Source organism: Pipra filicauda, unplaced genomic scaffold (genome assembly GCF_003945595.2).
Source record: "Pipra filicauda isolate LSUMZ 115617 unplaced genomic scaffold, ASM394559v2 scaffold744_size113956_pilon, whole genome shotgun sequence".
Classification (NCBI taxonomy): domain Eukaryota; kingdom Metazoa; phylum Chordata; class Aves; order Passeriformes; family Pipridae; genus Pipra; species Pipra filicauda.
In genome coordinates this window covers 1-51,474 of record NW_024104914.1, presented here as the reverse complement: position 1 = coordinate 51,474, position 51,474 = coordinate 1, and the positions used below count along the sequence as shown (strand labels likewise).

The 51,474-nt window shown below is 44.8% G+C and overlaps 1 long non-coding RNA gene across 1 annotated transcript; it reads left to right on the top strand.

Moving 5' to 3' along the window:
• The first annotated feature begins 7,638 nt into the window (after positions 1–7,638).
• LOC120324883 lies at positions 7,639–31,476 on the top strand. The gene is made up of 4 exons (XR_005566558.1): positions 7,639–7,939; positions 9,710–9,865; positions 29,660–29,752; positions 31,125–31,476. It is a non-coding gene; the product is annotated as an uncharacterized LOC120324883 (long non-coding RNA).
• Positions 31,477–51,474: the final 19,998 nt, after the last annotated feature.

Here is a 51,474-nt window from a genome sequence, read left to right as displayed (position 1 = left end):
TCAGCCATGAAACGTTTCTCTAAATTGCAGAAAAACTGTGTTACAGATGCAGAATCTCTCTACTGTTTGTAAACAGTCTAGCCTGGGTCCAGAATAGCCACACGCACTGAGCACAGCCAATGAGCTCCACTGGACCCTGTCACAGGCACAGCAGCTGGAGCATAGCATTGTATTAAGAAAGCAAAATCACTTCAGCAGCAGATTGTCCCTGTATGTTTGCACAGAGCTGTGCCCTGCTAAATGGGATCCCCTCCATACACGTGTACTTGAGAGGGCAGTGCAGCAATGCTGGAGCAGCACAGTGAAAGTCAGCTCATATCCAGAAGCGATGGTATTATTTAGGAATTTCAAATGTCTGGAGCATTCCAGCCCTCTCTAGCTCCTGATGAGGGAGACATGATAACATATATGTAGAGTGTGAGCCCTGAGCCCAACCAGGATGTTCAGGAAACATCAAAGTAAAGGTAACAATGACTACAGAGAAACTCCCACACGCAGGGTTAACCCCGGTCTGACCCGAATATTCTGTTCTCACCCCCTTTCTGTCTCCAAGAGACTCCTCCAGTTCCCTCCCCTCTGATAGGAAGACGTTACAGAGCTCAAGTAGGATGTATTTGTTAAAGACCACATAGAACCAAGGAGCCACATCTGCACAGTGAATTCAAGATCAGGCCCGTCCCACAGATGGGCTGCACGAAGAGAAAATAAACAAAGGCTGAAACACATCCTGTGTGTGAACATAGGGCTGATCATGAACATCATGTCATTTCTATTCCTCTACACAGGAGATGCAAGAACAAAGAAATGGCTCCTGTGTGTGGGTTTAATTTTTTAACAAGTTACTATGTGGCTCTTGTTTCAAATTTTGGGTGTTTATCTTTGCGATGTCTGTTGCAAACACTGTAATTTTCCAGCAGCCAGGTACATTGAAGACAAAAGTACTAATAATGTGACATCATTATTTTTGTTCCATAGCAACATTCCCCCCCCGCCCCTTACACAACAGGTTATAAGTCTGTAAAACTCTGCATTTTACAGCACTATAAAACTCCTCCAGCTGTTATAAATATATCGTTTTAAACACTTGCATTTAAAAAAACGAAACAGAAAAACACCACTGAAAAGTTCAATGCTTTTTCTTCTCTGCATTCAATTGTATTAACTTTTTCCCTGCTGGTCTCCCAGACCCACTGCTGGGCTGGCAGATTTCCACGGAAACCAGGGGAACGCTAAAGACGCACAGAGGCTGTTTGTTGGTGCAAAACAACTCTTTTGCCATGAGAGATGTCCAGTGGGGGTAGAACCTTTACCAAAAAGGATGCATCTAGCTTGTTTGCCAACATGACAGGTACATGTTATCTCATTTGATCCGTTGGCAGTGGATTTGTAGAGATGGAATCCACCATGGTGCTTTAAGATGGGACAATAGAGTCCCTCGTAGAGCTGCTTCCTAATTGCAGGAAAAGGGACCTGTGGCTGTCCCAATAGTGCTGTGACTATTGGCTGTACCTACACTCTATGCCCCAATAAAGTTGTCAGTAAAGCACTTGATCCCACCAGAAATCTTTAATTCAGTCAATTGTTAGGTGGGACAAGTCTTCACTGAAGCAGGGGGAGAGGCAGAGGCTGTACAGTGGCACAGCTCCAGGTCTTCTCTAAGGAGTGCACAGGCACTACAAGGGCAGGGACTGGGGACAGCAGCATCCCTTGGCAATCCCCCTGTTTTCAGTGATGTTTGTGTTAAAGCACCTCATTCATTTCTGGTTTGGGTGTGTTAGTTCAAGCAGTGTCTACAAATGATGAATGAAATATGTGCTGTTTGAAACCAACAGAAGTGTTGCCACCAATTTGAATTTGGGAAAGACACTTTAGGTCCAACAGACATCCACGGAGTCTCTGTCAGGAATCCAAGGAGAGGCAAACCTCAGCCTGAGCTTGTCCATTCAGTGGAATCAGAAACCACTGTAGTCCTGAAGCATCAGTGCCTCCCATAGTGAAGAGAACACAGTTCCTGGACAAATATTGGCTGCTGCTGCTTCTGCTTTAGTTGAAACACTCCAGAGCAGGGACTGGCTCTCACTCCGGACAGTGATGAGTGTTCTCAGAGCCCTGATCTCTGCTAAAAATGGAAAGCTGTTGCTAGAACACAAGTAAAGCCAGCATTAACTACTTGCAGGTGATTCCTACCTCAGACATGCTCTAAGATGGAAGCCTCGTTTTTCTGGGCTGTGTATTTGACCATCACCAATGAGGCTTCTGATTTTTAGCTTTTCATGCATGTTACTACTATTTATATTTTCCCTGCCAGTGCTTGAAGCCATCATGACAGTGTATTGGGTAATGACAGGGTAATTGTTGGTTTTATTGATCACGATAAACCGTTCTGCATCTCTACATGATTTATAGCATTTAAAATACTCTCTCCTGTCCTCTCCATTCCCCTGCCATTGGGGCAGCTAAGTAGATCAAAAGCCCACTGGCTATGAGCAATCCAATTAACAATGACAAAAGAAAGAAAAAACTTTGGAAATTAATGAGTCCTTACACTATTTCTTTGATGGTTCCCTACTGATCCTTTCATGTCACAGAGAAAGTAAAAAATGTGAAGCAGTTAGGATTGTGAAGAAATTAAAAGTGCAAGGAATAGTGAGGAAGAGGAAGGGAGGAAGGAATGCTGCTAATGGGCTCTTTCAGTCAAGTTCAGACTTTGCCACCAAGCTGTTGTGCTCACAGACCAGGATGCTGCTGTTACATCGCTGGGTCAGGACTACAGGCAGCTGCAGTTTGCTGGTGCCCAGCCCACAGCCCAACAGCAGTGGGCAATGTCCTCCAGTAGATTCATCAGGGCAGCTGATGGAGGTGCAGCTCATCATCTCAGCAGCCTGCTGTGGCACTGCCACCACGGCCCATGACAGCCCACGGCTGTGGTTTGATCCAGCCCTTCATTTTCTGCCAGATGCACTGAGATATTTTTATTTGTGCATGAAGCACAAATACATATCTCAGATGCTTCAGTACCCAATGGGCACTTACTCAGCCACCAAATAACCTTTCCAACTTCCTACTTACACAGCTTCACCCCACTCTTCCAGAAAAAGCATCAGGCACCATTATAAAGACAGTACAGTATTGATACCAAGAATTTCCATGCATTTATACCTGAAATTACAGCAATTTTCTCTGTAGAACCAGGGTTTTCAGCTGCAAGATGTAAGTAGATGTCAGCATGTCATAAGCACCCTGCTATTCACACACTGCTAAACAGTATGAGGTGTCCCAGCAGATCAGAAGGGGATCACAGTAGAGAACAGGTATATAATCATTGGAAGAGGTGGTGCTTGCCTGACTTCTACTTGGAAATACCTGAAGAGACAGGAATTGGCTCATTTACATCCTTGAAAAGTTACAAAAGTGTTCTGGGGCTGTTGAGGAAACCACTAGGAAATGAAGAGGGAGCTGGAAGAGGTCCCTTAATCTTTATCTGTGAGTTTACAAGGAGACACTCACTGGAATTTTTATCTGTTCTTTCAGCAAATCGGTCAGGAGAGAACAGAGGAGGGGAAGGCAGGTAAGTTGCCCCTTGGCCATCTTTACAGGTTACTGAGCCACTGGATAGAAATCCAATAATGCAAAAAGTAGGGCAGGGGAGAACTCCTTGGAAGAGCCCTTTCCCCACTGATGTTGCAATGTGAATGATGAAGCTGGGGCACTCCTGAGCTTGTTCCTCTCTGCAGGTATGACTACAGTGCAATCAGGATTGCAGCATATACTGGCATCCTTCAGCTAGTTCAAATTTAGACAGCTCACATAGCAAAAGCAATGCAGACAGAAGCACAGTGTGGCTTTATCCTGTGCAACACTTTATTTATTGAAGAGAGGAGCCCCTGTGAAAAGCCTGCACTGTGCCCCCATTTTAACTTCCATATGGTTGAAGATGGCTTGGTCACACCTAGACACCACTGTCAAAGGGCAGGGAAAAGATCCTGGATGGAGCCTATGTATTCAAAGTATACACTGAAATTATAAAAATAAAAGCTTATCATCGTGCTCATTTGGCCTTCCAGGATGGGTTCTCATGGCCTGCCAATATAAAGACACTGGCTTGTTTTGAGCACAGCTCCTGGCTCCCAGTCACCCTCATATTCAGGATGGACTCCTCCTCACAGGGGTTTACCTGACAGTTTTCAGGGAAACCTTTATTCCCCTCTAGTACACATGATCAAGTTCAGTTCTGATTTTCCATGTTCCTTTACATTCAAAATCAACTTTTCTCTTCTTCAGCATTTACTTTTTCTGCCACAAGACACAGGCATGACACAATCAAGAAATCCAAACTGCGAGTGCCCGACAGAAGATTTTCTCAGAAATACAGGACTATTTTATAGCAATCAATAAAGCACTAGAGTAAACCCCTGCCTGCAGTGGAAATTCCCCCAGCTAAAATTGAGCTTACCATCAGCTAAGATGCCATCACTGGAGGACATAAAAGTATACATCAGAGAAGAAAGTATTCTCTTTTCACTGCACCAATTGCTTCAGTCTTTGGTTGCCTTTGAAAACTCCAATCTGCTAAATATTCCCTGTCCACTGTCTGTTTCCCTCTCCTTGTCCAGGAAGAGAAAGGACAACAAATGTTTCTGAAATACTACAGAACAGACATATCTGCAAAATCTGCCTGTTGAGTACATGTAACACTTCCCAGCAAAGTCAGCTGGTGCCATCAAATGGGAAGAAGCTTTGGAGGGAAGGGTCCCAAGCACAGAAGACTCCTCCAGTTCATTCTGCTGGGCTATTTGGAACCATACCAGAGTCGTAAGGAAGTCTCCAGAAACAAATCACGAACCAAACGCTGTTGGTTCGATCTCAGTGGAAGGGAAATTTCAGTCCCTTGAATGGTTTCATAATGCATCAGGGCACATCAGAAACGAAGGAAACAGTCTGGCAGAATTGCATTAATTTTCATGAACCCAGCAGCCCTGGAAAATCATGAAAACTGCAACATAATGAAAGCCTGGAAGGGAAAAACCTGCCCTCTTCTTCACTGCTGGAGAATCTGAATGCGGATTCCATCAAAGGAGAGAGTCTGAGAAACCACAGCAGGAATAAAAATTAACCCTTTGGCTCACGGGACTGCAGGGTTGGGGAGTCACCATTCTCCCAGTTACTAGTCTGCCAAAAGAGATAAACTCCTGTATGAGGGCTGGCCATCTCTATGCAATTAGACCTTAGCACTCTGCATGACACAATGAACTGCTGCCAGCAGGAATTAAGGAAGACATTTTCTTCTGTCTTCACAGTATTTATCTTCTGCCCTTGTTTCTCAGGGTCTGTCTCACTGATTTTAGTAGAAATAGGATGCATGTATTAGATTGATAATGTCCTAGATGGATGAATAATGCTCCCAACAAAACAAACAGACAAAAATACAGTTTCTTGCTCTTATGTGAACTGACAAAAAATCAACCTCACATGCAAAATCCTGCCAGACTGTGTAAATGGGCTTATCCTTTCAGATATTCCCATCTCCTGTATTTTGCTCAGAAGTTTCACCTCTGAACATAAAAAGCAGGAATTGTCTACCTCTTACTATTATTATTATTATTGTTACTGAGCAGAAGAATAACTTAATTCTGAAAACTATCTTGATATATCCTCGTTATATATTAACTACTTCATGCCTACCTTGTGTTACTGCATTGTAATGAAGTGACACCCTGGAATATAAGCACAGGGGGCACAAAGGTACCTTGGTTTCATTCCTGCCTTTGCTGGTTGTGAAGCAGACAGCAATTAGCTAACAGCAGTTGCTCTTCCAGGAGCTTTGCTGACATCATCTCCAATGCCAGGGAACAAACAAAGCTCTTTTTGCAGGATAAAAAGCACAACATGCATTGAGGTTGTTGTTGTTAAACAAAAATAACCAAGCTAATTTCAGCTCCATTTAAAAGCATGGGAAATAATCATTGCTCAGTGAATGGGAAAAGGAAAAAATCAGTACAGAGAGAAATCATTTGCAGGGTCGTGAGAGACTTCTACAAGACATGAGTAGTGAAACTATTTTTATTCTTACTCAACAGTGCCATTTAAATATCAACCGCTCCCTAGTACAAGGGTTTGGGAATCTCTCCATTTAAGAATTTCTATATATGTATATTTTTTCTCACCTTCATATCTCATCTAATAAACATTTACAGTTAAATAAAATCATCATTTATAAAGCCTTGTTTGACCAAGTGACTTATTCTCCTCAGTTAATTTAGCCCCACTGAGAATGGCAGACCATCACCACACTAGGGGCTGTACATTCAGAGAGGAAGAGATGTTGCTGATTTAACTGGCAGAGTAAAAATTTTGCAGATGTGCAAGTGAGGCACAGATAAATTAACAGACTTGCTCCAGTTTGTCCAGAGTGCCAATCAGGGAGAAGGGAATGAGGCCACAGTCACTGAGCCACTGTCCAATGCCTTAACCACAAAACCATTGTTTTTAAAAGACTTTGATCTTAATCACACTGGAACAAGCCCAGAACTACTTTACCGTCTCAGTTCAGCATCCCTAGAGATACCATAGTAACCCTAAAGATCATTTTGCTCAGAACATTCAGCATCCTGCTGACCACAGCCTACCTCATTCATTTTCCTCCTGGTCATGACATTTCCCATCTGCCGGCCTCCAGAACAGCTTTCTCAGGAGCAGAGTGCTGGGATTTCTCAGTGCCCCTGCATTTCAAACAGCAACACTGCTCACAAGCAGGTACTCGCCCTGAGCTCCAGGTGCACGACCGGGCCTCTCTGGGCCTCTCTGGACCTCCCACCTGCACCACAAAGCAAGAGTTAGACCCAAACCCTCCAGCAGTACAGAACAGAGCGTGGCTTTGGCCACCGGAGCTACAGGAACACCCTCAGACAGGGCAGGGGGCACAGAGCGACTGAGTTGTCTACAGGGAACCTCAGCAGACACTGCGGTGTGATCACTGCCCCGTTTCCAAGGCAGGAGCAGCTGCCCCTCAGGAGAGGCGGGCTGGGCTCTGTTCTTCCCTCAGGCAGACTCCTACTCCTCCCCTTTCAAAGGCCCTGACCCGACACTTGCCAGCCAGGGCTCTACTCCTTCTCCACACACCGAACCCACCTGAGGATACGGGGCTGCTCTCCAAAGCCCACCCCTGGCAGTGCTCGCTGCACTTCCAAAGCCCACCCCTGGCAGTGCTCGCTGCACTTCCAAAGCCCACCCCTGGCAGTGCTCGCTGCACTTCCAAAGCCCACCCCTGGCTGTGCTCCCTACCCTTCCAAAGCCCATCCCTGACCTTCCCTGACCCTTCTTCCTCCCAGCACTGCCACAAAACTCGGACGAGCCCGACCAGCTCCCCTTCTGTCACCCCAGGTACCTCCGCAGCCTCCATTTTCTCTTCAGGTGGTTCCTGGGCAGCTGCTCTTCACAGGACGGAGACCTGCTCACCTCAGAACTCCTGCTCCGAGAAACTACCGCACCTGCAGCCTCAGGGCTCTCCCGTTTCCAGGGCTTTTCCCTCATGGCTTCGGGACTGAGATGCTTTTAGGGGGCCGTTCACCTCAGGGCTCTGTTCCCCTCACGGTGCTGAGACTTTCTCGCCGTCTCTGAGGGGGCTGCTCCCCTCACAGTGCCGAGACCCTCTCCCGCTCTCTGAGGGGCCGCTCCCCTCACGGTGCTGAGGCTTTCTCGCCGTCTCTGAGGGGGCTGCTCCCCTCACGGTGCTGCTCTCCCCCACTCCAAGGGCCATTATTCCCTCATGGCAGGCTGCCGGCGAGGGAAAAGCAGCCCTGGGGAGAGATGAGGTGTTCGGCCTGAGCAGGGAATGCATAGGGAAAATGACCAAGAGTTTGTGTAATCTGATGCAAATTGATGCATATTTATGCAAATGTGTGTTCAGTAGATTCTACTGATGCTCCGTTTTCAAATATTGGTAGGTATGTGGTAATACCTATAACACACACTTAAAACTCCCCTGCAAGCCTCAGTGACCCTGTTGGTGTTTTACTGCACACCAACACGGACAAGGCGCTTTTACCTAAGTTTGAAAAGTACCTGCAACTGTTTTTAAGGCTTTAATGGGGATGTTGGGGGTATTTGATCAAGTGTTCTGGCTAAATTCCAGTGAGTATAATTATATCCCGTCTACCTACTCGAGCTCTCCCACCTGGTAAAATGTTTTTCTGTTTTCTTCTGGTGTGAGTTGTTAAATATCTACTATTACCCCAGACACTAATATATGGGTTAGCTATTCCCCATGTCAGGAATGTGCCAGTACTCCCAGCCAGAGCTGGGAATGTTTCAGGGAGCCTGTGTTTCCCATCTCTGTGACTTAAAGGGAAGTGGAAGGGTCAATTAGATGCTGGCAATTTTAATTCTGGTGATGAGCATTCTCCAGCTTCAGCCTTGCCTTGTCAAGTTGCCCAAAGTCTTTTTTAATTTGCAGGAGAGTTTATGTTGTAAGCCTACAAATGTTGGTGAAATTGATTTGTAGCTCAATATATATATAATAACACCTGCATATATGAATGTATGGAAAGTGACTCTGTAACCAGATAATCAATGGATGTTGTTAAGTTCCTGAATTAAGGTTGAGACAGAATTAAAGTGGTAAGGAAAAGCTCTGAAATGATTGTTGTGCTAAATATATGCCTTGAAACACGCAGTGGAATTGATTCAAGTATCCCTTCAGAGCTGGGATGGATAGGTACTGATATTCAGAAAGTATCAGGAGGTGGATGTGGCAGAGAACCACAAAAGTCCTGACCAGCTGTTGTTGAAGGTGGCATCAGCAGAGCACAGCCACTTGTAAACTGAAGAGAACCTCTGTGTTGTCTCATCAACTGAAGTTTGAATAAATTGTAAACAATATTGAGTTGAGGGATTTGATTCAGAGTTTCAGAGCAAATATTAAATAGCCTAGAATGTGGAGTGTGTGCCACATTTTATATTCATAAGAGTGTTTTTCTATGTGCATTAATTTAGTCATATAATGAGTGACTAAAATCTTCCTTTTCCCCAAAAGCACTTTTAAAAATTGCTCCTAAATTTCCAGATATTCCTATGTGCTCTCTAAAAGGAAATAAAAATGCAATTAGAGGGAATGCTAATTTCCTCAGGACTAGAACACACAGGAGGATGGATCACAGCTCTGTATCTGCTCCCAGTCTGTTCGGTGGGTCTGGGCAAATCAGTTCTCCATGCTTGTTTTCCTTTTCGTAAAATAGAGATAATGTCTCTAACCTTTTGTAAGGCATTTTAAGACTTAATGGTGAAAAGTGTTGTAGAACTGTTAGATACTATTAAGGGTGTTGAGAATTTTCATTTAGAATTAAAAGAGATAAGCATTTAGACATTAGAAATTAGGGCTGTACTGATAGCTTCAAATCCTGTGTCAAGCACTGTTTTCTTTTTCAGAATGGCTTTCATAGTAAACCATTCTGATGGTGTGTCTGCAATGTGTGAATTGCAGTTATGTTTTCCAAGAAAAAACAGTAAATTAGTCTTTGTTTCTGTGAGTTTCTTTGCTGCTTTCAGGAGATCCACTTTGGGTTATTTTCCTTGGGGAACAATTTAAATTACTTTTTTTGTTCATTATAGATTTCATCTGCATCTTTTCATTATATAAGACATTCTTCTAATTCAGAGATTTTTGCAATCAGCAACTTATTTAGTATTTTTTAAAATCACTTTTTTTTTCCAGCTTTTGAACTCTTATACCCTGAAAACATGTTTAAAGGACCCAGAATCCACCTTTTCCATCTGATCAGTTCTCTCCTGTGTAATGGCAATACAGAAACCCAGAGATCAGCATGGATTACCACAGGTGAAAGAGGGCTAATTTTCCTGCCTTCACTAGGTAAGTGGAAATTTCTGATTAGACCTACAGTACTTTCTTGGCAACTGAGTCAGGATTTGATGTAAGTTATTTAATGAATAGTCATAGGTATTGACTCTTCTCACAGTTTTCACACAGAACTGCAGAATCATGTAGGTTAGAAAAGACCTTTGAGATCATCGAGTCCAACCTTTGACTGATCGTTACCTTGTCAACTAAACCAGAGCACTGAGTGCCACGTCCATTGTTTCTTGACTCCACCATCTCCCAGGGCAGCCCATTCCAATGCAAGAGAACCCTTTCAGTAATGAAATTCTTCCTGATGTCCAACCTGAACCTCCCCTGGCGCAGCTTGAGGCCATTTCCTCTCCTGCTGTCACTTGCTACTTGGGAGAAGAGCCCGACCCCCACTTGGCTACAACCTCCTTTCAGGCAGTAGTTTTAGAGAGTGAGAAGGTCCCTCCCGAGCCTCCTTTTCTCCAGGCTGAGCTCCCCCAGCTCCCTCAGCTACTCCTCACAGGACCTGCTCTCCACACCCTTCCCCAGCTCCATTCCCTTCTCTGAACTTGCTCCAGCCCCTCAGTGTGTTTCTTGCAGTGAGGGGTCCAAAACTGAACCCAGGATTTGAGCCTCTCCAGTGCCAAGCAAAGAGGGACAATCACTTCCCTGGTCCTGCTGGCCACACTATTTCTGATACACTTCAGGATGTCATTGGCCTTCTTGCCCACCTGGGCACACACCAGCTCATATTTAGCTGTTGACTAGCACCCCCAACTCCTTTTCCGCTGGGCTGCTTTCCAGCCACTCTGCCCCCAGCCTGTAGCACCACAAGGAGTTGTTGTTACCAAAGTGCATTTTATTATGTCTGGAAATATTTAATGTTTTTCTTAAAGTGTTATAATCTGGAGTCATTTGAACCTCAGCTTTTATGTTTTAAGAGGGTGTATTTCTAAACTTGATGATAGCAAAACGAGAAACTTGCAGACGTGTTCAGCATGTGCTATTAGACCCTGGAAGTCAGAAAGGGCTATAAAGAAGCTGTGGTAGATTTTACAACAAATGGAGTTGGTCTCCTGGAATAGAAAAGTAAATTCATTATTGGTGCTGAGCAGTGTAGTTGTCTTCTCTGCCTTTGTGCTGAGAAGTCAGCAGGAACTGCAGCATTCCCTGGCATCCTCTTGGGTGCTGTGGCCTCCTCAGACTCCTGCCCAGGGATTCTCACTCGAAGGCTGACAGGCAACTTGAATGCTGCTAAGATAATTTTGCTGTTTCTTCACTGGAATAATTTTCACAGTGACAAAAATACTCTTGCAAAAGTCACATTCTTTTCTGAGATTTGTCTTGGATTACTGCAATGATATGCAACATATTAAAAGGATTTGCCTTGTATTGTGATTGGCCTCCATCCTGGCCAACACAGCAGGATTTGAGCTTGGTTCTCTGGAATTAACAACTGTGAGCTGCTCTTGTGTGAGCTTCAGGCTCTAGCAAGCCCATATTCTCTGTGGCAGGGCACAGAGGGATTTTATAGCAATTGCTCACCCCTAGGTTACTCCGTCACACTTTGTTTCCTCCTTTCCCCTCAGGTTTGCTCCTTACATATTCCCAAGTATTTACTCATGGAACAGTGTTGCCCTGGGGTGTCATCTGTGACATTTGGGTTTGCTGGAATAGGGGAATGGTTCATTTCATAGGTTTGTCCTTTCAAGAGCTTAGGAATGTACCTGACATGAGTCTGTCAATCAGTAGAAGAGAACACCACTGCCATGGTGATGCTCTGTGGGATTGCACTTGGAGAACCTCTGTGACTCCAGTTCCTTGGCCCGTTCTGTTACATTACCTTGTGCAAATCACTGCATCTCCATCTCTAGCCTAACGCACCAGAACATTTGGCATGGGCCCCAAAGAAAAGCAATCATCTCCATAAATCTTTTGGTCTGCCTGCTTTCTGAAGGCATATCCCTCGTGGGGTAGAATTAGGAAGTGATTATCATGCCCACATAAATCCACTGGCCTTGGCTCTGCATCCAGCTCACATCCAAAGTCCATTTTTGGGGGCACAGCTTCATGGTATACGGGGGGGGGATGCTCTGTGCACTTTTCAGCTGCAGTAAGCACATGCTGAATTCTCTGGGTCATATTCTTCCTTGTCCTAGTACAGCTTGCTCTGTAATCTCCCAGCCTCGTTTTGTCTGTTTGTAAAATCCATTGTGTCCCTACTCTGCTGTGGAATGCACTGGATAGACCTAGATAGAGAGGCTAGTAATGATCTCTATTTTACTCACCTCCAGGGGCCTGGGAGAGTTAATGTCTGCACAGTGCCTTAGCAAGTGTAAAAGTGCTTAGCTTCATTATATATTGATTTATGTGCAAGAAAACTAAACGAATAATAAAACATGCAACGTACTTAAAATGGACTGTAGGCAGAGGGAGGATCTTAAATCTAACCCTAAAATGTGGTACAAGTCATGTGAATGAATAGAGTTAGGTGGGCTTCCCACCAAATACAGCACAAATGGGAAAAGGCCCTATATTTGGAAATAGCACAGGGCCCAGAGGGGACTTTGTCTAGATGAGAATTCCCGTGTGGCGACAGAGACACGAATTAAATTAGAACGTATATGAGAGCTCTGGGCCAGATTCATCTCCTCACTGCAGCAAAGTAAACCAGAGGAACACCAGCAAATCACTGATGGAGTGCGAGCGAGAGGAGGATCAGTCCACAGGTAATAAGGGCAGCATCAGTGCCTGCCTAGGGTTTCATCCTGTGCTTTGTCCTAATTATGAGCAGTTTAATGGCATGCTAAAATACAAAACAGATTTATGAGCCATTGCCATCTCCCTCTGCATTGTTATACAGCTGACTCAACAGTACTCTTACTCCTTGGCTAGAAGGTCAACTCAGGTTTTACTAAGCTAGGGCTTGGGCTTGGACTCAGAGACATTGCTGCCTTACTGAACGCTGCTGCTAGGATAAATGCTAAACTGAAGTTCCATCTGCTCTCCCCATGTCCTGTCCAGATAGATATTTAAGATCCCACAGCACACCTTGGATAGAGGATAACTTCATATATCTAGCCAGTATTCTTCCTTCATTACAAAAGACTCAGACCAGCTTGTATTTCAAGTCAGCAGAATTACTTCTATTTTTTCTTGCGAAAGCATTATCTTTCCAGACTGGAAATACTGAATCTGAAATGGGAAAGGAGTAATGTGTAAAATGAAAGAGGCAATGTTGATCATTGAAGAAAATAAGGACAAAACAAAATTATGAGATTACTGTGGGCTATTGCTTGAAGTATTTTCACTGAGTGCAGTGTACCTATAACACTGCACTGCCTTCTGGGGACAGAAAATGAAATTATGCAAAAAGCAGATGATAAACCACAAGATTTCCTGGATTCTCTTCTGAGTGTTGCCCCTAATAGACTGTAGGTAAATTCTTTTTTCATGACCTATAGATAGCAATAGTAGTAATTTCCTGTTTTTCAGCCTGGCTGTGAAACTTGACCCACCACTGTTAACAAAACATTTTGACATTCTCCTGGAAAGAGGGATGGGCTCAGCTTCACTCTGAGTTGCTGATTGCCATGAAGTAGAAGGATGTCTCAAGAGACAGATCAGATGATACTTCTCTTGTTTCTTATATATTTCCTCACCCCCACCCAAAGTAAGTTGTTCTCTTGTAGATCTTTAATTCTATGCTTGGCAAAAATCACAATCACTTTCTAGTGAAACCTTTTTGTTCAGCTTTCTTCATCAACATGTGCAGCTTTTTCCTCAGTAGGCACTTGTCTTTTAGAGGAATGCTGCAGATTTGCTTTGCTCTCTGTTTTCATTGCAGCAGCTTTTTTCAGAGCAAAATTCTCACTCGCCTTAAGCAGGAATCTTCTGGAAGAGTTAAGTCAAGACTAGCAGTAACCCATCTGAGAGGAGCTTGCTCATGCTCCTCCAAGAACAGAGACCATGCCACTGCTGACTGCATTAGCACTGTGTACCTTGGGGCTTGGATCAGGAAATTTGTTAGTGAACTTCTGAGCCTCCACCAGAGAAGGAGCTGGTTGGATAGGTTTGACAGAATAACTTCTGCCCTTATATTATCCATACATTGTCACAGAGAAACTTCACAGTGATGACAGCAAAACCACTTGGTGATAAGATTTTCTCAGTTCTTCTGCACTGCTGGGATACAGGTATGAAATCAGCAGGCAGGTAGAGGGTAAAAGAGCCTCTTTTACAGAATCACAGAATCAACTAGGTTGGAACAGACCTCTGAGATCATGGAGCCTTACCTCTGTCTTTTCATGGAACATCAGATGTGCACCATAGTGTTTGATACCCCCAACAGACTTACATCCACATCTATCCCATTTTTCATTTGGGCTCAAGGCTAACTCACAATATGATTATTTTAGGGGCAATGTGGGAAAGGCAGATGTGGGCATGATATCCACAGCCCTCTGGATCCAGTGCCTGAAATCTCACGTGTCTGCCGGCCCTTGATCTGGCTGATAGACTGTAGCAACACTGCTCCTCTTGGCATCAGCAGCTCCTGCTCATTGCCAAAGCCTGAGTTCTGTAAACAGATCTCATCCTGGCATATGTTATATTGCCATACAGGCAACACTGTTCTAACTGATTAATAACAAGCAGCTTGATAGGATTTGGGGAGGCACTGGAGTAATTAGTAAGATAAGGCCAGGTTTCTTTGTGCTGCACTTTCACGGATGACAAAAGCTTTCCCCCTGAAGAGTTTCACTGATAAATCTGTATATAACAATAATAATAATAATAACAACAATAATAATAATAGCTTTTTTCTAAAATGCAAGTTAAATATTCCTTTAGGGAATAAAAGGAAAAGAATAGTTCAAGCCCTGGTACTGATGAGAGGCCAGAAGAATGGAAGAGGAAAGGAAGCTCCTTTCCACCTGCTTCTCCTTCCCTGCTGACAGCAAGGTTTGGGATTTCATCTCTAAACAGCCAGCATGGTTCATCTTGGCAGGGCTGGCCTTTGAGTGCTTGAAGCCTGGGATGTCTGTGCATCACAGGGCACAGCGTGCTGATTTCCCCTGGCAAGACAGTGAGGTGGGTTGGTGTTTAAAATTGGGCCCTTCTCTGGGAATCAACAGCACACAGACTGTATGGGGCAAGTTTCAGCTTCCACATAGCTGGCTGTTTAGCTGCTTGTGGCAGTGGGATCATAAATACTGAATATTTCTTATTCATCTTCTCAGCAAGCATAGTTTCTGTTAGCTGCAGTGGGAAATTAGGAGTGTGGGTTTGACTCATACAGAATAAGTGACCAGGTATCAAAACTAAAATTAAAAAAAAAAAAAGAAGAGTAAAAGGCTACAAATGTTGCTAAAGTGACAAGTGTTCATTTACTAAAAATACCTTTTAATTTTGCTGGAACTTTTAAAATAATCTAATTTATGTGGAACATTCCTCACTAATTGAAGCTGTCTCTTTTTTTATTAAATAGAAAGGTTACAAAAAAGTATATTGACGTTTTGAGAGTGATTCTTCTCAGGAGCACATTGACTGTTATGAATAGGATTTCACATGATGCAAGCCCCTAAATGCCAACAGTGATATGAGGAAACCTGCAGATTCTTGTAATTGTAAATGCAATAGGCAAGGCTTTGGGCTATTGCATCCCCTTTCTGGAGATCATTGTTATAAAGCTCAAAGTGTTGTTTAGCCCTTGGTGTTCTCATTTATTTCCACAGCTTTTTCTGAAAGCACAAGTTTGAAAAATGGAAGTCTTTCAAGAATAATCACTCTCTAAACACTTAATGCTGCTGTGACAGCACTGTCTATCACTCAAGATTTAACTTTGGAAATCCACATAACATAGAGGAAAAAAAACCTTTTCCAATTAGCTGAGACTGGAGGCAGATTAGTTCTCGACTGCAGCATTGAGAGATGCTGGGGTGTATATTAATGGACCACAGGAGCTGATTTCTGACCATAATTCTGACTGCATTGGGTGGTGCATAAAATGGAAACAGCAGCTCTCCTGCTGAGAGGTGCAGGACCAGCTAGTTAATGTGAGCTACCCTTGGGTGTATCTCGTAGGCCTCAGTGATCTACAAACCTGTCAAGTGCAAAATATATCATCCTCACTCTTTTATATGGATGGGGAGGTTGAGGTGTGGAAAGGTTAATAGATTGCCCAAGGTCACGCTGTTCTTTTGGCAGGCCTCACAATAGCACCCATGCCTCTGTCTCTAGTTTTATGGACATGTGCACGTGTTCAGGTCTCAGCCAAAAAGTCTGTTGAACAAACTTTTCCCCTTTTTTCAATCTTTGGGACCTGATTGACACACGCCTTCGTGATCACTGGTGTTGCAAAATTAACAGTCTTTAGAACCTTTTGTAATGTACTTGTCTTTATTAGAGCAAAGAGATGGTTTTCCCCAGTCAGCACGATTTGGATGTTTAGATCCACGGTGTAGCAAGGCTTGTAGCAGTTCTTGCATCAAGAGTTTAATGTCGCTTTGTTCAGATCTGTAGCACAGACTTCTATCACTTGAGCTAACAGGGTGCATTGTTATACTGCTACATGTCATGTGATGCTGACATTAAAGGCTGCAGAATAAAGCAATAACCAGATGCACACTGTCAGGGAATTTCCTGGCTGGCAATAGATGATGCAGGAGGGATGGGTTTGGTTTCAGGTCTGTGCTGTAGTTCCCTTGCTCTTGGCCAGTTGTCTCTCGAGCTCTCACTCTCCCCCAGCTTTTCTATTGATCTCTTTTTTCACTCTGTCCATCAACAAGCAAAGTTCCATCAGTTCCAACTCACTCTTCTAAGTTTCCATCTCCTTTTCTTTTAGTTTATAGTCACCCTGTGCTTTCTTTCCATCAGAGCCTTTTTTTGATCCTAAAACCTCATCTTCTGCCACCTACTTGGCCCATAACCTGACTTCCCTCTGCACTCCCATCAAGTCCTGGGATCCTTCCATTCTCTCTGTGCCTTTTTAGCTCTCCACTCTAACTCTTCATAGATAAGTCCCTCCTATTACCCTACTATATTTTGTCCTGAAAATGGCAAAGTTTTCATTCACAGTGTCATATGTGGGAGAAAGCTGAGCAACCACAATGGTGGGCATTGCTGCTGGTAGTGCATATTTATATTTCATTTAGGCACAAAAATATTCTTTCAGAAGAATGAGATCTAAAGATTACAGGACATTAAATAACTGAAAAACTTAATCTGATGATAAGGAAATAGAAGATGGATTGAATAAGAGGCAAATGCTGTAGGGGAAAAAACAAACAAAGGCAATAAACAAACCACAGCATGATGCAGGCAGATTGAATGCCACCCTTGTGCAGTCCTATCCAAACCCTTCAAAGAATCATATCCTGGCTCCCTTCCTATGGAACAGACAGATATTACTTGGTTTCTTCCAGATCATGCTTCTAATTGCTCTGTGACTGCTGTTCTGAGATTTTGGAGGGTTATATTCTACGTCAGTATTTTGTGGTCAAGGGACATAAAGAACGAGATGGGGTCTGACCAAAGCACCAAGTTCTGGGAACTCTCTTATTCTAACTCAGCCCTGAAACAGAATCTTGTTGTATCCTGGACTAATGACCCAGAGTCAATGTCTTCAGCTTCTTCAGGGTTCTGAGGCAGAGAGAGCTGATCAAACTGCTGCAGAGGGGTGTTGCACCAGGACTCATCCGTGTTAAGTGGGATGACACTACAGCTTTGGCTTCTCCTGCTGATTTTGATAGGAAGGGTAGTTAGTTATATTTTGCACCTCTGCTTGCTTCCAAGAAGCTATTGCACTGCTGAGCAAAGATGAGCCTGCAGTCACTGTACCTACTGTGTTGCTTTTTTTAGGAGTACTACATTAGAGCCTTGGTGACCAGAGAAAAAATAGGGCAGAGCTGAAACAGTTCCAGGGAAAGGAAGCATCACGGAGGAGATAATAGCAAAGCAAAGCATAGATTCGAGCTTCTGTATGTCTCAAACTACTGTTTTAACTACTGGCCAGATTCCCATGCACTCTGAAGCCTCTTTTTTCTTAGGAATGCAGGAAGGATTGAATTAAATTATTGGCTGTCAGGAGGAGAATATAAGCCACTAGGCCAGTGATACTTTGGGTTTGGTTTCTTTTTTTTTTTTTTCTGGCTGAAGTCATAAGCAGTTTTATACTCATGAAAGATGTGGGTAATACACTTCAGATAGTTTATTGAGTGGATATAAATAACATAAACTGCATAAGTTCTGCTTGTATAAAACTGGAGACCAACTCAAACTGCACAAGGACCTGTGTGCTTTCCTTAGTTTCCTGAAATAGAAAACATCAGGAAGGATGCCAGATCAAAGAGAATTTTTGGGTGTGAATTCAGATTACTGCAGACTGAATTACAATATATGTCATACAAAACCATTCAAGCAGTGCAGTTTTCATTAAATTGTTTGTAGATGGATCTGGTGAGAGTGGACAGGAACATCCAGATATTTTTTACTCATCTCTGAGATAGAGAAACCCACTTTTAAATACTTTATTTTACATAATTAACAGCACTTGTACTGGCTTTCAGTATTGCAGTTTCTCACACCACCTGTGCAGCATTTGCCTATTTCTTTTTGCTTCAAGTTACTACTTGAGATTTAATTGCAGCACTCAATCTATGGACAGAATACAGAGGCAGGCATCGAGGTATATTCAGGTTGGTTCTCACTAGAAAAAGGAACAGTCTCCTTCCCAGTATCAGGGATGCACTCAGAAATAACAGACTGAATAACAGACTGATGCTCCTTCAATTCCAAGGAGAATAAAAGAAGAGCAGAGTTGCTAGGAAAAGTAACTGTAATAAATACTGAAAGGATAAAAGTATAGTCTAAGGTCTAAGTATTTGAGCAGTGTGGATCCTATTGACAATATCTTATAGTAGATATTATGCATGTCAAAATTGCCAGCTGATTATAAATATTGGCTTCTAACTGCTGTCCAAAGCTAATATGTTCAAACCAACCTTAAATAAGTACCAGTTAGAACTAAATGACTGGAGAGGATTAGGCTTATTCCTGCTTTGGGGCAGTGCTAGATGATCTCTCAAGTTCTCTTCCAGTTCTACTTTTCAAGACTCAAGAATGTCAGTGACTTTACAAAGGGAACTTTCTTGAGTTTTTAGAACAGTGAAGATGGCATAATATTATTTGCATTTCCCAGGGCTATAACGAGAAGCTAAGTCAAGTAGTATCATCAAGCCTTGCTATTCAAATAATGTTTGAGCTCTGAATTTCCCCAGCTTGGGTTAAAAATGGCAAATTCCCATTTCTTCAGGTTTGCCTTCTGTGTTATGAAACCACCCAGTTCAGGTGGCTGCATGGGAACCCTGGAGACAAGGAAATTCTTTTTTTCCATAACAGAATCTCCAGATACCACAAAAAATACAACAAAAATTGCCACCACTGTCGGTGCATAAAGCAAATCTCTTGAGATCCCTGTTAGTGAAGTATTACAGAGGTGTATGGTTTTGTATCTAACATCTACCAAGGGACTGTGAGGATTTTGGCACATCAGACCTTGCTTCACAGTTAATCAAGTGGTCTGAACACAGTTAGCTCTGTGTGTCCGTGGAGGTGCTCTGAGCACTCACCTGCACAGGTTTAAGGCAGACTTACTTAGGCCAGTAACCCCCTGTGAAGGCAGGTAAAACTGGGGAGGATTGAACCCCAAAGCTGAGGTACATTACCCATCACTGTAGCAGTTTTTAACGCTGCCAGGAGAGGTGGCCCAGAAGAGGGACATGAAAGTTGCACTCCAGCTGAGATCTTTCTCATGTCATTCCTCCATGCACACATTGGTTTTCTTCAGACTTCCATATCCCAGGTTGCAGCACTACAGGTCTCCCTGCTTCCTGCCAAGCCTTGTCCCATAGCCAGGTCCCACATGCCTGCCTCCCTGCAGGCCATGTTCCTGGAGGGAGCCCTGCACAAACTAATATAATAATTGCCAAAGAACAGATAATTTCCCAACAGTTCAGGAGAGAGAGCAGTAATTGAGACCTGTTAATGGCTGTTTGACTGGAATTTCATCAGGGAAGTGGGAGAGAAGGAAACTGATTGATCTGAGCTAATTTGCAGACGTGGCCAACTGTTGTCTATGGACTGCATCTTCCCAGAGTGAGACGTCTTCATGCCTTGGAGACAACCCCAACAGGAGCTTTGCACCTTCACCTCCGCCTGGTGAGTCACATCCAGGCAGACAATGCATACTGGGACTTGGGCTTTTTTCAGAATGAGCATCCCTGCCCAGCTTTAAGCAAATCTCTTCATTCATCACCAGCACTGCTCCTCAGACAGCAGAGCAGTGTGCAGCCTGCTCTCGTCAGCTGTTCAGAAATGTACAATTTTGAAAGTACAGCTACCGATAAAAACCCCGTAACCGAGAATATGCAGAAAGATGTCATAACCCCTTTGGAGGGAATCTGTGGGAAGTTTATTGGTACAAGAAAGATCAATATCTGAGAGACAGAAACTGAGTAAAGTTGTCTTAAGGAGGATGGTGATGATGACTAAATAAACAAGCACAAACATGCACAACAGATGAAGGTGTCACTGGCTTTTCATTACTGCTGTTCAGGAACACCAGTTGGGATCAGGATGCTCTGAACTCAGCTCTGCAGGCTGTCCTTGCTCTGATGAGTTTACAAGCTGAGAAATCAGGTTCATGCTGACTATGTTTAAAAAATGTGGACCTAATAAATTACCAGGTTCAAATAATTTGCATTCCAGTGGGGTAAGGGAGTTCCCAACTTGCCAGATGCTGCCACCAAATTCTTCCTTCCTGCAGCATCAGTCTCTTTATGCCATCTACAACAGAATATTTGCATTTCTTGAGTGGCAGGAGGATTTTTTCATCATCAGGCACTTCTGCCTTCTAACTGTGCTAATAAGCACACTGTCTGCAATGTGGAACATTTTAGGGACACAGTAGAGGAGGGGCAGCAGACCAGCCAGTGTGAGTTTACACTCACACTGTTCTGTGTTGCTAGCAACTTGTTCATGTTAGAATATATCTCATGTTAACCCAGCTTAAACCAAAACATGTTATCAACCACGTAAGCATCAATAGCTTCAATATTTGACAACATTATGAGGACTGACTCAACATTAGGACCATGGTTTCAAACCAGGGTGGCAGCATTCACTGAATACAAACATTCCTGATTTACTCTCCTGTGAGAGGAGAGCTGAGCCCTGTTGAGCTTATTATAAAAGACAGTTTGATGGAATAGACTGAAATATCAAGATTTATAAATAAAGAACAAGAGAACTGTACATAAAACAGCCCAGACCAAACTAACATAATTACTCTCTATGGTGAGGTCAGTAAGAGAGCTGGTTAAATGAATGTGGATGGCATTTCTATCTGTTTAGACCTCTGAAAGCTGTTGATAAAAATCTCCTTTCAAAGTGTTGTTTAGTCTCCATAACCTTTAATTTGGAGTAGGAGCATGCATGCACAGCATTGAGCACGAATGCCCTGTCTCCTAAACAGCCATGCTTATATAAGCCACAAACCTGGGTGGGATTTAGGAACAGATCAGTCTCCCTGGTGGATCTGCATCTCTGTAGAGCTGCCAGCTGAGAGTGGGACACAGTAGACCTCCAGTTCGTTTCCAGTTGCCTAAAACATCCTCTCAGATGGAAATGACTTTCATACCAAAATTAACCTGGGCTAGTTTCAGACCAATATCTTAAAGGCATGCAGATTTTCTACTACCCTGTGAACCATCCAGTGCCCCAACAGGGAACTTTAATGCCAGTGCAGCATCTGCTGTGGAATATTTATATTCAGGGCTTCCTGTGTGAAGCTCCGGATGGATGTGATTATTGAATGTGTTGGAAAAGGGACAGTTTACTGCCTGGGTTTTATTTCCAGCTATTTTGTATTTCTATGCAAGGAGCTTATATGCCATGTTGTAAACGGCTGGTTTTCTTGTATGATGTCTCTTTTTTTTCCTCATTCTCTTAATGGGTTTCTCGCTAAAACTGACGTTTCAGCAGCATTCCCATTATTAGTTATGATGCCAGCAAATGGAGGTCTCAGTAGTGGGTGAAATTTAAATTAGTTTTGAAGAGCATTCAAATAATTCAGCGCTTTACTTTCATTTGGTAGCTCAGCTTGCAGAGTGTATGATTTAGTTATTCACATTTTAGTTACTGTGTTGATGTTGTTTAGCAAAGATCTTGTTTTGCCTGGGACCCAGCTACAGCTCTCAGCCAGTCTAATGTTGTTTACTGTAGCTACCAGGAAAATAATGGTTTGTTCTCTGGGTTCCCGTTTGATGTTATAAGCCAAGTCACACCAGCTAGTGCAGGAATCATTTCCATTTTACTTTACACTGCTCACATGAAAAACATCTAGCAGTGGAAAAGAACCTGTTTCTGAGCATAAATGATAGGTGTACTTTGCTCTGTTGGGAGTTTGTAGTAGTAGAGTGTCTCAGATGGGGCTTTACTTTTTATTCCAAAGAGCTATCCTGAACCACAGTGATTGATTTGAAACAGGATACAAAAGACTAAGCCGTCAAAATCTGGGTTGTGAAAGAAATCTGGAAAGTTTACGTCTTTCCCATGGACATATTCAGTCGTCCTGGGAAAAATCCTGACTGTGAAGAAGTTTTCGTAACTGAGGCTTCCAAGAATCTTGGTGAGTATCTCCTAATAAAGAATAAGCTTAGTAGTAAATATTAGTCAGCGTTGTCTGGAGGCATCAACATTCTAACTTTGTATTTCCAGATGTCAACAGTAACTCTGTGCATTAATTTCATCAGCTGGAAAATGAAGACATGTATTATCATTATCCCAGGCCAACCTGGGACAAGTTCCACTCAGATGCTGGCTTTGGCAGACCCAGTTGGCTCCCACCAGTTCCACACCTGCCTTAGATGTGTGCCAGGGGTTTCATCCAAGACCCTGCACAGGCGAGGCAGCAGGTTCTGTTCCTCTGACTGGTGACTGGTGCATGAGCAGGGTAATTTCTCCTCACAAGCAGATGCCATCACAACACAGGGTAGTGCCATCCCATCCCTTGGTGCTGGCATGGCATGACGACATTAACTCGTGCCGTGGCTGAGCAGTGCCTGTTTATCACCATGGGGCAGTAGCTCAGGAGCGTGTCCAGTTGTCTCCATATGTACCTTATGTCCTTCTGTCAGCTTTGCCATTCACCTGGATAGGGATATTAGATTATACCCTCTGTTGTACACATGGGAAGCACAGAATGAAAATAATTGGGCCCAAATGATTTGGTTGCTCACTTTGGCATTCAGTGTATCCTCTTATCTGAACAGAAGCTTGAAACAGAAAAATTAAATACCATGGGTCTGATTACTCTTTTATGTGTGTGTAAATCAGTGAATTCAGCAATAGGTAAAGCATCTGTCTGCAAGAGCAGAATCCCACTCCTGAAACACTGCAAAGATAGGTTTTAACCTTTACATTAGCAGAAAGGATATCCCAAGCTATAAATAGGATGCATTTCATTTTTGCCCAATAGCCTAATTAAGAGCTAACTCATACTTGAGGAGAAAAGGAAGCAATTTGATTTACGATACCTCATGTGATTAAATCACCAGGGAAGAAAAAGAAGGATTTGAGATGGAAGGGGGGAGTTTTAAAACATATCATTTGTGAAGAATGGAATCTCTTTCTTCTTGCAGCCCTTTCGCCCCTGTGCTCATAGCTTAAAGAGAATTCACTGACTTTTATTTATTTGACTAAACTACTGATTTTTCATCTTGCAGGGTGGCTTCAAAATCCAATGTGAACTTTTTAAGGCACCTAATGATCCATTCTATTATCCCCCAGGACAACGCTAGTTCCAGTGATTTCATGGGGAACTGATTCGGAAAATACCCTTTTTCTCTTTTGCAGTCCTCTCGGCCCCTGAATCATGTTGATGTCTGGATACCTCTTTTCTTTGCAACAGTACGGTGGCAGCACAGTCAGCAAACAGACCTGGGGTGAGGGTTGATTGGGGAACAGACTCACACTGTGTGTAGCCCAAACAAGGTACCTACAGAACAGCTCAGTTTCTATGCCAAAGATGAGACCTCATTGTCAGGTGGTTTTAAAAGCACAGGATTCCTGGCCCTTCTATCTAAGCATATAATACTGCCATTTTTTAAAAAAAAAAAAATACCTCTTATTGATTTTCATTTTGGGATAAACATACTTTCAAACTTAGATAGACTTGGGAAACTGTAAGCCAATACCAAGAGAAAGTATGATGGGGCTTAGAAAATAGAGTGTTCCCAGATATTGTTGTTGAACTAAGAAAGAGGCAGTCCAGGATGTGATAAAGTATTGCAAACTTTGGCCATCAGCTTCAGTTTCCCACACGTGCACCTTCGTTCATGAATCGTCCCACATCATGACAATGATGTTTTCCATCTGTGCATCTCAGTGCTTTGGAGGTGTCTAAACATTTTATTGACTGGAAAATTGTGGTGCTAAAACCAAGGGATTTGCTCAAGGAAACACAGATAATTTCTGATATAATTAGGGCTAGAAATAAAGTCTCCTGATACTCTTAGCTTAACCACTAGACCTATTATCTCTCATAGCCTAGTGTAGAGAAAATACACAGCAGAACTGCTGCATCCATTCTTCCTAAAACAGCACTGCCAGAGCCTGCAACTATCTGGAGTATCTCCTATTCTGCACCTATCTGGAGCATCTCTTCCAGGTCCTTCTCTACAGGATCAAGGACAGAATGGAATTTGAAATACTTTTTCTTTTTCAAACCCTGATTTTCTTCTCTTTACTGCACTACAAGCCAAAGGGAGCTCAGGCTGGTTTGAAGGCAAAAATATGTCAATCACACTGAAAACTCCACTGCTTTCCTGAACCCCAGGCAGGACAGGATATTGCTGCCCCATTGCAGGAATGATTTGGCACATGGCACAGGAAAAGGGTCTGGATTCTGCAAAAAAAGACAGCCACCAGAGCAGAAAACCCTACAGCCTTCACTAAACTATCAATCTGGCAACTTCAAGGACTGTGCAAAACAAGTGGTTGCCTCAGCCCAGAAGTGGCTGTTTTGGCAAGGCGAGAGATATCAAGAAAGAAAATAATTAGCTGTCTAAAGGAAAGCAGTAAATATATTCTCACCTGAATGCTTATTTGTTGTTTCCAATTTTTCCACGTCCATGACCTTTACTTTCCTTGCTGGCATCATTACTTAATTTTGCCTGTGTCCAGCACGCAGGCACTGCCGTCACTTTGATGCATAGGTGGTGTTACACTGTGGCTGTGGGTGGCGTGAGCCCTGGAGAGGGAAGGTGTGATGGGGCCGTGCTCCGTTTTCAGTATCACTGGAGTGCTTCTCTTGCAGCAACAGGGTGGCACCCACTGAAAGGTGGAATGGGTTTGGGGGGCAGGAGGAGCAGTTGGGGTGGTGAAACATGGAATACATTCACCAGTGTGTTAATAACCTGTAGCTGGCTTTATTTTTTCGTGTCTCTTTTACACCCCCCTTACCCCGGGCAGGGAAGGGCCTGATTCACCCCTGTTCTCACTGGCCTTTGTGCTGCACTTGACACTTCTGTCCTGCCATGCACTTGCTGCATTAAGCCTATGGGCATGCATGAATCATGAGCTACCTTGGCCATAATTCAGGGAGCTGTGGCAGATGCCTGTCTTCTGGAAAAATGTCACAGCCACCCACAGCTCATAGAAGAATTGACCTTGGGAGACGCACGTGATTGCACCAGAGACATGTGCAGTGCATCTCCTCCAGCTGTAATGATGTCCAGCACCATCTTGGGAGGACAAGGAGGTGCTGGACTTTGTGGGCTTCTTGTTTAGCCCACATTACAAGGTGTGCTTCAGAGGTGATCTGACCAGTTTTCAGTTTTCTCCTTGGAATATTAACATGGAATATCATGACAATATGTTGTTGCTACCCAGTGAGCTGCACACATACATCCTTTAGCTTGGAAGCGAGGTGCTCCTTGATCTCTTTTTGATTTTTCAATGCTTGCTGTATCTTCCTGCTTGTGCTGTAACACTAACTGGGATGAACAGGCCAGAGATATTTTCCTGTCGTTTTGGAATAGCCTGATTGGTAGCACTGAGAAGATCAAAATGACACATGAAGACAGAGACTCTTGCTTTAAAGAAGTATTTCAAATGTGGGAACAGAGAGGAGCGGAGAAATGTAATGTTGGGGAGGAGAGAGAAAAAAGGAGAGAGAATTTGGCTTGGTAGAGTTTGTTAGATTGCAGGAAGGATCCAGGGGATTTGAGGGAAGACAGCACTGTCACCTCATCTTTGGACTAAAGAGCTCAGTAGGGCAGGTGAGAAAAGAGAAAGAAAGATGAGTAATTGGATGGTGGATGCAGAGGGTGAGGATACAGAGCTACAGAGGAAAAGAGGAAGAAAAGAGTACCTTAAATAGCAAAGAATTCAGAAAATTTAGTTAGTATCACAATATCAGGAGGATTATACTGCTCTGACTTCTCCAGGATAAGCAGCACTGTGGATTTGGATCCTTCAAACACTGGATGTTTAGGGGCCTCCTGTATATGGCCAGAAAAGAAGGCCATGGTCATGTCAGAGTATGTCAGCAGTACTAAAATATACATGGTGAGAAAGAAAGCAAGCTGGCTTGTACAGAGGGAACAGCTGTGCAGGAACTGTCTTTGTAGCACTGTAGAGAACCACCAAGACCTCTGCTTGGGAATGCAAAGAGTCTGGTTTGTAAACCCATGAACAGAGGCATGTTCTGATTTAGGGCTACTGCAGTTCTGCCTTGATGCTTACCACTTCCACCTCGAGGGGAAAAAAACAAGTGCCAGAATGATTTAAAGACAGAATATCAACCCACACTGCTGCAGGCCTGCTTTCCACATTTTGTTGCTTTTATAGTTTTAGCTCTTGTTCCAAGAGAAGGACTTCTGTGTGTGCGTGTCTGTGTGCGTGTTTCCTTCCAAAATTCACACATGAAATCAATGACTGAAATTCTTAAGAAAGACATTAGTAGAAATTTTCAGAAGCTTGTGAAGCATAATATCTCTTTTACCTTCCCCCCATCAGTAAGGCAGCTCTTTGTAGGGAGAATTTTCTAGTCTAACTTGATTTTTTGTGCCGCTTTTCTTTCAGTCGTTTTCATTCCAGCCAAATGCAGAAGGGGGAAGGCAATCTGGAATATGAGGCACACCTCTTCAGAATTGCAAGACCTTTGTTCAGCCCCTCCTTTGCTACAAATGTTTGATGTTAGGAAAATCTCTTCAGGTGCCCCATATCTCAGCTTTCTAACTGTAATGTGGGAATTACACTTCTCGTTATCTCGGAAGTGGTGGGAAGACAAATCTGTTAGAGACTGTGAGATGCTCAGACGTTATGGTGTGGAGATGAACGTTAGGCAGATATGCAAACTGAAGGCCTCCAGCTCCCTGTCCATGGATTTTATTCAGACCCCTCTGTCTGACAAACAAGTATCACATTCACAACCCCAAGGGAGGAGACACAGGGCCTGATTTCTGAGTGGGTCTTTAAACCGGTGTGGAAGCCTAAGATGAAGGCTGTGGCGTGACAGTGAAAGAATTTTGCTTTCTGGGCAAAGAAGCACAGAGTAGTGCCAATGTCTTTATTTGAAAAACTCCCTGAGACATTGCTAAAACAGATTTTCTGTGAAATCTGTTGCATTCACAACTACAGACTGTTATGATCTAGCACGAAAGTTTTTATAGCTACTCAAGTATAATAGAGGAATCCCAGGCTCAGGCCTATAAAACCTTTTATAGAAAAGCCCTCCTTTACAGATCTCCTATGTCTAATTCCCGAAAATCAGCAGCTATTTCTATATCAGTTGGGGTTTTAAACGTTGTGTGGGACTGTTGGTGATACTGTTCTGAACGCAGTAATACCTCTTTGATGAATGGTTCATTATTTTTTTTCTCCTTAAAACTGAAACCTAATTAAAATATTGTTTAGGGGGAAAATTTGGAAACGCATGGGTGAAGCTTAAATAATTACCAGTCACAGGTTTAATTCCAGAGCCAAGTGCTTTTTTTCTTTTATAACGTGCTTCTTTATTCTGTCTCCCAGCCATGTTGCAGCGTGCTCTTTGCTGTTTTACAAGCTGTAACATACAATGATGGTCATTACTATTCATAGATTCATAGAATTTAAGATTGTAAAGGATGATAAGATGATCTAATCCGACCTCCTGCTTAGCAAAAACCAGACATTTCATCCAGTTACCCTCATGTTGAGCCCAGTAACTTGTGTTTGACAAAATTGGATCTTCTGGAGAGACATCTACTCTTGATGTGAGGAATTCAAAAGGCAAATAATTCCAGGATAGTCCTTCCAGTATTTAATCATCCTTACAGTTAGAAACCCCTCAATTCTGCAGCTTGTTTCTAATTTGAATTTTCTGGCTTTAAATTCCGGCCATTGGTTCTTGTAATATGTCTTTTTCCACTAGATTAAGAAGCCCTTTAAAACCCACTGTGTTCTCATGATAAAGGTACTTATATGATCTAATCAAATCACCTTTAGGTCTTCTTCTGAATTTAATTATAAGAAAAATGTATTTATTTTGTAAAAGCACTTACAGGCCCCAATCACAGACCAAGGCCCTGGGTAACTGACAGTTTTTAGGAAACTGGGGTTCATTTATTCTCTGTCACAGATTTCTGGTGTGTCCTTGGTCATGTCACTCAGCTCCCTTGTTTCTTGGGTGCTCACCTACAAGATTATATATATATTTATATATACCACAGGTGTATATTTCTCCACTGTAAAGTGCTGGGGGGAACAGTGAAAGCACTTAACAAGATGGCAATCCTAAATCATTGTCCAACTAAATGAAAAAAAACCCACCTCATGTTAGATATGGGTCAAGGTTGAGTGTCTGCTGTACTGAACTCTGAAACAAGTGCTGATTGCTGTTGTGCAGTAACCATGTTTTAAATTAAAGCAATAGTGAGGTGTGACTACATTAGGTAACTGAGTGCAATGCTGTGTGACTTGATAGGATGCTGACCTCAGCTATTTCACCCTGCACAAGTATCATTTGGATCCCAAAGATAAATGATTCAGTGACAGATGACTTGGACTTGAGCTAAAATGACTGAGTGAATGCTTGCATTTTTATTTTTTGTCACACCAGGTCTGTAGCTTGAGTGCAGGTATAGGTAAAAGCTGGAAGAAAATACTGTTTTCAGCTGTCCCAGCAGCCTCCGAAGCGATGGTGGGACTATAACCCATTTTACATACTGGCCTGTCAGCCCTTTGGCCATGAGCCTAGGTCTTTACAGAGCTGGAAAAGTTTACAGTTCTGGATAGGACTTTGCATCCCTGTACTGAAGGCAAAAAAAAAAAAAAAAATTGTTAACTCAACAGGCAAATTCCAATTACACTTCCAGAGCTGGCTTCCAGTTATGCTCAAGGCCTCTGTAAATGGGAATATCACCCAGAGAGATTGTGAGACTTGCCAGTTTGAGATGGAGTGCATGTACTTCATAGACTGTCTAGAAAACTAGTACCAAATGATAGCATTGAAGGCATTAATTCCAGTTGTGGACTCAGACCAAGCCTTTGCCTTGGCATGATATCACTTTGGGCAAAGAACCTGAATGCTCCTCTAAATGTATGATCTATGGACTCCGTAATGTCAGGGCAGCACAGACCCTGGAACATGCCAGTAAGTGCCCCTTGGTGACAGGTGGGAACGGATTTTGGAATAGCTTTTATGTCATCCCCGTGCTGTTTCTCTTTCCTGTCCACGGTGGAATCCTCAGGACAACTCTTTGCTCTTCCTTGCAGGTTCTTATTTGCTCTGGCTCAAAATCTCTGCAAGTTGTGCTGTTTCCTCACTCCTTGGGCTTTTAAACACGATGTGGCTCTCCGTGACTTGTGGTAAGTACAACAGTTACTTCTTGTGTTTTTATTAATGTTAAGTGCATTCTTTTCTCCTCTTTCTTAAACACTGACATCTGGTAGCAAGCAACTCTATACATCATTAGCTGAGGAGCTCAGGTTTAAGAACCCAGAATAAGAACAAACCTCTGAAGTCAGGATGTGTAATAGCTGTTATCATTTGCTCACTCTTAATTACTTCTTCCCCTTATTTGTCTCTCTTTAATGGTATGCCAACAACATTTTCTAACCTCTCACTCAGCAACTGATTTGTCAAAACTGTAAATAGCATTTGCTCCAGTTAGAGGCACATGTTTAGCCACGGAGGGCAAAACTGCACTAGTAATTAGAAAAGTGAGGATCTGGACTAATTCCCTGGAAGTGCTTCACATTTAAATTGACAGATTGTTCTGCTGAACTACCATTCATGTACCAAGCCAGGTGCTTGTGCCAACCTGCCTCAAGTTGAAGGCTGTGTCCTGGGACATTGACTGCCCTTCATGAGGGGTCCTTTGCAGAGCTGTGCTCCCTTAGACATGCTGGAACCTCAGCTGCCCATCAGAAACGTAAAAACAGCAGTGCTTCGCTGTAAACTGCTAAGAGGGAGAAAGGAGTAGCATCACTAATTCCCCCCTGTCACTTGGCTGCACAGAGGGGATGTGCTTTACTAGGACAGTATGTATGACTGTCCCTCCTCTGCATGAAAGCAGAGGCTTGGCAAGGCTGAACTTTAACTGAAGGAGTAAAGAAAGGAATACCCGTGCAGCAGTTACTGAGTGCAAAGGCTCCCAATTTTTCCTGAGAAACGATCAGTCAGGGGAGAGTTAAACCCACACCTTCTCTAGCATTCACCTGCATTTGCAAATAAATCAGCCATAAGAACAACTTAGACAGCCTCCTCCTACATGGCTTCTCCACTAAAAGACGTGGGAGAACGGCAGTGGTGCTGCTTGTTTTGCTGCAGCCCTGTCGGTATTTCAGGTATTGTGCTGAATTTCACAGGGTCCTCTGTAGATCACGGTGCTTTCACTGCAATGTTTGGCTGATTCACACTTGCTCTGAGAACCTACACTGACATATCACAAGCTGCTCTGCAGGGGATGGCTCGAACTCCATGTTCAAGCCCACGTTTCTGGCTTGGTGGTGCTTGGTGCTGCAGGTTAGACAGTGTTTCAAACAGGCCACAGTGTAGCAGCACCTGCTGCAGAAAATGTGAAGGATAATGGGTGTAGCAGTGCTGTCTTTCCTGTTATTCTCAACAGAATAGCAGGTGGAAGATGACTCCTCTGATTTGCTTCCCACCCTTTTAGGACAGCACTGATTTTGAAAATTGTTGCCATATAAGGTCTTTATAACACATGGTTTTATGCAGGTTCTGGACGTGACTGTCTCCTGTGCACAGCTTGGAAATGAAACTTGCTGCATTTTTAAGCGTGGCAGTAAGAGGAGCCCGCTGATAAATTTGTGTACATTTGTGCCCTGAAATGGGCTTTGGGTGTGAGGTGACAGGGTTAATCTATCTAGCAGCATGCAGGCATGAATGAACACTTTTTTTTGGTGCCATGTATCTTGGCTAATTCCATGATTATGCCCCTTTTCATTTAAGACTGTTTCCAAGCAGCTTCCTACTAACCAACCTATCTGTGTATGGACTGCAAAGATCACAGCAACAAGTAGCCAAAAACATTTGAAATAAGAAAATGAAATAAGAAAACTTCATAAAACTAAACCACGACAGCCATCTCAGCAGTGCAGGACTGTTCTTTAAAAACAAGGACATATCAGGCAAAGTTGTACTGTTAACAAACCCAAACAGCCACATTTGAAAGTAATTACTTGACATCTAGAAATCTGCTCCTACCGTAAGACCACAAGGTCAGATTTTGCTCTGAAGGATATTGGTGTCTGGATCAAAACAAAACCATTGCAAGGACTTGGGAGAGCCACGTCTCAAAGAAATAAATCACCCTGGCTGTCCAGAATGTGTCGGGTGGCTGTGCCTGTGCTGGTGAGTCGCTCTGTTCACACACACACAGTTCCAGCCCAGGCTGGAGCATCCAGCGCTGGGGCTGCTGCCCACATCCAGTGCATTTGCAGTTGTAGAGCAGCCAGCTGCTGGATGCCAGGCATTTGGGAAAGCACTTGATAGCCATGGCAATACCCACTTGTGTCCCGGAGCTTTTCTTACAGGACAGAGGATCAGATTGCATAATGCAGAAAAATCCCATATTATAAAGGATATCTGGCAATGGTGATGTTGCCTCTTAGACCCTGGCTATCCTGTTAGAATGGGAACCTAAAAGCTGGCCCCTGTGGGCTTGTATCTTGAGTTAAATTGTGTCTGTTAGGCAGATGCTAACCCAGGTCCTCTGGGAAAGAAAGTAGGGATGTAACAGACAACAGAATTTGTCTTTCAAGAGTTTGGAAAGCCAAATTCTACACAATGAAGAGTGTTTGCTATCTGCTGCTGACTCTGCCAGCAAAGGACAAGCTGTTTATCCTATTGTCACTCTGTTTCCCATGTATACACTAGAGATTATCCACTTACCACTGCTGAAACACACTTGGAGGTTGTAAATTGGAAACTTCTATATGACAGGTCAGTAACTGTGATTTCAGCTGTAATAGCCCATGCAAAACAGGCTTAAACTGTGTGGTATGTGCAGTTGAAATACAAATTGCAAAACCAGACTGTGTTGTGAAGAGCGTGCAAAGAATAGTTCTAGTCTGCACGGGGTACAGGAGCTAGAAAGGCAATACTGACATATTTCTTAATAATTTATTGAAGTATTAAGTTACTGTGCATATTCATTTCTGTGTTGAACTTATCGGAGTCTGGGGCTGATGTTTTTGCAAGTCTGCTTTTCTGGATTCAGGAGTGGGTTTTACTGCTGAGTTCCAACCTGAGTTGGGAAAATGACAGTGTTTTTCTACCTCTTTAAAAAACAAATTGTCTCTCTGAAGCAGCTCGAGCTGGAGTTGGTGCATCAAATCCTACTTGTTCCATTTATACATCAGTCCTCTTCTCTGCATCAAATTCGTGGTGTGCCTGGATGTGACCACATGAGTTTAGGTAGCACTGTCAGTGCCCCTGGGACACCAGGAGTATGAGCCTGGTTCTATATTACTCCAAAATGTTTCTTTTACGCATCAGAACGAAGGGTGGAGGCAATTCCATCCATCGGCAGAAGAAAACCCTTCCTTGCAAAGGAGGACATGAGCACTTCAGAGAAGCAATCTCTCCTTACCAAAATCCTCTCCCCTTCCCAAGCTGGAAGGCATTTAAACCTCTGGGATGGAATCCAAACTGCCAGGGGCTCCTGTCCTGCTGCCTTGCTGCTACAGTGGGCAGGACCAAAGAGCCTTTGCAACTTTAAAACGCTGATACCTAGTTTGTGAGGCTCTTCCTCAAGAGATCTGTCCACATCTGGCCATCCTGTCAATATTACTGATTTTCTGAAGTTAAAGAGGGCGAGTTTGTGCTATGCATCGCCTGGCACCAGATTATGCAGGTTTAGGCTATCTGGGAAGGGAAGGGAAGAGCCTGTGGACAGGGCTCCTGCCTCTGCCTTTCCCAGCTGTCCCTGCCCTGGCAGTGGGCAGTTCCCTGGAAGGCGAGCAGCTTGGGTTTGAGTTTAGGGAAGATGAAATTACGCTGCAGCTACCCAGAAGACAGCGTTGAAAAAATCCAGGCCTTCAAAAGTCTGGCTCAGAAACGCTGGTGATTTCGGGGCTGCAGTTGTTAATTCCGCTATTCTGAATTTATTGCCTGCCCTCCTGCCGCGCCCGGGAACACTCCCCGAAGTCACAGCGCGCTTAAAAAAAATATCATAGCTGGCATTATTATTATTAAACATAACCGGAGATTCCCATCCGCCGCCTCGTCTCCGGGAGGTGGCCCCGCAGGGGAACGCGGTCCCCGGGCAGGAATGGCAGTGACAGACCCGCGCGGAGGATGCGAACGAGCCGCGATGTCCCTCGCCGCTCGCAGCGGGGGGGACCCGCCAGCGGGGCAGTGCCTGGAGGCGGGGGGCAAAGGGGTCGGGGGACAGACCGCGGGCGGGGTGAAGGGAAGGCTGGGATGCGGGGCCGGGACGCCCCATCCCGGTGCGGGGCCGGGGGCGGCGGGACCGGCGGGGGGCGCGGGGCGGGGCGCATGCGCTGCGGCGGCGGGGCGGCGGGGGCCGGGGCGGCGCGGGGGGCCGGAGGGAGGGAGGGAGCGGGCGGGGAGGAGGCAGGGCCGGGCCGGGCCGCCTATTTGAGGGAAAGTAGCGTTCGGCGGGCGCTCAGTGCCGGTCCGCCGCGGACAGGCAGCGGGGCGAGCGAGCGGCCGGCGGTCGGTGCCCGCAGCCGGCGCGGCGCTGCCCCCCCGCCCCTGCCGAGGACTGCCGCGCTCGTCGCACGAGTGGCGGCGGGGGGAGCCCGCCCCGCGGGGCCGCCTCTGCCCCTTCCCCGCCGCGCCGTTAATGGAAACATGGCGATGGCGGCTCCGACCGGCAGCGCGGCGCCCGTCGCCCCGGCCCTCTGCGGCCACCTGGCCCTGCTGCTGCTCCTCGCCGCCCCCGCCGCGCACGGCTACAGCTTCCCGCAGCAGCACACGTAAGTGCCGCCGCCCCGGCCGGGACCCCGCGGCTCGGCTCGGCCCGGCGCGGTGGCGCATCGCGGGGCCGCCCCGGGGCCTGCGGGGGAGCGGCGGCGGCGGGGCCGCGGCGGGCGCTGCCGGTGCCGGCGCGCTGGATGCGGGCGGGCGCGGGGGTCTCCGCCCGCTCCCCGCCGGAGCGGCGGGGCGAGGAGCGAGACCCAAAGTTGCTGGAAAAGCACAAACTTCCCCGGCGGGTGCCGGTCGGCAGGGCGGCTGTCGGAGCCTTACGTGTGGCGAGAGGGGGGAAAGACCGAAAAAGGACTTCTTTTTTTTTTTCCCCCCGCCATCCCCGTTTTCAAGCACACAATATGGTACCCACAAACCGGCCGTGCCCACCGGAGTTTGAGCATAAACTAATAATAGCTGGATAGTTCCACAGGCTATCCGAGCTGGCGGGTCTTCCTCTCCCTCCCTCTGGACCGACCGAAATTGGCCGTAATGTATTGAAAGAGAAAGTCGGAAAGCAGCTCATTTGGGTGAGGGGGTGGGGGACTGAAGAGTCGCTGCAGGAAGGATATAAATAGATTTTTTTTGAAGAAAGAGAACGTTTTGGAAGTTAACGTTTGGGAATATTTGCTAACGCGGTCGGCTCTCTTGCCTTCCGTGATAACCCTTAAGCCTGTCCCCCTCCACACATCCATGTGAAACCTTCCCGAGATGTATTTTAAGAGGCTGTCATCTCCGTTATGAAATGCTGAGCTTTGTTGACACAAAACGGAAAGAAATCCAGACGATTCAAAGTAAAGGCTGACACCGTGTCCTTACAGTCTGCGTTTCTGAAGGTGGGGGAAAGATTTCAATGACATAGAGTTAATAATAGCAGTGTTGCCCTTAACTTTGTGCTGCCCCAGTGGACGTGCACTGCTTTATGTCACAATTTTCTTGTCATTTGTGATTTGCTTAAGAATAGAAATACATTGCATATATATATGTCATAGGGAGTATTTTTGAAAGCCCTTTAGATTAGTGTCTTTGATCTCAAAGTACATTTTTACAAGCATGTAGTCAGGCCTTCTGAAAAGAAGGCTTATCGGCAGAAGAAACAGTGCTGTTTATTTGGGAGAGCTGTAGCTTACCGTGTTAATATCTGCCTTCACCGGAGGCATGGTTGTTTATTCAGAAATCCTTCCCATTCAGACAGCTTCTTTCTGGATTCTTTCGGGTCGTCTGTCCATATTTCCAAATATCTTTGAGCTCTGGGAGTCGATGGATTCCCTTTTCTTGCTGTCATGTAAATACAGAAATTCTTCAGAATAAGACCCTGAGAAATGTCTACCTACAGGGGGAGGAGAGGAGAGGGAACATGCCAGTTCTCGACCAAGTACCACAGCCTTACGGCCTGATCCAGTCTTGCTCTTCCATGAACGATCATTGCTTCCATGAGAATTCCTATGGGAGCAAAGGGGATTATGTACGTGGTGAAGCGCAGATAAAGTTTGTGGGATGTTTTTGATATTTCAGCAGCTTTTCATGGATTGTAAGTTGTTGCTTTCTCTTCTTAAATTCAGAACATAGAATCATACAATAGAATAAATCTCTTCTGGATACCAGGTTGTGAGTCAAAACTGTGTTTTCTTTCTAACTGTAGGAAGTTTTATAAGAAGGTCCCTAAACCAAGAGAGACATAGAAAGGCGTATAATTTGTAAATAATGTGCTGGTCTTCCCTCGCCCAGACTCATTATTATCTATGTTGTTCTAATAAACAGTGCCAGCTTTTTAACCAAATCAGTTTTATTCCAATTAATTTGGTGGGGTTTGCTAGGCTAGATTTTGTTAGCTCTGTGCTCTCTTATCAGTGGACTTATCAGAGTGGGCCTGATCCTGCACTGAGTGAGGCAAGATGAGCAAAAGCTGAACCCACTAGCAAAGAATCATAATTGCTTGCAAATATGAAGGAATGGTCCTGAAAAGGCCACTTATTCTGTGTGTGTCTGTGGTGGGAATCAATGCTGTCTGGCTGCATCTGGAGAAGAGACTCAGAAGGGATGCAAGACCTCAGCCTGACCTGGTATCTTCTTGCCCGTTTGGTTCCCCTCATGACCTGTTCTGTGAACCCAGAGAAGAGAAGGGTCACGAATGGATATTTGATGATGGTGCACAATTGCTGGGCAGTAGGTTAATGCTGTAACATGTGGGCTGAAATGCCTGGCGAGTTCTGCCCTAGGGCTGCCGTGGTTGTTTCTCGGGAAGGAAATACTTAATGGGAGTAAAGAATGCAATGGTAACTGGCACCAAGGCTTGAACAACCCTCCTTAATTGGCTGTTCCCCCTGAGTAGTTACCTGTTTGCACCTTTCTTGTTTTTAAAGAGGCTGGATATAACTTCAATCTCTTTGGCAGATTTGTCTGGTCAGGAGCTGAGTTGAGCTGATGAGATGGGCTGCTAAATTCTTCCTGTTACAAGCCAATTTCTCCTGCTTTGGACAATGCACCCTTGTGAATGATTCAGAGCATTGATTAGAAACATGTTTGTCTTTGGAGGTTTTCTCTGTAAATCACTGAAGTCATCTTTCACTACTGGACTCTCAGAAATTAGGCTGCTTTTTTTAAGCAGCCCCAGAATTGTTTCATTCTGGCAGGCAGCAGACTGAATGATTAGGATATTTTGCCTAAGGGGGAAGAGAGAAGAAAATAAAGAACATTTTTCTTTTTTATTTTTGGTTACAATTGTATTAATTATTGTCAGTGTGTTGATTCTTGGTTCTGTCCCTGATAAATCGCTGGTGTTCTACATTATCTCTCTCCTCCCGGGTAGCATGGTTTTAATCATCTTATGCTGAGCTAAGGAAAGCTCGGCTCAGCCAGTTGTCCAACGGGGAATTTCTCATTGAGATTTAAAAAGCAAAATCCCAGATTGGAACAAGCCCGTTGGGGCGGGCGCGTTAGGTGATGTCCACTGACTGACAAGGCTCCTTTTAGGAATCGCCACGTACGAGAACGTGCATCTGTGTGGTCAATGGGATTAATGGCTGTGGAAAGAAAGGCTGTTGGTTGCAGTTAATTTTTCTTTTAAATAGCACACAGAGGGATTCCTGTGGCAGCACGGTAACAACCTCTGCTTGAATTTCTGAGCGATCTCTGGCATTAGGTGATTGAAAGCCTGGTCGGTCAGGGGAGTCCTGCACCTGTACTGCCGCTGCCTCCCGTTAGTGGAGATCGTGTGTGTGTGACTGCTGGGGAACGTGGCTGCAAATACCTCTGCTGGGGAGCAGAACAAACCCCCTCCTCACTTTGCAGCAAGGCTTTTTGTCACTTGGACTTGAAGGAGAATTGCCATCTGCTAGAGGGTGCTGAGCCATTTGCTTCTGGTGAGGAGGCAGGTGTGCGCGGAATTGCTGCGCGTCCGCCGGCCAGCCTCGGCTTCGTCGCTGCTCTGCAGGGCATCTCTGCCCAGCCAGCCACAGGAGAAAGGCATGTCTGCAGGGGAGAGTGCCAGTCCTGCTTCTCCAGTGGATTTAGCACTTGTCAGATGCAGACAGTTGTTTTGGGCAGCAGGCTGGAGGTGTGACCTGTGTTCCTGTTGGATAGTGAGCAGTGAAGGCTCCTGCTTAGGGCAATGAGGCCTAATAGCTTCCCATCCCCGCTGGAAGGTGGGCCTGAGGCTGTCTCTTCCAAATTAGTTGCTTCTTTGTAGCAGATTTTGATTTGTACTTGTGTCATTTCACCCCAAATGAGGTTAATGATGCTGGTAGTGATGGCACATCTGGGCTAGCAGGGCTTGAAATAAATAACTCCATTAGAACTGGATGCTTTAGGGTTTGCATGATGCCACGTAGAGGAAGTTCCTTCTCTTGTTCCACTGCCCACCTGCTGTGCAGTTAGAAAATCTCTTCCAATTATGGTTTTGATGCTTGGGAAGGGAACTTGTAAGAAAAGGAGCAGAGAAGAAACGAGGAGATATCCCTGCTTGTCTTCTGCTGTGCTCGGCTGAGCAGGGAGACAGCTCCCTGGGAGGGCAATCTACCACCATGAGTGACTGACAGATAATGTTGCTCTGTCCCCATGAGGGCTGAGTTTGTGACAGTTTGTACCCAGTGGAGGCACAGACACCCAGTGTCCCTGCAGCAGCCCTGTGCAGGCTGTGCTTGGTGGCAGAAACCTCTCTGAGGTGTGCAGAGGCACCCTGAACTTCCCAGAGGTAAAAGAAGAGCCTCACAGAGAGGAACAAATGTTCTTTAAAAGCCATTGGCAATATTTCTTTGGCATTTAGAACTTTCTTCTCCATTCCTCTTGCCATTCCTGAATGCTTCCTGCTCAGTTCTCACATGGGGAAAGAGCAGGGCATTAACACTTTGTTGCCTGTCTTTGTTTTGCCTCCACACCGTACCCTGCCTGCAGTCATCCCCTTCAGGACTCTGGTTTCAGGAGCTAGAGTTTTTCAGCTGTATACATTGAGAAATTGTTAATTGAAATTCTCTCGAGGACACCTTTGGTTTCCCACTGAAATCGATAAGGCTCCTGCACAGAAACCTGAGGGTAGAAATGGGCTTGTGCTCGGTGTTTGACAGGCAGAGTTCAGCAGCTCTGTTGTGAAGAAACTGTTGTGTATTGTATGTGTTTGTGCAACAGCCCCTTAAAAGCTGAAGGTGGTTACAGAGGGTCTAAATGCAAACCTGAAAGTTTATCCTTGAACAAGCTTCCTTGTGTTTGGCTTCAAAAGCCATCAAAAAGGTTCTCAAGGGCTTAAGTCCTGGGCACCTGCACCCTGTAACACTGTACATGAGCACACGCCATACGAGTCAGACAGTGCTTTTTCAGCCAATGAAATACTCAAGTGGGATGAAATAAAAGCAAAAGTCATTACCAAGCAAACTACTTGAGTGAAATATGCAGCAAGAAAGGATGGTATCTGTACGTTTTGATATTTATTTTTCTAGGAGCCTCTTGAAGGCAAAATGTGTTTTGTTGGCAAAAATATTTTTCCTCTCAGGGGTGTTGGTAGTAGTTTGTTGGTTTAGAGCTGTGCTTGTAATCTAGCCTTCATCCTCAGGGTTATTATTACACAGGGAATGGGGTTGTACAAATTGTTGTTACTGGAGAGTTAGTTTGTATCAACAAGCTATTGGCATGTTTTGCTTCAGGCTGAATCATTTGATCTTTTGGAGAATGCGAGTGGATTTTCTTCCTAAGTTTGACAGTTGTCCTGTGACTCTTCCCATTCTGTCCCAGCCATTATCTTTGGCCATAAGCATCACAAGAAATAAAAGATGTTTACCCAGACGAGAGGATTCATTCTCCCGCTGTAAAGCCAAGTGTTTCTCGCATTGACTGACGGGTGAGTGATCAGGGTATTTAACCAGATGAGCTTGTGACAGGTGAAAGGGCTGCAGGGCGAGAGACACAACGATCCGAACGGCAGTCAGGCCCGACAAAGGGTGCACGGTCTGTGGTTTCTCTATCTATTCATTAACTACGGCAGGGTTATTATTGCCTCTGATTAGGACACGGTGCCGCCTCCTCAGAAGCTGCTTCTCGGTCTGGTGGGGCCGGTTGCACAGCACACCTTCTCCCGGGGCCACGGGAGATGCCTTTCAGGAGAACCAGGATCAAATCTCCTCCCCAGGCTTCTGGCTGGGGCTGAGAACTCCAGAGGAGGTAATTGCTGACAGCAGTCAGATTGGGTGCTAAATGGGGGTGTAAACCGTCTAAGTACAATAGCGCTGATGATGGCAAAGCCTTGGGCACAGTTGTCAAAACAGAAGTTGAGTTTGCCTATCTCTTAAGTGCCTTTGTGCAGTAACACCACTGAGATGCGTGGAGTTAAATGGAAGAAGCACAGGATACAACATGATTTTTAGCTCTGGTGTATGTCAAAATCCCTGAAATTCTTGCAATGAAAAGGAGATCTTTAATAAGAATGTCTCTCGCCTCCCTTGACCTTGTTCCTTCTTTCATTGTCCTTGAAGGGTGGGGATGGAGCCGTGCTTTCCATGGCCTGGGATGGAGCTACTTCTGCACCAGTGGGTATCTTTTATGAACCTCCTGAAGCCCTGGGTAGACTTTGGGTTTCCTTGGGTTCTGCTGGTGCCAAAGCTGTTCTTCTGCCGTGTCCCACAGTGACACTTGGGGAATTCATGAATCAGTAGGGGTTGTGCCTACAATGAGTACAATGTGATAGAAAACCCGGGGTGATGGATTACAAAAGGCACGTTCATTTACCTGACAAAGGTTGTCTTCTTGAATTATTTATGAGGTTTCACAGCGAGCTAGTAAATTTTGTGAAAGCAATGGAGTCCTGGTAATGTGAGCCTCTTCACTGCAGCTTCCGTAGCGGAGTTGTGCTGAGGAGGTACAGGAGGTGGAGGATGGAGGAGGAGGAGGAGGAAGAAACAGGCAGCAAGTGGAGGGATAGAGAGACTGCTGTTTTCATGTGCAAATAATGAGGTGTGCAGAGCAATGAAGTGCGAATTAGTTAGATCATGCTGTGCATTGGAGCAAAAATCCTTGTGGTGTTAGAAAGCAACTTATGCTTCAGTGAAGGGTGGGGGGCGAAAAGGATGGGGGGAGTACAGAATTAAGGACAGAGAAGGGTGAAAATCTCATGACCAAAATACTGGCTGCTTCCCATCTATAGGAATGTTATTTGCAGGGGTAGTTTTGGTAGAGTATATAGTCATTTTGGTGAGGTTTTCTTATCTGAGTTCCACTAAATGAAGGATCAAGCCAGGGCTGGCCAGGCTTTTCTGCGGGGCATTCGGCAACTGGAAGGCTTGCAAGCGTGCAGAGCACATGGCTCTGGATCAGAGAGGTTTGCTCAGGATAACCTGGAAGATGTGTGTCCACAGGAGCATTAAATCAGTGTTATCCAACACGGAGAGCTAGGGCAGTAAGAGCTGGAGTCCTGGCTGCAAGCGTGCTGCCTTGCTTCAGTCCCTGCTGGAACACCATTCCAGAGCTAGAAATCAGTGATGCAGCAGGCACAGCACAGGTTCACGGTGTGGCTGCTTCTCGTGTACCTGATTTGTGGGTAAACAGAGCCTGCCCCATGCTTTTGGGATTCTGAGCCTCTTGGCCTTGGAAGCACCAAGTTAGCCCTTAAACAGTCGAATTGGTGGAAAGAATTGGGAAAGTGTTATATCCATCTCCATTGTGACAAATGAGGATATGATTCTCCGTATAAATACCAATGCCTCTTAACTCATAGCAGAGCTGGGTCCTGAAACTTTCGTCACAAGCTGCCAGTTTGCTGTCAGGCTCTGTTTCTTCTCCAGTGAGCATTTAATATTCTGCAGTCCAGAAGAATCCCATATCTAAAGTCTGAGTCCACATTAATTCCCCAAATAAGAAAGCAAAACAAGGGGCATATATCCAAATAATTTCCAGAGCCAACCTTGTATAAGCTCCTTACCCATCAAAAATGTATAAAGCTCTCAGCGATGTAATTTCTGTTGAACCGGAGATATTCTTGTATTTGAATTCTCAGAGCTATTAAATTTCATGTAATAATACCTCTCTGTGGTGGCCAATAACACTCTCTTTACACGGTGACACAGGGAGGGTCATGAATGCAGTGCCTTGTTTGCATTTCTAACGTATGGTGGGTTTCACTGGCAGATTTTTGGCAGCTGTAACATGAACACCAAAATAGAGACAGACTTAAGCCAAGCGAAGCACCTAATGTTCAGCTTTATCAGGTGTTGAAGATTGAGTCAGATTCTGGGCTGTGAGTGGCTGAACGTCTTTTTATTGCTCCATAACGAACTCAGTAGACCCAGGAGGAGCCAAAGTGCCTTTTCCTCATGTCTGAGGTAGTCTTGTAAATTAGAGGTCTCTGCTGAGCGTTCACTGTAGTGTCACATTCTTGGGATCAGCGTGTGTGGGAAGTATTGTGTGGGCTCGTGTGCTTCCAGTATCTCTGCAGAGAGAGGGATGCCCCTTGCCCAGGTAGAAGGAAGCCTTCTGCAGCAGTGTGTCATGAATACCGGGGGAAAAAAGGGTGGAAGAAACAGCATTTAATTATTCAAGGCCTGCAAGCTGAAAAGGGTTTCAGGACGGTGAGCTAGGCATGCGTCAAAGCTTCGTGGGCACTCTGCTTTCCCCTCCTCCCTTGCCTGCTCTGGGAAGGAGGGTAGATTACATGAGTATGAAAAAAAAAAAAAATCAATATTTTTCTCTTCACGCAGTTCTTAGTTTTTATTTATTCTGTTTTTGTTGGCTGGGAAGTCTTAATAATTGTTGATCAGTGACCAAACTGATGACATTATTTTGCCTCCCGCAGAATAAAAGCACTTCCAAGAGCACAGAGCAGAGGGGACCCTGTCTGTGAACAGGATGCTTTTGTGCCCCTCCTTGGCTGAGTGCTGAGGGACTTCTGATTGAGCCGTTCCTGACGTTGGGCTTGTTACAATGCAGAAGAATTTGCTGTTGTCAGTCTGGCGTGCTGTGCTCTGCTACAGCTGTGAAGGTTTAAAAACTGAGAATTGTCAAGAAAATGTCCAAGATACTGGGACAAATTAATCCCTGATATAACCATGCTGTGGGATTATGCGGGGAGAAATTTTCAGGCCTTTTTCTTAGAAATATGGTGGTGGTTGTGGTTGCTTCTGATGTGATTTTTATTGTGAGATGGAGAAAAGAAACACATCTAACACATTTACTATCTGCTCATGCCTTGGTCCCAGTTTCTAAATAACCCCATTTAGCACCTGCCCGCCTGTTTGACCCAGCAGCAAAAATGTTGTGTTGGCATTTCTGACATCAAAACCGCCTTTTTACCCATCATCTTAAGGCTAAATTGAACCTTTCTGTGTCACTTGCTCCTTGCTATGTTTATTTGTTTTGATCTAGTCTTTACTTTAGAGAAAAATCTAACTAGCTCTGTCTCACCCCTACTGCCTGCAAGGTGCTTGGGGCTCTTTCTCGTGTGAAGTGGCCCCTTCCACAGGTGAATTTATACCCTCGATTTCCCCCTGCCTCCCTGTGCTCCCTGCCCAGACATGAGGATGGAGCAGCTGGGTACCAAAGGGCTCTGACAGCCACATTTTGGCACGAGGTCTCACTTCAGCACTGCGAGTGCTGAGCTGGCTCATACCTTTCCCCCTTCTTGCAGCCCTGTGGTGACAGCCCTTCTGGGGCCGTGTTTGCTCGAGCAGGCACAGCGTTCCCAAGCCAGAGGTGAGGATGCATCCCAAGGCTGGTGCTCTGCATGGAGCACTGCCTGTGGCAACGCTGCCGTGCGGGAATCTTTTCCCGCCCTTCTTCTCTTGACACCACTCCAAGTGGAGCCTTGTGCTGAAAGCATTGCTGGTTTGTGCAGTTTATGAATGTGATTATGTGTGCTGAAAGCAGCCTTGCCTTTTTTATTTTATAAGGGCCACTTAATAAATGTCACTTACTTGGGCAATCTTAGGCAACTGAGTGCATGGCCAGCTGCTTTCTCGTGGGGAGGTGACTGCCAGACCTCATCCTGCTCTCTGGAGTCACAGCTGGCTGGTGGAAGGGTAGCTTTGCCACTTGCCAGAAAGACAGATGTGGTGGTTTTATGGTAGCTTGTGTAATATTTGACTTTCTTAGTTAAATCTGCTTATTGCTGTGTTTGGGCCTTTCAGTTGTTATCAGATCTCACTAGATAACATGAGGGTTCTTGTATGAGAAGTTTCTTTCAGAGAACACCAAGCAGCTGCAGAAGGGAAAGGTTTGGTAAATAGTACCTGTCCTTCTTATGGAGGAGTATCAGAGTGATTGCAGCGTGGGAAATGGGACCTGCTTGGGCTGCAGGTGAGATGCTCCAGCTGCTGCATTACCTGAGGCCTAGTTGGGGCCACAAGTAATGCCTAAGCCTGCAGTTTCTCTGCTTAACAGTGTATGTTAGATGAAGGGTTCATGTGCAAGGCCTGGTGCTTCAGGGCTGAGTGGAATTGGTGGCTAGAGTGCCATTTCACCCCACAACTGCCAACCTGCAGTACTGGCTGAACTGCAGTTTGTTGCACTGTTATGAAGTTTGTGAGGTTCACTGCACAAAAGTCCACATCCCACAACCAAAGCAAGGACTATTTCAAGTATATTGCATTTTTTTTTTGGTCTAATTTTCCACATGAAAGTAACCTTGCTTCCTCATTTGGCTTGGTTACAGTATTTATTACAATGACATTCCTTCTCCTCATTTTTTTTCTACTGCTATGATATTGAGATTTCATATTTATCTTCTAATAGTTTCTGAGTAGTGGAGTGCTTGCATTACTGGCAGTGTTGTATAGTTAATCCTGAGCACAGATAGCTGTGAGGAGTCCAGACGGACTGCAGCCCTTAGTGGCACGCTTGTAAGTGAGGAAATTAGCTTGGAAATTGCTGTTTTTTAAAATTGCTTCTGTGTTAATCTCGCTGTGATACCACAGCTTCTGGCAGTATGTGGGTTAGCAAGATGCTTGTGGCCGAGAATGAGGGCAGGTTCTCACTTTAGAAGAGTCTCAGCAAAGACCTTGTCTTACACCTTTGCTCTGAGGAGGTTTACACTGAGGAATTTGGCCCATTTTTCCATTGCCAGGCCCATCTCCCAGGTGTTCTCTTATCCCTGACTGACCTTCTGGCCTACTTTCTGTCCACTGTGTGTTAAAGGGTGACCAACCTATCAGTCTTGGCAGGCATCAGGAACAAAGCTTGTGTGCCTCAGGCTTGTTCCCTGGGGAGACAGGTAATTTTTTTATTATGCCCTTGGGATTGTCCCCCTTCCCTCTCCCTCCCCATTGCAGTGTGAGCATCTTGTCCTGTTCTCCATCCTCCACTCCTTGTCATAGTTTTGTACGTGCACTTTGCAATAGCACTTCCCTATTGCTCTTTTGCTGATGAAACTGAGGCTTCAGGGAGTCCAGGATGTCAGTGGTGGAGCAAGAAATATAACCAGTAACTTAATTACTCCTCTTCTGTTCCTTGAATGATCCATGCTCTTCGTTTTGGGGAAATTGTTTCTTCTGCTCTGTACTAACAAGACATCAGATTCAGCTGCAGGAACAAAAAACACGGGCAGGAGGACTCCAGGGACAGTATCTGTCCCTTTCTTCCGTGTTGGGAGGGTGGGAACTGTCCTTGTGGATGAAAAGCTCCTCTGAAGGACTCTGTCCTCTGGCAAGTGCCTGAACATCAAAGCTTGGGCAGTGCTGTTCTCTGTGCAGTTAGTCGGAGGGCAAGAGGCCTTGTTGCTGAGTGCTCAGCACTGGACTTCTGCAAATTAAATGGGTGCCCTCTGCTGCATAAGCCCTACATTGGCTCCTTGTGCCATGTAAATTATGGTTAGGCACCTTTCCCAAGAAATGCTCTCTTTAAAATTGCATTTTTGTGCTGATGATGCACCCATTTAGAATTGGATCTCGTGCCCATTGCCTCTTTGTGGCAAATGCTCACCAGTGGGGCCAGTTACTGGGGAAACTGTAGGGCAGTAGCTGCTGACCATCCCTCGGACATTTAACCCCTTGGGTGGTACCTGAGATACCATCTGAACATTTCCTGCTCCCTGTGTCTGTCTCAGAGAGAAATTCTGGAGGCCATTAAGCTGGGTAATTTACATGCTTCTTGAGCCTGTGCCTAGGGAAATATATTTCACAGGTAATTTCAAATCTCTTGGCGTGTGGAAGAAGTCATTATTCTAAATAGAAAGGGGCTGGTGATGTCACAGGCCCCATTGAGAGGACCACATTAGAGACTGGGATTTTTCTTTCTTACAGAAAAGAGTCCGAGGCATTCTATTCATAGGGCTTTGGGATGTCAGATCTTTTGGGGTTTAATGTTAATACTCATTTAGAAAAGCAGAAGAGAGAATTCTCTTGTAATCTTCAATTCCAGTTACATGTGAGTGGTATTGTGTTTGAGGGCTGGGAGGAATCCTACTCTGGGGTACCCACAGGTGTGAGAGTTTCCTGCTTTGGCCATGTCTTCCAAGGGCAAACATCAAATTTAGCATGAGGAGGTTGAGTTGCAGTTCTGACTCTGCTCCCAAAAGTCTGTCTGGGTTTGGGACTCCTGCTTTGCCTTTGTAGCTCCATTCTCCTCTCCTGAAAAAGACAGAAAATATTTTTGTAGGACATGTTGGGAGGATCTGCCAGTTTAACGTTGACCAGCCCCTTCAGAATGATGTTTGATGGGCTGTTGCACTGTCTGCTTCAACTGTGGTGTTGCAGTGGGGAGGGGATGTGGGTGGTGCCTTTGAAAGCTGTGAAGCCAAGCTTGTGGATGCACTGCTGTCTTATCAGCTTGAGGCATCTGGCAAGGACAGGGACACATCTATGCTTAGGCTCCATGAGAGTTTCCCAGTGACCCTTTCCTTTGGAAAGGGAAGGCAGCTTGTTGTGGTGTATCCTTTTCAGAGGAAAGGGGTATGTATATGCTGCTTCCCTGTGGAGCAGTGTTTGTCCCAGCTGGATGGGGAGCAGAGAGGAGGTGACCTGTGAAAGCTGGCAGCTTCATCTCTGTTGCTGTAATGCTTTGGGTGATGCAGCAGTACTGGGACAAAACTGAACTGGGCTTGACGCTTCCACTCTCTCTCTGCCTCAGAGCTTGCCTGGATGCCACCTTACAGCAGGAGAGGTCTTGCAAACAGCTTTTAGATGTGTATCACAAAGTAGTGAGGTAATGGCATAAAATGTGGTAAACTATTATTTATTTTTTTTAGTGCTCTCCACCCCCACCCTTTTTTCCTTTCATTGCTGAAAGGGACTAATACAATGAAGAGCTTCTGCAAATGAAGGCAACTACATTTGAAATAACAGGGTTCTGGGTATTTGGCTGGTGAGAGATGCAATAAGTGAACATCGCTAAGTGCTTTATAATAACAATGATTACAACGCTCTCTTGGGAGCCAGGAACCTCTCAGGTAGGGGGATGGTATGGAGAGGGGTTGTTTAAGGTGGGGGTTTAACTAGATAGACATTGAGTGACAGTGATGTCCAGAAACCCCTGAGGAATGTTCCATATGGTGCTGTGAGAGGCTACTCCAGAAACCCCAGGAGACTTGGACTGGCATGGTTTGAGGCTGAAGCAATGACAATGGATGCCCCTAAATAGCTCTTGTAGCAGGAGGTCTTTGTGGCAGAGGTTAATGATATCTTTCTTTGCTAAGGAGAGAAGCTGTAGATAGAAATTCAGCAGAGGTCTGACTAGTCAGGAGTCCTCTATCAAATTCCTTAACATGGCTTGTCTTTAAGTGATCAGATTAATCATTTGTGCCTGCTCTATGTCCATTCAGCTGAAATGTGCCATGGGCAGGGTGGGTGCTGAAAGCAGTCCTCTGGTGGCTGATAAAAGTTACAGTGTGCTGTTTGCAGACTGACCATCTTTGTGTTTTGCTGCAGCTCTCCAGAGTAGTGTGACTCTTCCTGGCAGTAGGAGCATCCCTGGGTGGAGAACCTTGTGTGGAAGCTGAGAAGCTCTTTCTTGCCAGGGGCTCCAGACAATCCTTTATTTCCAGTTTGCTGCTGTGGCATCAGATCTCTCTTACTCTTTAAACAGCACACTAGGGAAATGAGAGATGACTACAATGTATGTATCAAAAACTCCATTCCAGCCATCAGGACGTGGCACTCCCTTATCAAGCTTTGCCCCACATCTTGACCAGACTCTCCACAAATGACCCAAGCAAGGAGAACTGTTTTGCTGTGTTCAGTATCGTAGTATTTGTGTAGCCAGAAAGTCTTATAAGAGCCTGCATGAGCTTGGATGGTCCTGCTGCTGCTCAGCAGTGATATAGGAGTATGGGGCAACTCATAGCATCTAATCATAAAGCTGTTTGCATATGCTTTAGTGGACACTATTCTGGTGGCACGAGACAGAAACACTACTGGCACTGTCATCTTTTAACCATCTAGCCTGATGTACTCAAGTGACAGCTTCACTGTTTCTCCAGGCTGTGAAAAAAGCTCTCCCATCTCCAATCCCAAGTGCAGGTCCTGCAAGGTGTGGCTGTTTTGTCTTCTCAGGGGGGGTTCAGCTTTCCATCTGGTGATGAGGATTTACTGGAATGAAGAAGATGCAACAAGCGATCCTACTTCTGTCTAGCTCCCAAGAGAGTCATGAATTATACACAGAATAAACAAATAACCTGATATGTCTGTCATTATATCATAAAGGACTTTAATAATTCATGCAGCTTGCAAAATCCTTACTAAGACCTACCCTCTGTAACCTTATCTTTGCCGTGGGGGATGGGATCTCTTCAGCCTCCACTCAGATTGCATCTGTAAAACAGAAGGAGTCGGCGAGGAGGGAGGTTTTATCATAACACTTCATCTGTATAATGGGTTGCAAAGTGACGTGCAAGAGTTATCAGCCATTGGGGTCTCAAGGGGTGCTGGAAATGACAAGTGGCTGCATTGGGTGAAATTTATGCAGGTAGCGTGTGCCATAAAACTGACACCTCCTCACTTATTTATTAATTCATTGTTTCAAGTCTAGATTTGTGACAGGCTCTGAGATTAGGAGGCCAGTTCTAATCCTGCGCGACGGGAGTGCAAAGATGGTGCGAAGAAGCCACGGGCTTCTCTTGCTCCTGATGCACATCAGCAAGTGTGCCATGGAAATAGAGTTTTGAGGTGTAAAATACGAGCATAGCTTTCAAAAAAGCAGGGAGGTTAAGGCATTGCATTAGCTTGGGCTCTGAAAAAAAGTGTTAGCTGTGTTGGGGAGAGTACTGCCAGTATCACCAGTACAGCTCCAGTAACTGGTAGCCATTGCCTTTGGCTTATTCTTCTTGTGTTACAGCCCTGGAGTTGTGTGCTGGTGCTTCTGCCACCATCACATGAGATGTCAAAGTATATGAGCCACCTGATAAAGTTCCCATTTGCAGGACCATCCCCAGGGCAGCAGAAACAGTCCATCTGGACCTCCAGACATAAATCCTATAGCTAATTTATTTCTCTGGTAAGGCAGCCAGGTTCAATTTTGCTTATACATTTTGCTTATATATTTGGTAAGTGGGTTGATTAGACTCCCCACATGGTAGGGAATTGCTTGTTGAACTTGTTGAACCTAGGTGAAAATAGGGTAGCATCTTGAGGTGCCTGATTCTGCTCCCACTTAGAGAAGTATGAGTTGGTGGCCATGTGCTGAGATCAGATTTACCCCTTCAGGCTGTGAGGATTAATTCCTGCACAGTTTTAATGTATTTGGGGATCCTCATACAGAGGTCCTGCCAAATAATGCTCTTGAAATCCAGGTATCCATCACACAGTGGCTGCATCACTGAGTGATGGCCTGGAGATGAACTCTAGGCTGATAAGGATGGGAGGAACTCGATCAGGGACGAGGTTCATGGCTGGAAGGGCCTTTTGGGGAAGCTCTCTCTCCTCTGCCCATTTGTCTGCAGGAGATATTTGCTGTGGTTGCTTTGCCATTTGTTCTTTTCATTGCTGTATCTATGAGAGGTTGTGCATGTGTTTGATCAGGAGAAATCAGTGCCTGTATGGGGCCTTTTGCAGCACTGCTGGGCAAATGTACCAACTAACACATTCACTGGCTTCTCCTTCCTCTGTCTGTGGGCAAATCGTCTGCCAACAGATTGTGATTTTCCTCAAACCTACTCTTAGGTTTTAAATTATTCACTGTATTATCCTTTGGCCTCCAGCTCCTTTGCATATCAAATACTCCAAATCAGCTTTTTGTAAAGTTTGAAATTCAAGATATTTTGATTGGACACGCAGCTCTCAAAGAACAGTTATCATGGCTCTTTGTCGTACTGGGAGGGCGTTTCAAGTGGGGTCCTGCAGGGATCTGCCCTGGACCTGCTTTTATTCAATAGTTTCATTAATAAGTTAAGCAATGGAATGGGAAATATGCTTATAAAATTTGCAGGTGACACTGAGCTAGGAGGGGTTGGATGTACTCTGGAAGGCATTATCAGAATTCAGAATGATCCAGTAAAATTGAACGGCGAGCTGGGTATCAGCAAAATGAAATTCACTGGAAACAAATGCAAAGCGATGCACTTACGAGGGAGAAATCAAATGTACAAATACAGAATAAAGAACATCTGTCTGGGTGGCAGTGGGGCAAGAGAGATCTTGAGAGTTATCGTGGATCACTTTGAGTCAACAAAGTGCTGTCATAGCAGAAGGGGACATTTATTCTGCAGTGTTCAGTAGCTTCTTGGACAAGCCGGGGGAAGTGATGTCTTCCTCCTCATACAGCACTGGGTTTGGCTTCTGTGGGAGTACCTGACCTCACTCCTTGGCATGAGCCTTTGGAGATGTAGGGAAGCTGCAGAGAATCCAGACAAGGACAACAGAAAGAATGAAATATTTAGAAAACGGCGCAAAATAGGGAAAGCTGGGAAAAGCTGAGTTTGCCCTTCCGTTCTTTATTTTTATACTCCAAAGGATGCAGCAGAATAATTATCTTCCAGTTCATGGGAGCCTGTCATAAGAATTTTTCAGTGTCTGCTATAGGTGGGATAAGCGGGAAGAGGGAATTGAGATTTAGGGTGAATAAGAAGGGAACTTTTTCACCATGTGGTGAAAAATTGAACTGGAAGAAGGTACTGTGCGGATCTTGGGTTCAACTTCAGCAGAGGATTTAAAGAACAGATTAGACAATACTTCGTGCAGAGGGTTCAGGTGTTTAGATGTCTCAGTGTAACTAATGGTGGAAGAGGAATTCCTGAAGCCCCTGCCACCCTGTATGTCTATAACTTGCTGAACACCTACTGCCTCTTCTGTTTTTAGTTGGAGTTAGACCCTAAGTGGTTAATGCTTCTGTTTTTCAATAGAGAAATCATATTTAAGGAACAGTTTTCCTACTGTCCTAAATGTCACTGGTGACAAGTCGGTGGTTACTGTTGGTTTTCCCACGGGTACCTACAAGTATATTTGTGCTCAAGACCTGTTAATGAAACACAATTTTTTTGTGTAATTGCCAGACTATTTCCCCCTCACTTTTTGCTCAGCTCTATCTGTCCTGCAGGCTGAAAAAACTCCACAGTTATCCTTTTCATTATATTGTAATACTTGTTGGGGTGTCAAATTGGTTGATCAAGATGGATCTGGTAGGGGTTTTGGCACTTGTGGGTTTTTTTGGGTGGCTTTTGTTTTTTCCAAGACATCCACTGCTGCAAAAAATTGTAGAGATGAAGCAGAGAGAAGATAGGACACAGAAACAGGCA